The following is a 65,472-nucleotide window of genomic DNA, read 5'->3' on the forward strand; positions in this document are numbered from 1 at the left end:
GCATCAGTTTCTGTTTTCTTCATAATGGAACCACCAGCTGCTATATCGATGTCTTTCCTTGTAGTGATGTCGCATCCTTGGTAGACTATTTGTACTATTTGACAAGTGTCTAAACCATGTTGCGGACATCCTCTCAATAACTTTCCAAATCTTGTCCATGCCTCATATAGAGTTTCATTTGGCTTTTGTGTGAACGTAACAATTTCTCCTTAAAGTCTCACGGCTTTAGATGCCGGACAGAATTGTTTAAGAAATTTTTCAACTAAAACGTCCCATGTATCAATCGCCCCTTCAGGTAACGATTCTAACCAATCTTTGGCTTCTCCCTTTAAAGTCCAGGGAAATAACATGAGATATATCTGTTCATCCTCCACTTCTCTTATTTTAAATAGAGTGCAGATCCTATTAAAGGTACGAAGATGTTCATTTGGATCTTCCTTCGGCGCCCCACTAAATTGGCATTGATTAGTCACCATGTGTAGAATTTGTCCTTTGATTTCATAATCTGGCACATTTATGTCAGGTTGAGTAATTGCGTGACCTTGGCCAGTGCGTTTAGCTCTCATTCGGTCTTCCATACTTAGAGGTTCCAGATTCTCCATGATTGAATTTGTTGAATCTGAATCACTATAGGATTATGATTTAATGGTAGGTTCCTCAACAATCTCTGTTTGAATGATTGGTGGTTCCGGAGGAAAGATTAGTGGTTCAGGATCTACGAATTGTCCCTGAATATTCTCCGGATTCTCAATTGTGAGGTCGGGTTCAAAAAATGGATTATCGGAAATTTGAATTGGAGTACTTGGTCGACTGGATGACGATTCTAAAGAAAAATCAACGGCGACAATATTTGCTAGATGTCTTGATCGAGTTACAGGTGGTGAACGTACAAAAGGTGGTGAACGTTTTGCTCGGTGCATTCACTGAATATCCTATTAGTTTTTAAAAAGAAAGAAAAATTATATAAGTTATCCAATTAATAGACTTTTCTGATTTTTCCCACGTTTCGAATAGCCAAAAGATGCAGCAGAGGGGCAGGATTCGTTTGGTCTCAATATAATTGAGTACTGTTTGGCTCCAATAACCCGGTCCACGTACAAATCCAACTATTACTACGAACCAGAAAATTTTGATGTCTATCAATTTAACCACTTAAAATAATTTTTCGTTTGAAATTTAAAGAAATATTAGATAAGAAATAGAGAAAATTCTAAATCCTAAAAACTAGAATGGCGAGAAATAAGAGAGAAAAAGAGCGCGTCGAAAAATGTCGGTGAATAAAAGATAAGAAAGTAGCGCGTCGAAACTTAAAAAGAAACTAAAATTTGTAGCGTCGTAAAATTTTAAAGCACCTAAATCTTAGTCTAAGAAAAAGCACTTAAGGGATTTTACGGCAAATCTTAAAAATCTAGAAATAAAATAACTACGGCAAAAAAAACTATGTCTTAAATTAAATACGAGCGAAAAAAAATTTAAAAATATTACAAGAAACGATTAAAAAGGTACGAAATATAAAAAATAAAACTAAAGTTTATGAAAATATAATTTTTATAAAAATATTATTTTTATATTATTTATTTTATAAAACTCTTAATTTTATAATTTATTAAAACTTAATATAACTTAAAAATACAAATTAAAATAAAACTAAAACTAATTTTATTTAATTAAAACCCTAATTATTAATAATAATAAAATTTTAAACCCTAATTTCGTATTAATTGCAGTCCTTGGTTTGACCTGTTAGAAGACCTCCGCGAGTGCGGTATTGTCCAGTTCAAATGCTCCGCGAGTCGCGGAGGGTTCAATTTCAGCTCAAAAGGGGTCGATTTTTACAGGTTCAGTTTTTTTTTTTTTTTTACTTTTTATATTATACATAAAATATAAATATAACTTAGATAAAAATTTAATTTTAAAAATAAAATAAAAATACTTATAAATATTATAAACTCTTAAAAATATAAATGTATTTTTCTTTCTTTTTGAATTTTTATATTTTTATTATTTTTAAAACTTATATTTATAAAAAGAACTTAACAAAAACTTTTATAAAAACTTTTTTTTTTAGCGTTGCGCTTTCGGCGTTTATGTTCCCCGGCAGCGGCGCCAAAAATACTTGATGTTATGCGAGGTGTATATGAAATAGCTTATATTTTACTAGGAAAAACTATTAAATACGATACAATTTTACACAAGATTTTTATTTATTTATAGAATGGATATACCTAAACCTTGTTACAACACTTATAGGCAGTGTACCTAATCGTACAGTAGTGTAGTTTTTAGTAAGTCCGGTTCGTTCTACATGGAAATCTTTTAAACAAAGCTTAACGCTATATTAGTTTTAATTTATAAAAATACAAATATATATAAGTAATATTATTATTATAAAGGGGGGTTTTTACCGTTTAATGACTGGTTTGTTGATTTTTAAAACTTTAGTCGCAGTTAAAACCTAATGTAAAATATTAAATAAATAAAAGACTTAATTTAAAGCGTAAAGTAAATAACGATAATGAAATTGCGAATAATAAAAGTGCGATAAAATAAAATTACGATAATTAAAGAGTACGAAAATTAAAAGTGCAATTAAATACAATGACAATAAATAAAAGTGTGATAATTAGAAGTGCAATTAAATATGAAAATAAAGGAATTATGCTTATTTAAACTTCCGTAATCATGATGTTTGACGCGTTGATTTTAGTTTTATGCCCATGGGTTAATTGTTCTTTGTCCTGGATTATTCAATTTGTCCGTCTGGTTTTTGTCCATAACAGTCCATCAGTCATAAATATAAAGTGCGAGTATCCTCGTCAAATTATCCTTATACCCGAAGTCAAATATTCCAACTAATTGGGGACTTCAACTGTAACAAGGTCTTAATACTTTGTTTAATAATTACACCAGGATATCGACTGCGTGTAACCCAAGGTTTTAATACTTTGTTATCAATTATGCCAAGTGTCCTTGTACATAATTTCACCCCTGTTTTAATAATTCTAGTGACTATTAATCCATTCCCGTGTCCGGTTAAATGAACGATTATTCGTACATATAAATATCCCGCCCATCGTGTCCGATCGAGTGTATATGGTTATTTATAGGTACGTCCAATTGTAAATCTTTATATTAAAATTAACAAACTATCATTTAGTTAAACAAATATAAAACCCATTAATAGCCCATAGTCTAATTTCCACAAGTGTTGTTCTTTTGTCTAAACCCCAATTATGGTACAAAGCCCAATTACCCAATTTTAATATTTTTAGCCCAACATCATGATTACTTTGGCTTAAATAAGCATAATAATAACTTAGCTACGAGACATTAAATTAAAAAGGTTGAACATAACTTACAATGATTAAAAATAGCGTAGCGTTACATGGACAGAATTTCGACTTACACCCTTACAACATTCGCTAACATACCCTTATTATTAGGATTAAAATTAAAATTAAAATTAAAATTATAATATATATATATATATATATATATATATATATATATATATATATATATATATATATATATATATATATATATATATATACGTATGATGAAAAGAAAATAAAGTAAATAATTCGTCGAATTGCGTGGCCTTTTATATTTGGATTTCTGATTTTGTGGGCTCCACGAGTGCGGCCTTTTTGGGCTTTATAAGCTCCGCGAGTGTGGAGCTGTGGAATCCAGCTCACACAAGTTTGGCTCCTAGCTTGCCGACGGATTTTATTATATAAATATAATATAAATATATAATTTATATAATTAATTATATATTATATTATATTTATATACATAATTAATTTGTAACTTTCGGTCCGTTGCGTCGTACGTTGAAAGTTGGTTCATGTCTCGGTTCCGGATTTTCGAATGTCCTTTCGTATAATTTAATATCTTGTACTTTGCGTTTTGCGTCTTGTACTCTTGTAATTTTGAGACGTTTCTCATCAATAATTTGAACCTCTTTGCTTTTACTTTGTACTTTTTAGCTTTTTGGTCGTTTGCGTCTTCAATTCGTCGAATCTGTCTTTTGTCTTCACCTTTTAATATTTAAACAAATATTCCTTGTAAATAGGACAACTACAACTAAAAGCTTGTCTTTCTTGAGGGATAATGCGATGAAATATATGTTCGTTTTTAGCATTATCAATTTTATAATCCCGTGACCGTGGGTTGAGTTGGAAAAGTGAATCGCGTGTAGTTCGGATTCACGATGACGCGTGTAGTTCGGTCATCTTATCGAAATGAATCTCGTGTAGTTCGGATTCATGGTGACTCGTGTAGTTCGGTCATCTTAGTAATCTCGTGTGGTTTCGGATTACTAAGGCTCGTGTAGTTCGGCCAACCTCGATGTTGTGAAGATAGTAACCTCGTATGGTTTCGGATTACTAAGGTGTCAAGACCCGTCCTAATCCATCCGGATGAAGTCCATATCGATTATAAATGATTCACAACAGTTGGTTACATCGCGAGGTACCTGACCTCTATATGATACATTTTACAAACATTGCATTCGTTTTTGAAAAGAAAGTCTTTCGTTACATCGACAGTTGACGGCATGCATACCATTTCATAATATATCTAACTATAATTGACTTAATAATAATCTTGGTGAACTCAACGACTCGAATGCAACGTCTTTTGAAATATGCCATGAATGACTCCAAGTAATATCTTTAAAATGAGCAAATGCACAGCGGAAGATTTCTTTTCTACCTGAGAATAAACATGCTTTAAAGTGTCAACTAAAAGGTTGGAGAGTTCAATAGTTTAACATAAATAATCATTTCCATCATTTTAATAGACCACAAGATTTTCATTTCTCATAAACATACGTCCCATGCATAGAGACAAAAATATCATTCATATGGATTGAACACCTGGTAACCGACATTCACAATATGCATATAAGAATATCCCCATCATTCCGGGATCCTCCTTCGGACATGATATAAATTTCGAAGTACTAAAGCATCCAGTACTTTGGATGGGGCTTGTTGGGCCCGATAGGTCTATCTTTAGGATTCGCGTCAATTAGGGTGTCTGTTCCCTAATTCTTAGATTACCAGACTTAATAAAAAGGGGCATATTCGATTTCGATAATTCAACCATATAATGTAGTTTCGATTACTTGTGTCTATTTCGTAAAACATTTATAAAAATTGTGCATGTATTCTCAGCCCAAAAATATAAAGGGTAAAAAGGCAAATGAAACTCACCTAATGTATTTTGTAGTAAAAATACATATGACGACATTGAACAAGTATAGGGTTAGCCTCGGATTCACGAACCTATATCATTTGTATATTTATTAATACATATAATTGTAATCAAACAAGCCTTTATATATTATTATTATTAATAACATACTTGTTATATTTAATAATTTGTAAGTTTTGTTGATTATATATATATATATATATATATATATATATATATATATATATATATATTCTCGTTTTATATATAGAATTATTAATATAGTTAAGTTATGTAATTTAAATATATTTTCATAACTCTAATCTTTATTTTAATATTTATAGTCTTAACAACGTCATTTAAAAACTTTTATTTTCATAATCAATATTATTATAATAATGATATGGATAATACTTGATAATAATAATAATAATAGTTTTAATGATATCAAGATAATACTTTTTGTAAGAAAAATGATAATAATGATAATAGTTTCTAATAATAACAATACTATTAATGATAATCATACTAATACTTATAATGATAGTATCAATAATGTTTTTGTTGATAATATTAATAATAATACTAATAATTATAAAATGATACTAATACTAATATTAAAGAAAATAATAATAAATTTTACTGTTTTCATAATAATGATACTAATAATAATCCTAATCATGTTAAAAATAATAATACATACATTAGTAATGATATTAATAATAATTATTATAATACTTGTAATAACAATAATTAATAATATTAATAATAATCACAACAACAATAAAAATAATAATAATAATAATAATAATAATAATAATAATAGAAATAATAATAATAATAATAATAATAATAATAATAATAATAATAATAATAATAATAATAATAATAATAATAATAATAATAATAATAATAATAATAATAATAATAATAATAATAATAATAATAATAATGGAAATAAAATAAGAGGTTATACCCTTTGAAAAAGCTTTTATAAAAAGATTGCCTAAGACAGGGCTCGAACCCGAGACGTCACGCAAACACAACACCATTCCAAACCACTCTACTGCCCATTCACTTCTGTTTATTACTCGACTTCTATCTATATATCTGATATCTCGTATACTTTTATAACTTGGCCCAATTCTCTTCGGTCCAATAACAGGAAATTTCAACTGGATCTCGGCCCAAATGGAAAACGGAACATAGCAGCCCAATTACTAGTCCAACAACGTGATTTAAATGGTTACTTCCAATAATTCACTAACCCTAATCCAGAAAATATGTTCGGTAAAAAAAAGAAAAAAAAAGAAGAAGCAAGTTGCAGCCGTACTCTATCACCATCAGCATTCACTCATTATCGTGTACCACTGTATCAGATACAGAAATACAAATAGAATGAACATACAGCAGCAACAATTAATCTTCATCATCTTCGAATAATCATTGTGATCACCATCGGCATTATTATTTATACATCGTACCCCATCATCTCTTTATCACGATATCATAAACTCATCAACACACTCGACATCATCACATCGAATTCAAGATTTCATATAGCACTCATTTATCACTCTCATCGTTAACATTTATGTGACACTATCATTATCATTTCCAACTAAAATAAAAATAAAACAGAAACATGAAATAAACCTGGAAATATCATTATTTCATGTATCATCATCGACGTCTTTTTCGTTCATCATCATCTTTATCATTCCGGTACTGTAGTGGAGGCAGGAAAGGAAATAGAAGTAGGAACATGAATAATGGAATATATATGGAACGATGGTGGTACGGTGGTGGTGACCGGTGGTATATGGGAGATGTAGTGACGGTTTAAGTGGTAGTGACGGGGTGTTCAAAAAGAAAAAAAAATGAAAGAAGGTGGCGAGGTGATTGATTGTGGTGGTGTTTTTGGTCCACAGAAACATAAGGGAAATAAAGGTGATGGTTGTAACCCGCTAGGTGGTGGTTGATGGTGTTGTGAGGGTGGTGAAAGGTGGTTGTTCTGGTGGGTTTCGTGTTGAACCGAACGATAGGTGGTGATGCATATGGGTTTGTGTCGTATAGCAAACCACAACAAGGAGTGGTCGGGTGGTGAAGATGGTTATCGAGTGAAACAGAAATTGTGACGCCCCGTACTAAATCATCATGTACGGACCATCATCAACAGGATCATTACAAGGTTAAGTACTATATGCGTTTTCAAAACAGAGTTTGCATTCATTAATAAAAGTGACGTCATAACATACGTCAATTGTTTTACAGATCAAAGTATGCTTCACAGAGTAGAAGCATTAAATAAGTGTACGTGACCATAATGGTCGTTACATAACATAAGTTCATAAGTAAAAAGTTTGAATGCAACATAAGTAGTCATGCGATAACAACTCTAGGCAGCGGGTTCTACAGCACGACTAGTAAGATAGCGGAAGCGACTTCAAGCACCTGAGAAAATACATGCTTAAAAAGGTCAACACAAAGGTTGGTGAGCTATAGTTTAAGTATAACAGTAATGTAAGTAGGCCACGAGATTTCAGTGCTACAACGAGCGTTTCAAAGGTATGTAAAAGTATATGCTTAACCGTGGGCACCCGGTAACTAACTTAACGTTTAATGTACCCCCTTAAAGTGCACTTGGCAAGTGCGTATAACCTCGAAGTATTAAACACTCGTTAAATGCTAGCGCTACTAGCCCGAGTGGGGATGTCAAACCCTATGGATCCATATCTAAGATTCGCGTTCACGGTTCAAAAACCAATGATTAAACGTTACCGAGCTAAAGGGAATGTTTCTGCCGTTATATAACCCACACATATATAAGTTTAAGTACTCGTGCCTAGTATGTAAAACATAAAATCCGCATGTATTCTCAGTTCCCAAAATAAGTTAAAGTAAAAAGGGAATGCTATAACTCACAATGATTAGTAGTAATGGTAAGGTAGTAGTCGGAAAGTGGTGTGCAAGTAACGGTCCAAACGTCCTCAACCTAAGTCAAATAGCACTAAGTCAATAAGTCGTCTCAAAAGGTTTACAAGTACGTAATTAAGGTCATAAGGGTCATCATCAATCATCATTAAACAAAAGGTAACAAGTAAGACTTGTTTATGAAAGTCGTTTAAAACAAAGGCTGACTTCGGTCAGTCACCACAGCCTCGACCCTTACTGAATTAAGGTGAGACCAGTGGTCATGGCTCCGTCTATGAGTCCCTTAAGTGTGGTAAAATTTACAGAAGCAAACTCGTCTTGGTTTGACCGTGGCGACGGTCTAAGTGCGAGTAGGTCAGAAATTTCTGCACAACGTTAAAGGACATGGTAACGATCGGAGGGCCATAAACCCTAAACCGTAACTCGGATTAAGACGAGTCCTATATGAAAAGTTATCTACTAGAAAAGTTCTATCTAAAAATCAAGGTTAGAACAGCCCAGGTCTACTGGTCTGTTCCAGAAGCAGTAGGTCAGAAACTTTTGGACAGAATGCAGTGGGTTTTCAAGGGTTCCGGTGATCTTGGTGTTGGATGCTCATCATGGTTCTCATCCTTGATGCGTCTAGCTTCAAGTGCACCACTCATGGATGTGTATACATCATCTTAACCAAGATTTGTCCATCATAACCTTAGTGCAAGTCTAAGACATGAATTTGATGAACCAAGGTTACATCAAGTCCTAGATCTACACACACATGAACTTTTAAAACAATAATAAGTTACAAACTTGAATTGAACTTAAGTAAGCAAGATCTTAGCTTGTAGAACATAGTTCTTAGTTAGGTCTTGAAGATTCAAGACTCAAAGTCTAGATCTATAGTTCTTAAGTCAAATCAACACAAGTTAGAGAGTTTAAAGTGTTGTTCTTGAACTAACAAGTTAGATCCAAGAAATATAAGATCAAGATTAACTAGTAATCATGACCAAGGTTACATGTAAGTTTAGGAACAAGTTCATGAACACTAAGAAAGATCACAACCAAGTGTTGGATCCATGATACTTGCACCAAAGTGTAAGCTCTTGTTGGTTTCATGTCCTTGTTCAAATGTGTAGTAAGCAACTAACAATAAGAAATAAAGAAAATGAATGATAAGCCTAAACCAACCATGAAGGTGGTATTCTAGTAACATACAACAAACAAGAACACAAGTAACAATTATAAAGATTATAAACTTTAAATCTTTTGAAACAAAATATGTAGAACATAACTAGATAGATTATGTTCTTGGATGTTCTTGTTAAATACAAGATATTATGAAGAATCAAAACTAGGAAGTTAGATTCTTGAAAGTTAGTAAGTAAGTAACAACAACATGTAACAAGAATCAAACAACAAACAAAGATTGATGATGATGAATGCTTATGAAATCAGTTTTTACCAACAAAGAAAAGAAGAAAAGAAGTTGTTTCAAACACTTACAAGTATGAGAGAAAAAGAGAAGAAAGTTTGAGGGAATTTGCAAGTAAAGTGTGTGTGTTTTTGAGTGAGAGATTTCAAGTGAACAAGTAATGCAAAATAAGAAGTGTGGACTCCTTTGAAGCCACAAAACCCCACGGCCTGCAGTAAAAGTAAGGGGAATGGGTTTGTTTTGTGGTCTCTTGCAAGTAAGGATCATAAAAGGTGGTTAATGCATGGGGTTTCATGGGGATAATGAGCCAACAAGATTCCTAAAGCCTTTAACTAGCTAGTTCCATTTAAATTTGCTACTTACAAGTCATCATGGGCTAACTAATTCATAAATATAAGTAGGGTGGGCTTACACTAGTCCATTAACACTTAAAAGGCCCAAGTTGCAAGTAGTTAGCAAGTAATCCAATAAAAGTCCATCTTAAGCCCAAGTAATTAACTAAAAGCCTTAGTTAATTAAAATGATTAATAAAATTAATCATGAATGTAAATAATACTTGAAAATATTATTCGTGCAAGTTCCGGGTGTCACAAAGACGTTTCGGGCATTTAAAGTTCAAGTACGGGCAATTAAAGCAACATGTAAATGTAATAACATACATTCGTTTAATCAAGCGTATTAATAATAATAATTATTAATAAATAACGTAGGAAAAACCAGGGTCGTTACATTACCCACCTGTTAAAGAAAATTTCGTCCCGAAATTTAAGCTGAAGTAGATGGAGGAGTCGGAAAAAGATGAGGATATTTCCGCATCATTTGATCCTCTCGTTCCCAAGTAAACTCAGGTCCTCGTTTGGCATTCCATCGTACTCGTACAATCGGAATCTTGTTGCGTTTCAAAGTTTTGATCTCACGATCCATAATTTCAACAGGTTCCTCCACAAAATGGAGTTTGTCATCAATAGTAAGTTCTTCCAATGGTATGATGAGTTCGGGTGCAGCAAGACACTTCTTCAAGTTTGACACATGGAAGGTAGGATGAACTGAGCTCAATTGTGCTGGTAGATCCAAACGGTAAGCAACTGGTCCAACACGTTCCAAGATTTCGAAAGGACCAATGTATCGTGGGTTCAACTTTCCACGTTTTCCAAAACGGATCACACCTTTCCAAGGTGCAACCTTCAACATTACACGATCACCAGCATTAAATTCAAAGTCCTTACGTTTAAGATCGGCATAACTCTTTTGGCGATCACGGGCAGTCTTAAGTCTAGCTTGAATCTGAGCAATCTTCTCCGTCGTTTCGTGGACTACCTCGGGTCCGGTGATTTGCTTTTCGCCTACTTCGGCCCAACAAATAGGAGATCGGCACTTACGACCATACAATGCTTCAAAAGGTGCAGCATTAATGCTAGAGTGATAACTGTTGTTGTACGAGAATTCGGCGAGTGGCAAATGCCTTTCCCAGGCCTTTCCAAAATCAATGACACATGCACGCAGCATGTCCTCCAAGGTCTGAATCGTTCGTTCACTTTGCCCGTCAGTCTGAGGATGATAAGCAGTACTCATGTCAAGACGAGTTCCCATGGCTTCTTGCAAAGAACGCCAAAATCTGGAAGCAAAACGGGGATCGCGATCGGAGATGATCGATAAAGGTACACCATGACGAGATACAACCTCTTTGATGTACAGCTGAGCAAGTCTTTCCATTGTATCAGTTTCCTTCATCGCTAGGAAGTGTGCAGATTTGGTGAGGCGGTCAACAATAACCCAAATAGTATCGCATCCGCCCACCGTCTTCGGCAGCTTAGTAATGAAATCCATTGTGATCCTTTCCCACTTCCATTGTGGGATTTCCGACTGTTGAAGTAACCCAGAAGGTCTCTGATGTTCGGCCTTAACTTTCGAACAAGTCAAACACTTCCCAACATAAGTTGCAACGTCCTTCTTAAGATTCGGCCACCAATACTGTTCTTTAAGGTCGTGGTACATCTTACCTGCACCGGGGTGAATCGAATATCTCGACTTGTGTGCTTCATCAAGTATCAGGTTCCGTAGATCTCCATAAAGTGGTACCCAAATTCTTCCGGCATAACATCGGAGTCCAGACTCCCTAACCTCGAATCGAGAGACAAGTATGTTCAAATGTTCGTGAGATATATTCTCCTCCTTGAGAGCCTCAACTTGGGCTACTCTGATCTGGCTATTGAGGTTCGAATGAATGGTGATGTTCAGAGCCCTAACACGGAGAGGTGCCGTCCTCTCCTTTCGGCTTAAAGCGTCAGCTACAACATTGGCCTTGCCAGGGTGATAACGGAGTTCACAATCGTAGTCGTTGAGCGTCTCGATCCATCGACGCTGTCTCATATTCAATTGCTTCTGATCGAAGATGTGCTGGAGACTCTTGTGATCGGTGAAGATAGTGCTCTTAGTTCCATACAAATAATGTCTCCACAATTTGAGTGCAAAGACAACGGCTCCAAGTTCAAGATCATGTGTAGTGTAGTTCCGCTCGTGAATCTTCAATTGGCGGGAGGCATAGGCAATAACCTTTGATCGTTGCATCAGTACACAACCAAAACCACTCTTCGATGCATCGCAATAAACAACAAAGTCGTCACTGCCTTCAGGAAGTGATAGGATAGGTGCGGAGGTTAACTTCTTCTTCAAAGTTTGGAATGCTGATTCGTGTGTGGGTTCCCAAATGAACTTCTTGCCCTTGTGAGTCAGTGCGGTCAAAGGACGCGCAATCAGAGAAAATCCTTCGATAAACCTTCGATAATAACCGGCGAGACCTAGAAATTGGCGAATATGCGTTGGAGTAGTGGGGGTCTCCCACTTGCTGATGGCTTCAATCTTGGCGGGATCAACTTTGATACCCTGGTCGCTCACAACATGACCCAAAAACTGTACTTCCTTCAACCAAAATTCGCACTTGGAGAATTTGGCGTAAAGTTGCTCTTGTCTTAAGAGTTCAAGCACTAGCCGAAGGTGTTGCTCATGTTCTTCTTCGCTCTTAGAGTAGATGAGGATATCATCTATGAAGACGATAACAAACTTATCCAAGTAAGGCTTGCAGACACGATTCATGAGATCCATGAACACGGCAGGTGTATTTGTCAAACCGAATGGCATCACGAGGAACTCATAATGACCATAACGGGTCCTGAATGCAGTTTTCATCACGTCACTTTCCTTCACCCTCAGCTGGTGATATCCGGATCGCAAATCGATCTTTGAATAAACGCTCGATCCTTGTAGTTGATCAAAAAGATCATCAATTCGTGGAAGAGGATATCGATTCTTGATAGTCAATTTGTTGAGTTCACGGTAGTCGATACACATACGGAAGGATCCATCCTTCTTCTTTACAAACAACACAGGTGCGCCCCAAGGCGAGAAGCTTGGTTGGATAAACCCTCGATCTAATAGTTCTTGTAGTTGACTCTGTAATTCTTGCATCTCGGAAGGTGCGAGTCTATAAGGTGCGTGAGCTACAGGTGCAGCTCCTGGCACTAAGTCAATCTGAAACTCTACTGCCCTCGGTGGCGGTAATCCAGGCAGTTCTTCGGGAAAGACATCGGAAAACTCGTTCACAATACGCACATCGTTCACGTTCTTCACCTCAGTTTCTACCGCTTTCACATGTGCTAGGACAGCAAAGCGTCCCTTCTTCATAATCTTTTGCGCTTTCACGCAACTAATGAGGTTCAACTTCGAGGTACATCTCTCTCCAAAGATAACCAGTGGTTCGCCATCTCCTTGTGGTATGCGAAGTGCTTTATCTCCACAGATAACATCGGCCTTTATCTTGCTCAACCAATCCATACCGACGATCACGTCAAAACTTCCCAGTTTGATAGGTATCAAATCAATTTCGAAATCTGCACCAGCTATGTTGATAATAGCTCCACGACTAATATGGTCGACCTTTTCAAGTTTTCCATTGGCGACCTCGACAAGCATACTTTCCTTCAAAGGAACTAACGACCAATCTAACTTATCACAAAAATGTCTACACACATAGCTCCTATCGGCACCAGTATCAAATAGGACAGAAGCTAAAAGATTGTTGATCTTGAATATACCTGTCACCAAGTCGGGGTTGTCGCGAGCGTCCCTTGCATTAACATTGAAGGCTCTAGCACGTGGTGGTCCGCCATCCTTACGCTTGTTAGGACACTCGTTTCTGAAATGGCCCGTCTTTCCACATTCATAACACTTCTTAGGCCCATTGTTGTTGTGGTTTGGCTTCACATTCAAAGTGGTAACCTTGCAATCCTTGCCAACATGTCCAGATCGTTGGCACTTCTCACAGATAACATTGCAATACCCAGTGTGGTGCTTGTAGCACCTATTGCATTGTGGTAAGGTTCCTTTGTAGTTCGGATTGGTGCGGTTGTTGTTGTTGGGGTTGGTGTTGTTGTTGTGCATGTTGTTGTTTTGCCTGAACCCTTCATGTCGTTTTGCCGGGTTTTGATCATAGTTCCTACCCCTGTTGTTGTTGTGGTTGTTGTCCCATTTCCTCTTTTCACCACTAACAGTTTCAAACTTAGCCTTCTCCGGCTCGTCCAGGATGATTTGATTCAAGAGAGTATACGCCATGCGCATTGCTTCGGGAACACTTGGTGGTTTGGATGAGGTAACATTACCCTTGATGGACTTAGGAAGTCCCGAGAAGTATTTCTCCAAACGCTTAAATTCGGGGGTGACCATGGTTGGACACATAAGAGCCAATTCCAAAAACCTACGGTTGTAGCTGTTAAGGTCGTTCCCTACAGTTTTCAATTGCATAAATTCGATTTCCATCTTTTGAATCTCGGTTCTCGGACAGTATTCCTCGATCATAGCACATTTAAATTCTTCCCAAGGCGTAGCATACGCCTCATCAATTCCTTTCGCTTGGGCCATGGTATTCCACCATGTGAGCGCGCCATCAGACAGCGTGCAAGATGCAAATTTCGTTTTGTTAGCCTCAGAACAATTGCTAACCCTGAATACCGATTCCAACTTTTCGAACCATCTGGTGAGACCGACGGGTCCCTCAGTGCCACTGAAGTAGTGTGGCTTGCAGTTTTGGAATTCCTTGTAAGTACACCCATCTCGGACGACAGGTGGATTGACAGGCGGTGGTGGTGGAACTTGGGGTTGTCTTTCAGCTAGTGCAGCAGCGACTCGCTCGTTAATCATTTCCTCAATTTGTGCCGCGGTGGGGATAGATCTCCCGTTGGCCATGATGTTCTATACAAACATTTTGACTCAAGTCAAAATCCATTATGCAAATAATAATAGTACATTATATAACAACCAACATGAGAACAGCACAACACGTGTTGATTAAATAACGCAAGCAGATATAAGTACCACAAAACCATGAGATGATAACGTAAATAGAACACTTGCGCAAGAAGTAAGCAACACAAATTTCATTCATTAATGATAATAAGTTCATACATTACAATAAGTTCGTACATTACATAAGTGAAATATGAAATTTCAAAAGAGATTACAATACAGAATCTAGTACGAAGTCCTACGGCGATGGTGGGTACAAGATGTCCAAAACATGAGCCAACTGCTCCTCGAGCTCAGTAACTCGAGTCTGGAGAATCTCAATCTCCCGCCTCATTTCCTCATTAGAGGAAGATGGTGGGGCAGGTGGTGCTGGCGGTGCAGGTGGAGCCGGTGGTGCTGAAGTGGATGGTCCGGCTCTGGGTGGAGACGGTAATATCTGTGGATCGGCGGGGTACGGCACCAGCCGTTTACGTGCAGTGATCCTACGACGCCGACCATAAGCGTCAGTGACAGTACGACCAGGAATTATGCCAGCGAAGCGATACCGCTTCTTTGGCGGGGTAGAAGGTGCCTGAATCGGTCGGTCAGCGGGATCCTCCTCATCACTGGAGTCGTCAGATGAGGTGTCGTCTGAAGAAGCATCGGTGGAAGAACCGTCGTCTGAATCATGCGGTGGTGGCGCGGGTGGCTCAACATATCCGAAAGCGGCCAACATCTGTCGGTGTCGGCCTGGCGTAATCACGGCTAAGCGGCCGTCGGCAGTGCGTCGGCAAGGTGTGCGCCAGTGATTACGGAAGGGTCCTTCCCCGAACTCCGCGGGGATCTCCATGCCACTAATGCGAGCCAGTTGCCTCAGGGGTCTGGAAGAAGACGCCGGGATAGGCACACTAGAGCTAGCTCCAGAACTAGAGGCGCCGGGGTCGCCAGTGGGTGTCGGGGCCGGAATGTCGGCAGCAGCAGCAGCAGCAACAGGTGCAGCAGTGGGTGGAACAACGGGGCCTGAGCCGCTCGGGATGTCAGTAGGTGGAACGTCCGACATCTGAACAAGGAAAAATAAATTTTCCATATCAGTATGTCATAAAGCAAGCAAATAATAGGCCAACAGTTTAATTCATGTATAACAATAAGTAGCATGGCAATATCAGTAATCGTATGAAACTAGCATGCAATCGAAAGCAAGTAATAGCATGCAGTAGTGAAATCACGTAGTAGCATACGGCATATAGCAGTAACAGTAAGCAGCAGCATGCAGTAAGTTCAGCGGAAACAAGTAAACTAACAAGTTGTAGATTAGCCCTATTAGTGAATCCTACTCGGGTCGGTCTTAGTCTCACTAATGCATCCTAATTCCCTACAACCTGGCTCTGATACCAAATGTGACGCCCCGTACTAAATCATCATGTACGGACCATCATCAACAGGATCATTACAAGGTTAAGTACTATATGCGTTTTCAAAACAGAGTTTGCATTCATTAATAAAAGTGACGTCATAACATACGTCAATTGTTTTACAGATCAAAGTATGCTTCACAGAGTAGAAGCATTAAATAAGTGTACGTGACCATAATGGTCGTTACATAACATAAGTTCATAAGTAAAAAGTTTGAATGCAACATAAGTAGTCATGCGATAACAACTCTAGGCAGCGGGTTCTACAGCACGACTAGTAAGATAGCGGAAGCGACTTCAAGCACCTGAGAAAATACATGCTTAAAAAGGTCAACACAAAGGTTGGTGAGCTATAGTTTAAGTATAACAGTAATGTAAGTAGGCCACGAGATTTCAGTGCTACAACGAGGGTTTCAAAGGTATGTAAAAGTATATGCTTAACCGTGGGCACCCGGTAACTAACTTAACGTTTAATGTACCCCCTTAAAGTGCACTTGGCAAGTGCGTATAACCTCGAAGTATTAAACACTCGTTAAATGCTAGCGCTACTAGCCCGAGTGGGGATGTCAAACCCTATGGATCCATATCTAAGATTCGCGTTCACGGTTCAAAAACCAATGATTAAACGTTACCGAGCTAAAGGGAATGTTTCTGCCGTTATATAACCCACACATATATAAGTTTAAGTACTCGTGCCTAGTATGTAAAACATAAAATCCGCATGTATTCTCAGTTCCCAAAATAAGTTAAAGTAAAAAGGGAATGCTATAACTCACAATGATTAGTAGTAATGGTAAGGTAGTAGTCGGAAAGTGGTGTGCAAGTAACGGTCCAAACGTCCTCAACCTAAGTCAAATAGCACTAAGTCAATAAGTCGTCTCAAAAGGTTTACAAGTACGTAATTAAGGTCATAAGGGTCATCATCAATCATCATTAAACAAAAGGTAACAAGTAAGACTTGTTTATGAAAGTCGTTTAAAACAAAGGCTGACTTCGGTCAGTCACCACAGCCTCGACCCTTACTGAATTAAGGTGAGACCAGTGGTCATGGCTCCGTCTATGAGTCCCTTAAGTGTGGTAAAATTTACAGAAGCAAACTCGTCTTGGTTTGACCGTGGCGACGGTCTAAGTGCGAGTAGGTCAGAAATTTCTGCACAACGTTAAAGGACATGGTAACGATCGGAGGGCCATAAACCCTAAACCGTAACTCGGATTAAGACGAGTCCTATATGAAAAGTTATCTACTCGAAAAGTTCTATCTAAAAATCAAGGTTAGAACAGCCCAGGTCTACTGGTCTGTTCCAGAAGCAGTAGGTCAGAAACTTTTGGACAGAATGCAGTGGGTTTTCAAGGGTTCCGGTGATCTTGGTGTTGGATGCTCATCATGGTTCTCATCCTTGATGCGTCTAGCTTCAAGTGCACCACTCATGGATGTGTATACATCATCTTAACCAAGATTTGTCCATCATAACCTTAGTGCAAGTCTAAGACATGAATTTGATGAACCAAGGTTACATCAAGTCCTAGATCTACACACACATGAACTTTTAAAACAATAATAAGTTACAAACTTGAATTGAACTTAAGTAAGCAAGATCTTAGCTTGTAGAACATAGTTCTTAGTTAGGTCTTGAAGATTCAAGACTCAAAGTCTAGATCTATAGTTCTTAAGTCAAATCAACACAAGTTAGAGAGTTTAAAGTGTTGTTCTTGAACTAACAAGTTAGATCCAAGAAATATAAGATCAAGATTAACTAGTAATCATGACCAAGGTTACATGTAAGTTTAGGAACAAGTTCATGAACACTAAGAAAGATCACAACCAAGTGTTGGATCCATGATACTTGCACCAAAGTGTAAGCTCTTGTTGGTTTCATGTCCTTGTTCAAATGTGTAGTAAGCAACTAACAATAAGAAATAAAGAAAATGAATGATAAGCCTAAACCAACCATGAAGGTGGTATTCTAGTAACATACAACAAACAAGAACACAAGTAACAATTATAAAGATTATAAACTTTAAATCTTTTGAAACAAAATATGTAGAACATAACTAGATAGATTATGTTCTTGGATGTTCTTGTTAAATACAAGATATTATGAAGAATCAAAACTAGGAAGTTAGATTCTTGAAAGTTAGTAAGTAAGTAACAACAACATGTAACAAGAATCAAACAACAAACAAAGATTGATGATGATGAATGCTTATGAAATCAGTTTTTACCAACAAAGAAAAGAAGAAAAGAAGTTGTTTCAAACACTTACAAGTATGAGAGAAAAAGAGAAGAAAGTTTGAGGGAATTTGCAAGTAAAGTGTGTGTGTTTTTGAGTGAGAGATTTCAAGTGAACAAGTAATGCAAAATAAGAAGTGTGGACTCCTTTGAAGCCACAAAACCCCACGGCCTGCAGTAAAAGCAAGGGGAATGGGTTTGTTTTGTGGTCTCTTGCAAGTAAGGATCATAAAAGGTGGTTAATGCATGGGGTTTCATGGGGATAATGAGCCAACAAGATTCCTAAAGCCTTTAACTAGCTAGTTCCATTTAAATTTGCTACTTACAAGTCATCATGGGCTAACTAATTCATAAATATAAGTAGGGTGGGCTTACACTAGTCCATTAACACTTAAAAGGCCCAAGTTGCAAGTAGTTAGCAAGTAATCCAATAAAAGTCCATCTTAAGCCCAAGTAATTAACTAAAAGCCTTAGTTAATTAAAATGATTAATAAAATTAATCATGAATGTAAATAATACTTGAAAATATTATTCGTGCAAGTTCCGGGTGTCACAAAGACGTTTCGGGCATTTAAAGTTCAAGTACGGGCAATTAAAGCAACATGTAAATGTAATAACATACATTCGTTTAATCAAGCGTATTAATAATAATAATTATTAATAAATAACGTAGGAAAAACCAGGGTCGTTACAGAAATAGTAGCCAAAAATGGTTCGTTTTGATGGAGATAGTGATGGGTTTCGTTGGAGTGTTAGAGCCACAACAATTTTTGCAGTAAACCAGTGATCTTGAGTTGGGGATTTTCAAGTGATGGTGGGTGTTTTAGTATGATAAGGGTGAGGTTTTGGTATATGTTTAATATCTATCTCTCTCCATCTGTTACTTATCTATATAAGCCTATATAATAATAATTCTAATTTTAATATTAATAATAATAATATAATAGTAATTACATATCACAATTGAATTGGAACGTGCAGAGAATTAAGGAATCAAACACAGTGATATTAAACACAGTATAAAATAGTATAGCAGCCTAGTTATTTGTTTTTATTCTACCGCCAGTTTCCACGGACTGTGTATCGTTCGAAATCAGTGACGTTTAAAAGTGTTCAGAAAAATCCCATATTTTTAAATTAACTATATTTATTTATTTTCGTCATTATGGTATAAAATTCAGTCATTAATTTAATAAATAAAAATTACATCAACTGTCCCTTTCATTTATGGGTAAAATATAAAAATTGATAAAATTAAATAACTAGATCCTAAATACATTTTTAGTAAGCCTAAAATTTATAGAACTCATTTTCGGATCACCGTTTATTTTTAAAATAATATAAGTTCGAAATTTAACTTGCTCAAATAACCATCGAATGGTGAACGAGTGCTACTATCATTTACTAAATGAATTCGAAAAAAAAAAATATATGTTCAATATACCTTATGTATGTAAATCTATTTTAACAAAAAAAAATTATTATTACATACCTCATTATTCATACTTATTTCTAACAATTATGTTGTATATTATTTTACATATTTATTTATAATAATAATTTCATACAACGATTAATAACATTTATTATGTACATATATTTATTTATATTTATATACATATCTACTCACAAAATAGTTGTTCGTGAATCGTCGAGAATGGTCGAAGGTTAATTGAACATAGGAAACGGTTCAAAATTTTTGAGACTCGACCTAACAGACTTTGCTTATCGTGTCGAAATCATATAAAGATTAAGTTTAAATTTGGTCGGAAATCTCCGGGTCATCACAGTACCTACCCGTTAAAGAAATTTCGTCCCAAAATTTGAGTGTGGTTGTCATGGTTAACAATAAGAATGTCTTCATGACGAATATAAGTTGATAAAAAAATAGAATTTCATTACCATAGAGTAATGTGGATAATATGATTCGATTACTCGGAGCGGGTGAGTGAAGTTATTACAAAAGGGTGAAATGAGAAAGACAAGTTTCATCATAACTTTTGACTAGTCATGGTTGAATTCAGAAAATAAGGTTCGTCTTAACTTCTAACGTTGTTTCGATTGAATTCCGGAATTCAAGGGATTTAAAGAAAATCTTCGAAATTTAAAAGATTTGATTCTTCGGCGAATAAGGAAATTAAGATCTCTATAATTAAATACGGTGATCTGTCTCGATTACTCTGTCTGATATTTCCCTTATAAATTAAACTCTTCCTTTCCATTATTCTCACCATTCCTATACTTTCTTTCTTAGTTCATACATCCAAAGGATTGTGAAAATGCTTAATCCAGTTCTAATTCTTGATATTTTTCTAATTATCATTTCTGTCATCCTTCTTTTCAATCTTCCATCAGAAGAATCTGTTTACTTCTACTATTACCTTGGGGTGATACTATTTTTAATTATATCAGGTCTTCATATTGTTATTCGTATTAATATCCACGGTTTGTAACCTCCGTGTTGTTATTGGGCTTTATATTTTCTCTTATATTTTGGAGTCCCTGCTCCCATCTTCTATAATCATCATCATTCACAGTTAATGCTTTCTCTTATTTACTGTGATTTATACTCCCATCATTATTTCAGATCTTCATTCTTTTGTTTCCTCTTCCCGACTTTAAATCAAGCGAATAATGATCCAGGATTCGTAGGTATGAAGTTTCAAATGAACATAACTAACGTTTTAAGAGTGAGATTGTAATAGCACAATTTTGACTTGTTAAATTACCAGAATCACCAAGAATAAAACTATCAAGAATATACTTTCTTGATATGTTCAGAAGTTAAGCAGAATGAAAGAGTTATGTAACATGGCACATGATGACGTTATGATCTGTGAATCATCACGTTTCATATAGAAACTCAGCATGACTTACTGTAATATAATCACGTTGATCAAGTGTCATTATATTATACTAACTCATGCATCAGTTCCCAACATTACTTCAATAACATTCATATTTTAAGCTCGAAAGTTTACAGAATATAGAAACTAACAGTTTCTATATGATGTAACACTGATAGCACGAAGAGATTAATGATTTCAGATAAGAATAGTTATAAAAATATCTTCAGAAATATGGAGGATATTTATAATGAAAGATACGATAATATCTTTGAATATTTAAGATCAGAGGACGATGGAGACTATTGTCCACAAGGGTTTAGGGTAAGGAGCAAAATATTTGCTAAAGACTTCAGCAGGCATTGAATCATTTGGATTCTTTAAAGTCAAGCTTATTCTTTGTGATTTGTCCACGGCTTTCTTCATAGTTTCGCATAATCTGCTTTTCGATACTAACTTTTCTATTGAATGTTTTCCGATATAATGATACACAAGAAACACGAAGAGGTATATAATTTCGGACGAGAATATTTATGAAAATATCCTCAGAAATATCGAAGATATTGATGATGATATTTTGAAATTTCTAAGTTCGCTGGTTGATGGAGAAAGATTTTCCGCAAGATTTTAACATGACTTCAGAGCAAGATATTCTCTAAAGATTTCAACGGATCTAGAATTACCTGGATTCTTTGAATAGAGTGTATGGTCTTTGTATTTGTCCTTGGTCTCCTTCATGGTTAACTCTATCCGTTTTCCAGTTCCAACGTTTCTGAGCTTTTCCAACATATTATTCTCTATCATCAAACTTCCAACGATTAAGGTCGTTTACGGTTATCTACAGTTTCTGCTGCTTCATTCAGCTTTTCCAAAGTTCAATGTATTAATTCGTAGGCTGGGTGCTTTTCAAAATTTCAGAATGGAAGATCATTATTCTAAAAGATAAATGTTATACACATAACTGTTGATGTAGATATGCTGTGAGTTTTCAAAGTACTGATTGCCGATTCCTCTACATTTACTACTACCATATCTGAATCATTAGTTATCGATCCGAGGTGATTTCAAGAGAATTGTGTTTTTAGATGATTAAACGCTGACGGTAATATGGTGGAATATAAAAGGTTCCCCGGTAACAATAAAAGAACATACATATAAGTCAAGGTGATAATAAGGTTGTTTTGAACGAAAAGTCGAAGTTGATTTGCTGAAGCTGTGACAAAATTTGTAACCTAGAAAAGGGATCGCAAAGTTTTTTTTTTTTGCTAATAAATGCCAAAGGATCTGACGCGGCTACGTGTTAAACTTTTACTCAGTTGCCGAGAGTTTCTCAAGTGCATAACTATATGCACAAATCTTTCCTTCCGAAGATGAAGTACGGTTGGTTCATCTTCTCAGTTGTTTCTTATTTGAGAGGTTTCAAGAATCATGAAATATTTGAACGCAGATTGTAATCGTCGAGATACAAATGAAGTTTAAGATGAATTCAAGTGGCAAACTTGAAGAATGTTTAGTTTCATATGTTATAATCAATATTTTAATTCCTTTTAATTGTCCAATGTTATTAGTCCACAATCGATAGTCCACGGTAACAGTCCAATAATTCATATATAGTTTAATATACAATATTCGAATTAATTATTACATGTCGTGACCCGTATACGTCTCAGACTCGATCACAACTCAAATTATATATATTATTGTAGAATCAACCTCAACCCTGTATAGAGAACTCGATCATTACTGCATATAGAGTGTCTATGGTTATTCCAAATAATATATATAAATGTGTCGATATGATATGTCAAAACCTTGTATACGTGTCCCGATATTTAAAGTGCATAAAATAAATACAGAAATTAAATGACGATAATAAACTGCGATAAATAAATTGCGATAATTAAATTACGATAAAATAAAATGTAATACGGAATTAACAGTTAGCTAGGAACAGTTAGCTAGGATCTTGTTAGCGTGGATTCTTAACAAAATTTCATATTGTTAATTAGTCTGTTTCTAATCAATTTTTATTGTGTCCATTATTTCTTCATTATGCCACTTGTTGGATTCTGATAGGTCAAAATTCAAATATGAAATTGAATTTGAATGAAAATAGTTATTCTTTGGTGAACGGATACGTATATCGATGGTTGTAAGTAGGATAGTAAATGACTGTTGAATTAAATTTGAAAGAATGTACAGTGTAACTTATTAATGCGAAATCTAAATATTCCTCGGGTATTACCTACCCGTTAAAATATTTTCACCATGAACAGTTTGTACAAAAGAATTTTTAATTACAATCTTTTTGAAAACATATATACGTATATATTTTCTTCAGATGTAATTATGGATTTAATGAGTTAATATGATATTAAACTCATATGATTTTTGGTTAGAACAAGGATATATAATCTCTAAAACATTAGAGATTACATAATCGCCATGAAGAACGAAGATAATTGATGTAGAACGTCATGTAGAACGATGATTATACTCGAGGTATAGAATGAGATGTCGAAGCTGGTGATGCAGATGTTGTTGTTGGTGGTACTAGTGATGTTGGTGCTGAAGTTGGTGATGTTACTGGTGTTGGTGATACTGCTGGTGCTTGCAATTTGTGTATCGTGCTCTCTAAAGTTAACACTCGAGCTCGGAGTTCTTTAACTTCTTCTACTAACCCTAGTTGGTTATCAGTGTGAGGTAGAGATCAGATATCTTCTCTAGTTCCGTTAATGGTAGTCTCAAGACGAAAAATTCTGGCAAAAAGGGTATAAACGGTGTTGCGAATAGGTTCGCCGGTGAGCGGGTCGAGTACTCCAAGGTTAGGTGGTAGATTCGGTTCATGATATGGAGTACCTTCTTCCCTTCTCCATAGGGTGAGTATATCGCAAACCCACCCCCATTTTATCCAGTAATCACGGTAGTTAATTGGTTGGTGTGCTCCTGTCACGCTGTCTTCGGAGTCAGAGGAACGTGGTCGATTTGTAGAGGCCATCTTATGCGATCACAGAAGAGATTTTTGGTATGAAGAGTTTAGTGACAATAATTGATAGTTAGATGTATTCTCAATGCATAATATGCATAGATATATATAGTACCAGGATCCCTTAAATTACGGAGAGGTTTACGAGAGATATCAGGCAAGGTCTACAGTAACAGATATGCTAAGATATGAACTGTCAGATATGCTAAGATATGAATTTTGTCTATACACTATTCATGCAATCAATGCAGCAAGAGGTGTCTAGACTAAGAATGATAAGCAGATAATTTTTGACACCAAATGATAAGCAAAACTTTTTGACGTGCAGACCAGGTTCAAGTCCAGACTTATTAATATAACCTAACAACTACTAATTCAAAGTCCAGACTCACTAATGCATCCTAACGACTACTAGTTAGACACACTAATGCAAGACCTGGTTCGCTACGACCACCGCTCTGATACCAACTGTCAAGACCCGTCCTAATCCATCCGGATGAAGTCCATATCGATTATAAATGATTCACAACAGTTGGTTACATCGCGAGGTACCTGACCTCTATATGATACATTTTACAAACATTGCATTCGTTTTTGAAAAGAAAGTCTTTCGTTACATCGACAGTTGACGGCATGCATACCATTTCATAATATATCTAACTATAATTGACTTAATAATAATCTTGATGAACTCAACGACTCGAATGCAACGTCTTTTGAAATATGCCATGAATGACTCCAAGTAATATCTTTAAAATGAGCAAATGCACAGCGGAATATTTCTTTTCTACCTGAGAATAAACATGCTTTAAAGTGTCGACCAAAAGGTTGGTGAGTTCATTAGTTTAACATAAATAATCATTTCCATCATTTTAATAGACCACAAGATTTTCATTTCTCATAAACATACGTCTCATGCATAGAGACAAAAATATCATTCATATGGATTGAACACCTGTTAACCGACATTCACAATATGCATATACGAATATCCCCATCATTCCGGGATCCTTCTTCGGACATGATATAAATTTCAAAGTACTAAAGCATCCGGTACTTTGGATGGGGCTTGTTGGGCCCGATAGATATATCTTTAGGATTCGCGTCAATTAGGGTGTCTGTTCCCTAATTCTTAGATTACCAGACTTAATAAAAAGGGGCATATTCGATTTCGATAATTCAACCATATAATGTAGTTTCGATTACTTGTGTCTATTTCGTAAAACATTTATAAAAATTGCGCATGTATTCTCAGCCCAAAAATATAAAGGGTAAAAAGGCAAATGAAACTCACCTAATGTATTTTGAAGTAAAAATACATATGACGACATTGAACAAGTATAGGGTTTGCCTCGGATTCACGAACCTATATCATTTGTATATTTATTAATACATATAATTGTAATCAAACAAGCCTTTATATATATTATTATTAATAACATACTTGTTATATTTAATAATTTGTAAGTTTTGTTGATTATTTATATATATATATATATATATATATATATATATATATATATATATATATATATATATATATATATATATATATATATATATATATATATATATTCTCGTTTTATATATAGAATTATTAATATAGTTAAGTTATGTAATTTAAATATATTTTCATAACTCTAATCTTTATTTTAATATTTATAGTCTTAACAACGTCATTTAAAAACTTTTATTTTCATAATCAATATTATTATAATAATGATATGGATAATACTTGATAATAATAATAATAATAATAATAGTTTTAATGATATCAAGATAATACTTTTTGTAAGAAAAATGATAATAATGATAATAGTTTCTAATAATAACAATACTATTAATGATAATCATACTAATACTTATAATGATAGTATCAATAATGTTTTTGTTGATAATATTAATAATAATACTAATAATTATAAAATGATACTAATACTAATATTAAAGAAAATAATAATAAATTTTACTGTTTTCATAATAATGATACTAATAATAATCCTAATCATGTTAAAAATAATAATACATACATTAGTAATGATATTAATAATAATTATTATAATACTTGTAATAACAATAATTAATAATATTAATAATAATCACAACAACAATAAAAATAATAATAATAACAATAATAATAATAATAATAATAATAATAATAATAATAATAATAATAATAATAGAAATAATAATAATAATAATAATAATAATAATAATAATAATAATAATAATAATAATAATAATAATAATAATAATAATAATAATAATAATAATAATAATAATAATAATAATAATAATAATAATAATAATAATAATAATAAAATAAGAGGTTATACCCTTTGAAAAAGCTTTTATAAAAAGATTGCCTAAGACAGGGCTCGAACCCGAGACGTCACGCAAACACAACACCACTCCAAACCACTCCACTGCCCATTCACTTCTGTTTATTACTCGATTTCTATCTATATATCTGATATCTCATATCCTTTTATAACTTGGCCCAATTCTCTTCGGTCCAATAACAGGAAATTTCAACTGGATCTCGGCCCAAATGGAAAACGGAACATAGCAGCCCAATTACTAGTCCAACAACGTGATTTAAATGGATACTTCCACTAATTCACTAACCCTAATCCAGAAAATATGTTCGGTAAAAAAAAGAAAAAAAAAGAAGCAAGTTGCAGCCGTACTCTATCACCATCATCATTCACTCATTATCGTGTACCACTGTATCAGATACAGAAATACAAATAGAATGAACGTACAGCAGCAACAATTAATCTTCATCATCTTCGAATAATCATTGTGATCACCATCGCCATTATTATTTATACATCGTACCCATCATCTCTTTATCACGATATCATAAACTCATCAACACACTCGACATCATCACATCGAATTCAAGATTTCATGTAGCACTCATTTATCACTCTCATCGTTAACATTTATGTGACACTATCATTATCATTTCCAACGAAAATAAAAATAAAACAGAAGCATGAAATAAACCCGGAAATATCATTATTTCATGTATCATCATCGACGTCTTTTTCGTTCATCATCATCTTTATCATTCCGGTACTATAGTGGAGGCAGGAAAGGAAATAGAAGTAGGAACATGAATAATGGAATATATATGGAGCGATGGTGGTACGGTGGTGGTGACCGGCGGTATATGGGAGATGTAGTGACGGTTTAAGTGGTAGTGACGGGGTGTTCAAAAAGAAAAAAAATGAAAGAAGGTGGCGAGGTGATTGATTGTGGTGGTGTTTTTGGTCGACAGAAACATAAGGGAAATAAAGGTGATGGTTGTAACCCGCTAGGTGGTGGTTGATGGTGTTGTGAGGGTGGTGAAAGGTGGTTGTTCTTGTGGGTTTCGTGTTGAACCGAGCGATAGGTGGTGATGCATATGGGTTTGTGTCGTATAGCAAACCACAACAAGGAGTGGTCGGGTGGTGAAGATGGTTATCGAGTGAAACAGAAATAGTAGCCGAAAATGGTTCATTTTGATGGAGATAGTGATGGGTTTCGTTGGAGTGTTAGAGCCACAACAATTTTTGCAGTAAACCAGTGATCTTGAGTTGAGGATTTTCAAGTGATGGTGGGTGTTTTAGTATGATAAGGGTGGGGTTTTGGTATATGTTTAATATCTATCTCTCTCCATCTGTTACTTATCTATATAAGCCTATATAATAATAATTCTAATTTAAATATTAATAATAATAATATAATAGTAATTACATATCACAATTGAATTGGAACGTGCAGAGAATTAAGGAATCAAACACAGTAATATTAAACACAGTATAAAATAGTATAGCAGCCTAGTTATTTGTTTTTATTCTACCGACAGTTTCCACGGAATGTGTATCGTTCGAAATCAGTGACGTTTAAAAGTGTTCAGAAAAATCCCATATTTTTAAATTAACTATATTTATTTATTTTCGTCATTATGGTATAAAATTCAGTCATTAATTTAATAAATAAAAATTACATCAACTGTCCCTCTCATTTATGGGTAAAATATAAAAAGTGATAAAATTAAATAACTAGATCCTAAATACATTTTTAGTAAGCCTAAAATTTATAGAACTCATTTTCGGATCACCGTTTATATTTAAAATAATATAAGTTCGAAATTTAACTTGCTCAAATAACCATCGAATGGTAAACGATTGTTACTATCATTTACTAAATGAATTCGAAAAAAAAAAATATATGTTCAATATACCTTATGTATGTAAATCTATTTTAACAAAAAAAAATTATTATTACATACCTCATTATTCATACTTATTTCTAACAATTATGTTGTATATTATTTTACATATTTATTTATAATAATAATTTCATACAACGATTAATAACATTTATTATGTACATATATTTATTTATATTTATATACATATCTACTCACAAAATAGTTGTTCGTGAATCATCGAGAATGGTCGAAGGTTAATTGAACATAGGAAACAGTTCAAAATTTTTGAGACTCGACCTAACAGACTTTGCTTATCGTGTCGAAATCATATAAAGATTAAGTTTAAATTTGGTCGGAAATCTCCGGGTCATCACATAAGGCTCGTGTAGTTCGACCAATCTTCATTGTTGTATTTGGTTCTCGGTTTTGGGTTAAGGGGTTAACCTTGGTTGTTTATATTGTTGTATATATTTATATTGTTGTATTGTCGTGATGTAGCTAACCCTCCGGGTGTAGCTTCTTGGCGTTGTTGACATCGTCGTTGGTGAACTTATATTTGTTGATGTATCTATAGCTTGTTGCTTAGTGACTACAGTATGCTTAGCTTAGCTTGCCTTATACTTGGATGCTTCAGTATGCGGTATTTGATAATTCGTGGCGTGTCCATTTTATACATATATATGTATGTAGTATGTTATCACTCACTAAGCGTTAGCTTACCCTCTCGTTGTTTACATTTTTATAGATTGCACGGATGCGGTGGCTCGGGTAAGCGCGGGGACTAGTGGACTTGCGTAGTTTCTTTAGAAGACTTGCTTTTGGATTTGATTAGGATTGGGTAGCGTGTCCCCAATCCCATGCTCGGTCTATGTTTTTGTATAAACTAACGGGTCGAAATAGTCACTTGTGGTATTTTGGGTCGTTGTGGGCCCGGTATTGTAAAACTCGGTTTTTATTGTGAAAAACTCTTAGTTTAAACTATTGTAATATATTGTGAAAGTGTTTTGGTTTAAAAGTGTCGGAAAGCGGGTTTTCGCCCGCGTGTGTTCGAAAAACTGATCAGAATGTTTTGGTACATCTGGACGCCGTCCCAGATGGCTGGACACCATCCCAGTCTTAAGTGCTGGACGCCATCCAAGCTGTTGGACACCGTCCAGATCAACTGTTCTAGAATTTTTTTTTTTTGTGGCACATTTTCGGAAGGTTAATTGGTTGGGTTGTTACAAGTGGTATCAGAGCATGGTCTAAGGGATTTAGGTGACTTGAGATAGGTGCCTAGACTTAGACTTTTGTGTGTGCTTATTTGTTGCGGGACTTGTAGGATTACGGGTCGGAATGGGAATTTGGTTAGTGCCTTAATTGATAGGTGGACTAACGTGTATATTAATACGTGGATATTATTAATATACGATTGTGTTATGTTTGTGTTTATGTTGCGTTGCGAATATCATCGAGCAAGATGGTCGTTGTACTAACGAGGGGATACGATGTGTGTGCGTAATAAGGATTTGCAAACCTTATTACGGGTGTAAATCGTGTTTAACAAGTGATGTACCACGAGTGTCGAGCAAGATGGACCTGTGTTATGCATGTTGTTTTATACGTTCGTGGACTAATCGTTTTGCATTCTTTAGAATGACGACGTGAAACGAGATCGAGACGAATGACGAGGAGTTTAACTCTAGAGTTGCGGCCGCCGTTGCGGAGCAAATGAGTGCATTTCGAGAAGAAATGGATAGGAGGTATTCCGAATTTCGAAATAGTGGTGAAATGGAGCATTGTCTTAAGAGCTTCATAAGAACTAAACCTCCGATGTATGACGGGAAATCGGATCCTTTGGTTAGCACCACATGGATTTCGGATGTTGAAGGGTGTTTTCGTACTATTGAATGTCCTCCTGAGAAGAGGACAAGACTCGCTACTAGTTTGTTGCGGGGTAGGGCGAAGGATTGGTTGGATGGTAAGATTGATCTTGTCGGTGGTGAACCGTTTATGGCGTTATCGTGGGACGGGTTTAAGAAGGAATTCTTCGAGGAGTTCCGGACTTCAGCCGATTTGTCGGAAATGCGTAATGAGTTGCGAAATTTACAACAGGGTTCTATGGATTTGAATACTCTCAAGACGACCTTTATGGCGAAGGCTCGTTTTTGCCCGAAGTATTTGGGGAATGATCGTTTGTTGATGGAGGATTTCTATCGGACTTTGAATGATGACTTGAAGAATAAGATTAGCCGGGTTACGCGAAATCGTTTGCGGAATTATTCGCCGTGGCTAGAGGTTTTGAGTCGTCTTCGCGATCGAAGATTGGTGAACCTTCAAGTGAGAGAAGGGTTATTTCGTATGGTGCTCCAAGTAAGAGGACTAAGGGTCCGAGTGTGAGCACGGGTGGTACGCGGACGAATATGTCGGACTCTAGTGCGCCTAGGTGTTACAATTGTGGCGTGAGGGGTCACAAGTCGTGGGAATGTTCGGTACCAAAGGGTGAAGGCACGGTGTGTTTCATTTGCCAAGAGAAAGGACATCGTAAGTCGGAGTGTCCCAAGTTAGCGGGGACAGGTGCGGCAAGGAGACGTTAAGGTATGTTTCGTTTTAATAAATATGTTCTTTGATTATTTATTAAGTGCCGTTGAATTTAAGTTTGTAAAATGCCTTGTGTTGTGCATATTGTTGTTATGGGTGACGTTCCTAATGGAAGTACCCTATGGTGACGTTTGATTGTCGGGCGAAGGGCGTAAGACTTGGTGCAACCAAGCATTCCTTAGTATTGGGAATTGTTTCTACCAAGCCATGGAAATGGGTTTTGGTGTTCGATTGTTAAGCGCGTGTTCGCTATAGTGTGGAAGTTGATGAACTATGAGGTTCGTCGGGTGGTTGGAACCCTTGAAATTGAGTGTTTTGAATCTCGATGTATGTTGGTAATGGAGTTTATATGACGTGATATTAGGTGCCTCCTTTATACCTACTAGCGTGGTGTTCAACTCCGATTGTGTTGCGGTTACATTGTACTTAGGGTACCGAAGTGAAACCCTTAGGTACATGAGTGACTAGGTGGAAATTGACAAACTAGAGCAATTGGATGATTGCGAGGGTGTGGTTTGTGTAATTGTAGTACACTTTTCGTTCAAAGTGTTTGAGGATTGATTTAAATCCTTCGTGTGCTCTCGGTTGGAGCAAGATGTGGTGATGGGTCGTGTGAACCCAATTGTTGGTAAAATCTACCTTTGGTAGAATGGTACGGTTGTACGAGATGCGGTTATGTGATGTAGTTCCAAGTGGGGGAGTTACACTCCCGCCCGAGAAAGTTTTAGTGTGAGATTTCGGATGACGTTTTAGTAAGATCCGAAAATTGTGTTGGGACCTAGTTTGGTCGATTTGTGGTAGATTACAATTTCGGATAAATTGTACTTATGGTTTGGATTTGAATTATCACCGAGGTGGTAATGCGGTAAATCTCGATTGAGAGATAATGGACGTGTTTGGCGAGCAAGGTGAAATCCTTCGGTTAAGGGATGTGTGTGTCGGGTTCTCTTTTGAGGAATTATTGTTTTGTGCCTATGTTTGATATAGGTGGTTCTTGCTCATTTGTGGGAATGGTTAGTGGTATCCGTTAGGATTCACTATGGTGTAGCAGGGCGCGATGTTACGCTACTCGTTGTTCGAGGCCAAAAGGGCGTTGATTGGTGAAGCATGACCTTCGGGGTCCGCTGACTTCATCATGGGATTACTGATTGGTGGAGCATGACCTTCGGGGTCTGCTGACTTCATCATGAGGGTAGTGTTATATTGGTGGAGCATGACCTTCGGGGTCCCATGACTTCATCAAGGGAGTAGTGTTATGTCGGTATGGTGTAACATTATCGGGAAATGCGAGTACCGGTGGGAAATGCGAGTACCATTCCTGTGTTGAGATTGTGGATCGCGTGTGTTTTCGGATTCACGATGACGCGTGTAGTTCGGTCATCTTATTGTGGAAGTGAATCTCGTGTAGTTCGGATTCACCAATGACTCGTGTGGTTTCGGTCATTGTATTGAGAAGTGAGTCTCGTGTAGTTCGGATTCACAAGTGACGCGTGTGGTTGCGGTCATTCTTTTGGGATAGTGACTCTCGTGTAGTTCGGATTCACTAAGGCGCGTGTAGTTCGGCCAATCCCGATTGTTGTTGTGGTGAAGGTAGTGAGTCGCGTGTAGTTCGGATTCACTAAGGCGCGTGTGTTTTCGGCCAGCCTTCGTGTGGTGTGATCTATCGGTTGTTTTATACACCGATGGTGGGGTCGTAAGGACCGTGTGGTTTGATCTATTGGTTGTTTTATGCACCAATGGTGGGGTCGTAAGGACCGTGTTGTGAGAACTATCGGTTGTTTTATACACCGATGGTGGGGTCGCGAGGACCATGTTGTATGATTTAGTGATGCGATAGCCGTGTTTCGCTCACATGTTGTTACGGGTGTGACGATCGTCGATTTTGTACACCATGGGATCTAGCGTTGCCATGATCGTTTGGGCGCTATCGGTTTTAACCGTTTGTTATGATGTTACGGTAGTTGCGTATTGGTTGTATTGCGCACTACAAGGGATGTTAGTGATTGATGTTATCCGTAAGGATTCGTTTGGATCGGTCCTCATCGTTTTGGATTGTTGACTTTAGGATTGAGACTTGGTTGCTTTTAGCATTGTACTTGGTAATGATACGCTAGAGGGTTGATATCTCGGTTTGAGATTGGTTGAGTTTTTCCCGATATGAGGGATTTAGCATGGTTTAGTGCTCGAATTGTGATTTGATAAATCGCGTGTGACGATTTTAGTTGTTAGAGGTGATTCCTTGGGAAGAGTTGACTAGGAAAGTCGGATTGGGACTTATGTTGAGGACCGTGGAGTGTGGTCCGTTTGGTTAAGTGACGAGGATCACGAGGACGTGATCGATTCTAAGTGGGGGAGAGTTGTAACACCCTGTTTTTGTTTCTGATTTTGCAGTAGGTTGGGTCGCCGTCCAGATATGAAGGACGCCGTCCAACAACAAAAGGTGGGACGCCGTCCTGATAGGGGGGACGCCGTCCAGTAACAAAAGGTGGGACGCCGTCCAAAGTTTGGGACGCCGTCCAAACGGTCTGTCGATCCAGCTGTTTTAATTATTTTAAAAGGGGTAAAATGGTAAAATCACTTAGATGCCGGTTTGGAGCCTTCAAGGCTGGTTCCTTGGTCATTTGTGGATCATATTTCATCCTCACAAACACTCCCAACATTATCTAGAGAGAGAGGAGAAGTTCTAGAGAGAGAGATGGATTTGAAGAAGAAGGAGTCGGATTCTCGCAAAAGCTCGGGTTCTAAAGTTGTTCATCTCGCTCTTAGCTACGTTGTGGTGGTATTGGTAAGCTCAAACTCCGAATTTCATTTGTTAGATTTGATGTTCAAGTTAGGGTTTTGAGCTAGATTGTTATGAAACCCTTTTAGATGATGAAATGGGTTTATGGTGACTTGTTATTCTTGTCACTTGGCGGGTTTTGGGTCGGTTGACGATTTGGCCTTGTTTAGGGTTTGATGGTGAGTTTAATCACTAGGTTTAGTGATTATGGAAGTGTTGAAACACTTTTGGGTGTGTTTGGTTGCCAAATTTTGAAATGGGTCAAATTAGGGTTTTGGTGTCAAAATGGGTATGACACGTGTTTAACACTTGTGTTCGGGCTTAATCGGTGTGTTAGGATCATTTTCACTCGTGTTAGTGGATATTGGTTGGTGTGGGCGCGTTTCGTGCTTGAAAGTGCAAATGGGTCGAATTTGCACTAGGTGTCAATTGGGTTGGTTTGTAAGTCAACCCTAATTGTGTTGTTGTGTTTGTGATAATGGAATAGGTACTTTCCATTTGGCGCGTTGCGGATTACTTGGAAGCATTCATCAAGACGACTATGTGAGTGTTAATATCCTATATGCATATGTATGTGTAGGATGGGTGCGGGTCGGGTGAAGTGATTCTCGGCTATAGAGCTCACTTCACATATAGGTGGATTTGATGGACTTTTGTATGAGTCTAATTGGCTCGGTTGTGCGTTTTGGTTGACCACCTTTGGCGAGGTACACGTTTGTGTGTACGTTATCACACGTGGTTGTGATTTGGATGTTATAACCCCAATGGCGAAGGGTTGATATTGTCGTGATGAGGATAACCCCGACGTGGTGGATTTTATAATCCCGTGACAGTGGGTTGAGTTGGAAAAGTGAATCGCGTGTAGTTCGGATTCACGATGACGAGTGTAGTTCGGTCATCTTATCGAAATGAATCTCGTGTAGTTTGGATTCATAGTGACTCGTGTAGTTCAGTCATCTTATTGAGGTAGTAATCTCGTGTGGTTTCGGATTACTAAGGCTCGTGTAGTTCGGCCAACCTCGATGTTGTGAAGATAGTAATCTCGTATGGTTTCGGATTACTAAGGCTCGTGTAGTTCGGCCAATCTTCATTGTTGTATTTGGTTCTCGGTTTTGGGTTAAGGGGTTAACCTTGGTCGTTTATATTGTTGTATATATTTATATTGTTGTATTGCCGTGATGTAGCTAACCCTCTGGGTGTAGCTTCTTGGCGTTGTTCACATCGTCGTTTGTGAACTTATATTTGTTGATGTATCTATAGCTTGTTGCTTAGTGACTACGGTATGCTTAGCTTAGCTTGCCTTATACTTGGATGCTTCGGTATGCCGTATTTGATAATTCGTGGCGTGTCCATTTTATACATATATATGTATGTAGTATGTTATCACTCACTAAGCGTTAGCTTACCCTCTCGTTGTTTACATTTTTATAGATTGCACGGATGCGGTGGCTCGGGTAAGCGCGGGGACTAGTGGACTTGCGTAGTTGCTTTAGAAGACTTGCTTTTGGATTTGATTAGGATTGGGTAGCGTGTCCCCAATCCCATGCTCGGTCTATGTTTTTGTATAAACTAACGGGTCGAAATAGTCACTTGTGGTATTTTGGGTCGTTGTGGGCCCGGTGTCGTAAAACTCGGTTTTTATTGTGAAAAACTCTTAGTTTAAACTATTGTAATATATTGTGAAAGTGTTTTGGTTTAAAAGTGTCGGGAAGCGGGTTTTCGCCCGCGTGTGTTCGAAAAACTGATCAGAATGTTTTAGTACATCTGGACGCCGTCCCAGATGGCTGGACGCCGTCCCAGTCTTAAGTGCTGGACGCCGTCCAAGCTGTTGGACGCCGTCCAGATCAACTGTTCCAGAATTATTTTTTTTTGTGTGGCACATTTTCGGAAGGTTAACGGGTTGGGTTGTTACAATAATATTCTAAAAATATTATTCGTGAAAGTTTCGTGTGTCACAAAGACGTTTCGGGCATTCAAAAATCATGTATGATCAATCATGGTAACAAGTAAATGTAATAACATACATTCGTTTAATCACACGTATTAATAATAATCATTATTAATTAAAAGCGGAAAAAACCAGGGTCGTTACAGGTTGGGCCTAACTTATTATCTAACACATACCCGGGATTAGTTTACTTTTGTTGTTGTTGTTGTAAATAACACAAAAAATAAAAATCAACAAAATTATGTAACACACAAAAACCACACTCTTTAGATACTCCCTCCGTTTCATTCCAATAGTCCACAGACAAAAAATACGCAGTTTTAGGAAAATCCCACTAACTTCATTTCTCCACCAATGAAATATCTTCTCTCTCCAGATCCACCAATGAAATATCTTCTATCCTTTCTATTTATGGAAGTGGACTATCAGAATGGGACAGCCCAAAATGAAATACTGCCTTATTGGAATGAGACGGATGTAGTATATAAAATCATCTGGTACATAGGACATTCATTCATTCATCTTAATAAAGATGTAACATTACATGAATTATACTTTGAAAAAGTAATTATTATAAATGGTTATCAGATTCCTTATTCTTTTAACTTATATATATAAATATATAATATATAATAATATAGTAGTTATAGTAATAGTTTTTTTCCTAAGGATGAAAACTAGTGTTACCACCCTCAACATAGTTTCTTGTTAAGAAGTCTCTTACAACTAATTAACTGTTTGTTTTTCGTAAAAAACAAACAATTACATTTCTAGGGGCGAGTTGAGTGAAGCAATCTTCTGCGACTGCTTGCCAATTATAGCAGCAGTCGACGGGCTTTGCTCCAACACAACTTGGTAACCGTCACCCCAGTTATCCATTCCTTCTCCAAAAACTTGCCAAAACGTTGTACCCGAACAAGAACCATCTTTACTTGCACTTTCGTAAGCCATATTGAAGATCTTTTCGAAGTATTCATCTCTTGCTTCCACAGTGTAACCCGAAGACCATGACGATTTTCCAAATTCAGCAATCAATAAAGGTTTTTTCAAGATTGTTTTGCAAACCTCAATATGGGACTCGATCCATTTCTCCACAAATTCAGCTTGATCTTCTGCACTTCCTCCTGATACCCTATGAAGTTCAAGTACTCAAATACTAATTAATCAATCAATATATGATATTACTTTATGTTGTTAAAGAATTATGGTAGCTAGGTACCATTGGTCAGGATAGATATGGATTGTAGCAAAATCGACATTTTTGTCGAGGTTGTTTGAAGCAAAATCAGTCCCAACTTCATAACCTGGATTATATTGTTTCATATCGGGAATCGATTCACCAAAAAAGCCTTCATGACCACATTCAAGAAGATGTTTGTTGTCTATGGATTTCACTTCCGCAGCCATTTCCACTATCCAATCCTACATGGAAAAAAGTTACTACTTGTTAATCATATACACATATAAACCATATACGGAGTAAAAAGTATCTAACTTTTGGATTAACTAATAACCTCAAGTGTTTTTCCAGATAGATCAGACTGGCAACGGGGTTCGTTCATGAGCTCCCATGCGAAAATAGTGGGATCATCCTTGTACGCAACACCAGTAATTGTGTTGTGCCTCTTAAGGATGCTCTGTAATTAAGTAGAACATTTTTTGAAACATGTTTAACTTTAAATTTAACAACATATATAGAATAAACCAATGTTAGTTTATAGAACATTTATATTTATATATACCTTAACATGATTCTTGTAGTATCCTCTAGTGACATCATTAGAAAAGAAATCATCATCACTACTCAAGTATTGACCTTCATCTTTAGCCCATTGACAATATTGTTTCTTACCTCCAAAATCATCCCAGTTATTAACCAAGCTCAGAATCAAGTGTAAACCATGTTTTTTAGCTTCTGATATCACAAAATCCAATGCCTAAAATGATAAAAAGTTAGAACTATAGCACAAATAACAAAAAACTAAAGGTTTTCATAACATGTCATGTTATAATACATGAACATTATTACCAACTTTAATTAGGCTCAACGTTTTCAAATTATATTGAGCGAAAAAATAAAGAAATGTGTATGGACTAATAACCTTAAACATATTCTCATTGTAAACACCAGGAGAGGTTTGCAACGGTTTGTTGCCGCCATCACTAAACGCCCAAGTTCTAACGACGTTCATACCAAGTTTTGAAGCTTGTTCAAAAGCATCGGTAACCTTACTTTTCGAAGATGGATCAGCAGCCATACACATTAACCAGTATGCATTAAAGCCGTTAAAGTACAACGGCTTGCCATTAATCACGAAACTCTGTTCAGATGTCTCTACATAACCACCCTTAACGATCGATGGGTAGCTTTCAGTGTTGCAATCACAGTTGAGGCCACCATTTTCCGACATGGTTAAGGTAGTTAACTTTTGTAATGTAGAAACTAAATGTGTAAGGTGTTGAGTAATGGATGAAATGTTGTGTGTTTTGTTTGGTGTTCTTTTATGACCTGGTATTTATAGGAAGTGATTTGTAAGGAATTAGACTAGATGATACTTGAAGTACGTTGTTGCTTATGTAACTAAAGTATGCCCATCCATGATTCCATACTTCTTGTTACATGGCACACTAATTAAAACATTTTGATTTACTATTAAGACCATTTTTAACTCTGCCTGTGACGTCACTGACTGGTGGTGTACTTTTTAGTGACGTGACAATATCAAGAACTGAAGTTTTTTAATGGGCAGTGTTAAATATGAGTGATAAATTTGTGATTGGTGATGTGGTAAAATATTATTGATAGTTAAGTATAAAATATATTAATTAATAATATATAAATATTCATGCTGAAATCTGATTGGTCCATTCAATTTTGATGCGCACCTTTTTTTCCGTCAGTTTTGTGGGTGTCAGGGTTAATGGCGTCAGAGCGTCAGGGTTAATGGCGTCAGAGCGTCAAATTTCTTGCCAAATCACATGCCATGTCATTTTTTGGGGGTGTCAGAAATATATATATATATATATATATATATATATATATATATATATATATATATATATATATATATATATATATATATATATATATATATATATATATATGAGAAATAGCTTCTTTTTCTAGGTTGTCTAAACATGAAAATTCTTATCCGTTTAATATTTTTTTTACCATTAATGAGAAAAAACGGAGAATTATATGAAACAAAAGCAAGAAAAAGTTTTATAATAGAAATTTGATGCCCTGCATTAATACATGAGATTTAAAGTAATTAGAATCATTAACCTTTCGGCACATCTCTTAATATTTATCGTTACATCCACACCATCTTAGATAATCAATTACTAATTGTGATTATTTTTCGTATCTTATACTACAATTCAGTCTATGCTATCTATGATTATTTCTCGCTATTGTTTCTTTTTCCTCAAGATTGAAACCTAACGTGTCGAGTTTGTTACGATCAAACATCATGATCGTACTCTTAGGATTTCGAATTCGTTAGTGTCAACTGAAAAAGATAAATCATGATGTAATCATTTTATTGGGTTCCATTTGTTCGTTTAAAACTTTTTATCCCATCTACTTAAGTTTCTTTGAATGACTCTAGTATCAATGTAAATATGAGGTAACCTATGCACGTTGCATATATCCCATTTGCATAATATAATCATTTATAATTATGATGTCATATATATGTTCTTTATATATAAGAAGCTTGACTGCAAGTGGATGAATAGCATAACTTATGACTATTGGATGACTTTAGAGTCGAGCACACTTTCTTTTTATTAATAGCATAGAAGATAGATAAGTATGTCATGATACAGTAACTCAAATTTGACACAAATATTATCACACAATCACTCAAATTTTACATACATATTCTCACATAATGACAAGTTACCAATCAATAATCTAATTTTGCTTTACCATATCTCTCTTTATTTTAAAGGACAAACTGTTTAAAAATAAAAGTACAAAACTAAAACCATGTGAACATTTATAAATTACAAACTAACAATTCTAGTAAATAATAATAGTAAAAAAAAAAAAACCAACAATTTCATTTAACCATCAAAAAATACAAACGAACTCAGTTTCTAGTAGCAATTAGAAACATGTAAACAATAAAAATATCCTTAATCCAACAAATCAGACCCTGCAGTTTTCTTAAAAGCATCAACTTCAGCCAACTGTCCTTCCAATGCTCTATTCGGGAACACATTATCGGCCTTAATCCGTTCTCTAAATCCATACGCAGGAGCCTTGGCGTTTATATACGTTTGCAAAAGAGTATGATATTGTTTCAACCTCGCGACATAACCATCTTGCTTCATCCAATAAAATATCTTCTCAGCATTATGTACATCACCTTTTTTTGCATACTGATCCAATATAGTCATATAAGTATCAAAAAATGGTTTTGATCTGTTTTGCTCTGAAGCCCTACGCAAAATCGAATCAGCTTTTTCAACCTCGCCTGCTTCAACATATAGTTTGACTAAAGCGTCCCAAGTCAAAAGTCCGATTTTGAAACCACTTTCTGCCATTTGTTTCACCAGATTCTTTCCTTTCGATAACATTTTATTATTCGCATAAACTTTTAGCATCACAGCATAATGCTTAGATGATATATTTTGATACAGAGTAACCGTTTGGTCAAACACTGCTTCGGCTTCTTCAATTTTATTTAGTTTTCCGTAAGCATCGATAGCGTTCATGCATTCATCAAACTGTGGATTCGACTTGCATACCTCCCAGATTTTAATGACATCATCGATACTTCGAAGTGTCGCGTAAAGTGGGAGCAAATCAGAACAAACCTGACGGTTTTGCTTTAAGTCAATCCCTTCCATTTCTTGTAATACATTGTTTCCTTTTTCGTTATGACCTGCGTATAAATAGTGCCTAGCCAAAATCGCTTGTTGTCAAAGGCATTACATGATTAGATTTATATATTGAGTTTAATCATAAATTAAATTTAACCAGACGTTAAGCATGAAAGATTGAAATCAATCTCCATCAGATTTAATGAACACAAATAAGCCTAATAACTTTGTTAAGATAACATTTTCTAACCAACATATTTCCCGCTAGAGAAGAAGGCCCACTTGCATTAGTAAGTTACAAAACTTAATGCAATTATTATTTTGTGTAACCAAAACTTAATGCAATTATTATTTTGTGTAACCAACTTCACAACTACTATTTAAGGTTGCAAAGTTTCAAATTTTTGTTTTGTTGGGTTATTTGGGTAACTAGCAGTTTGGAAAACTGAAGGTTCATCTAACATTCTAATAAACCAATGTTGCAAAACTCGGAATTACTCGGCAAGTTTTAGCAACTCGGGGAGTACTCAGCGAGAACTCGGTCAAACTAGATCAAACTTGATGAGAACTAGGGATTCCTCGAAAACTCGGTCAAAACTCGGTCAAAAATCAGCCAAACCTCGAGATTATTCTTCAAATTGGTCAAAACTCGGTCAAAACCGGTCAAAGTCAAACTTGGTCAACAAGATATTTTCTCTCCTAAGTTTTAAGGATTATTAATAAGAAATAATAATAAAAATAGTGTTTGACTTTTTAAAAAAAGGGTAAAACTTTTTGAATGTCCGAGAGCTTTTATCATAAACGGAGGAGGTTTTCCATGTTCAGTTTACCGCGTGAGGGCGAACTTTTTTACTCAGATGTATGCGGCCAATGAAGATTATCCAGTGATCGTTTCCGACCCAACAACTTTTAGCCAATAGCAAGAAATTGCCCATTTTGACCACAAGTTTTGACATTTTACCCACGGACGTACCCATTTTGACACCTATATCATATATATATTTATATACATATTTAGGATAAGAACCACTAGCAACTATGAATTGTAGATGTTAACACAGTGTTACATCTCTAGTTGTTTGACTTCTAATATATAACATGAAATTTCACATATAAAATTGCAATCAAATGTATATCAGTGAAAGTAGAACTATTAAATGAACCTGCAAAGCTTTGTCAAGATATTTCTGCTCTTCATCTTCAAAACTAAAAAACCCCTTTCTTGTTTACGGTTTTTCTCAGGTGTAGTGATAAGAATCAAATGATCACAGCAGGTGGTAATGAACAAATAGCAGCAGTAGACAAATATATGATCAATAAGGAACAAATTATCGGAATGATTAATTGATAGATGAAAAATAATAAGAACAAGGATAATAGAAATTCATAGGAGATCCAAAACTTGGATTCTCTCTGCCTAACAGAGAAGATGCTCAAAGCAATTGATCATGCATATTTTAACCGTGGGGTTTAATATGCCTGCTCAATACATAAGGAGGGGTTTAAGGATCTTAGAACGTGGCTCTCCGGTCCGGCTACCGTGAATAACCCTGGCCGACATGATGATGTCGGCGGGGTGGCCAAGTGATTAAGTCCACCTCTGATAACGGTCGTCGATCAAGAGGCCCCAAATAAGGTTGTAGGTACTAGCTTACGAAAGACTAACCTGTTAACCTTGAAGAGATGCTGAATGATGCTGTTTTGCGTAATGTATCTCGTGTGTGATAGTTACGTAATATGCCGTGTCTGGTAAATGATGATTAGGGTTGTATTTATAGGCAAACCCTAATTCTAGAACCGTCCCAGATCACGTTAATCTCATCCATAACTGACTCCCCCGAATCACGGATATAATTATGGAAAAGATATTTACTTGACAGCTAAGCAACCGCCGTACCGGGAACAAAGGAATCAGATACAATCCGCATACCGCATAGCGCACACAAGCACACGCATACGCACACTATTAAGCGCCCGCATGCATATGAGGTGCGTATGCGGGTTGCGGTATCATTATGTCCCCCCAGTTTGATGTTATATGACGCAAGACACATGACATCAAACTATTAAGCGGAAAAAACAAGAAAACGGCTAGCATTTAATATTCCGCGTGCGCCTCGATGCCATTAAATGCCTGTCACAATCGCAGAAGCCCATTCGGCGGACATGACATAAAGTGGCAGTGTGTCAGGCGCGTGCCAACCACGCGCGTACATGTAATCATACCCAACTGGCATCCACGCGCATCAATAAACTGCTGGCCGTCGATTGCGTAACACGTGTACAGCCACGATCACACCACTCCATCCCATGACTCCCAATCTTCCCTATAAATACCCCATTTTGCAGCTCATTTCCACTTTCCTGCTTCAAGCTTCCTCGTTACGCTGCCAATTTGAATTCCGATAAAAAAATCAAACATTCCGGCCACCATTTAAAGGTTAGTATTCATCCGATTACTCCTAGAAAATGACTAAAGCTAACAAGACGTATGTAGATAGCGTAGAGTCTGTTATAGAGCAGAAGCACATATATTACTTAGTGAAACAGTATCCTCCCTTAGCCAAGTACAATCCGGTGCCACCCCTACCCCATCAGCGTGCTCACGAGCCACCGGAGAAGAAAGTGGCCATCTATGAACATGCGTTCAAGCATGGTAACTTTAGGGTTCCTCCCTCTGACTTCTTCTTAGGCGTATTAGATCACTTCAGAGTGGGATTAGGGCAACTACACCCGTATGCCATAGGCAAAATAGTTCTGTTTGAAATGTGGTGCGCCGCAATCGACAGGGTACCGTTGGTTAAAGTTTTCTGTCATCTATACCGCCTAGCCAATCACCACAAATCCTGGTTCACCTTCTTCGCCCGACAAAATTTCACCAAAACCCCAAAGTCGAATGCGGGTAACTGGAAAGAAACTTTCTTTTTCATTGACCAAACTGTAGTTGGTACCGCTTTTCCGCAAACGCTTATATGGTGCGAGAAGGTGGAAAAGGATGTGAACAAAACCCCGGTCCTTGATGACGAGGAAACAAAGCTGTTAGCGGAGTGCGCTAACGCACAGCTGGTGCACCGGTCATACGGGAACGTGATGTTACGGCTAGGGAAGATATCCGCACACTGGCCATGGGAGGATGTGCGTCCAACCATAGTCGGACCGGATGGAAAGGGTAGGAATAGTATAATCACGTACTAACAACAGTTTGCTATTTATGTGTTCTAACGCATGCGTGCATGTTTGCAGAGATGAAGATGAAGAGAGTACTGACTGTGGAGGAGATTGCGGGCATCGCCTTCCTCAAACAGAATGTGAACCAGCCGTTAGAGCAGGAGAAGACTGGCGAGAATGCACCTGCCACCTCCGGCAATAAGCGCAAGGCCGCCGAAGCCTCCCAATCCCAACAGAAGAAGAAGAAACTCACTCCCAAACAGAGGGAGGACAAGCGGAACGATAACTTCGTTCCCATCGAACCCCGTTCTGCGGATCTACCTCCCCCATCTGGTAAGAGTTCAGCTTTCGCGCATACCGCACATTTAAGTTTGCATTTATATAACTACTTATTAACACGCAGGGCATGCGGAAGAAACTCATCACACCCCACCGCGGGTCAATCCGGACCTCGAAGCTACTGCCGAGTCAAAGGATAAGACGATACACCTGGACTCCGAGTCCACACCAACCCCACCACACGGTAGCTTCCGATTGGCAAACCTGGCGCAGCTCACCCAGACATCGGCGGAAAACGCTGCAGAGCAGTCCACCTTCCTCCAACAAATCTTCCCGGCTGAGTTCCGCAACCAACTAGCCGCACTGCCTTTTAATCAGGCGCTCAACGCCTTCGTTCAAAACGGCCTTGTCTTTTTTGGCATGGTTGCAGATCAAGCCCGCCGTTCGACTAACTTGTATCAAGTGGCCTTGCGGAAAGAAACAGAGCTAGGGCTGCTGCAAGCGGGGGTTGATCTGGTGAAGAAAGACAGGGACGCAGCAGAAGAAGCGCGCAAGGCGGTGGAGTTAACCGCGGCGGAAACCAAAACTGCACTGATTGAAGAGAGAAAGAAAAACCGCGAGCTGGTTGGAGCGGTTGACCAGTCCAAGGGGGAGGCGGAGCGTCTGCGGGTGGAGCTGGAAAGGGTGACGAGGGAAAGGGATGACGCGGTAACCAACCGCGAGCTGGCAGAGGCGGATCTGGCGAAGCTGCGCACTGCACTCCCCACCATTGCGCAAAAGGTGATGGATTCTGGGCCAGTTACCGATAAGTTCAATGCCTATGTTGACGCGGTGAAAGACCACGAAGTCAACAAGGCAGTCTTAGAGGTGATTCAAGCCTGCAGCCTCACACCACCGTACCCTGACGCTGTGCAGAAGAAATTGAAGGAGGGTACGGCTGCGGCATTGCTGGAAGCGGAGAATGCTACCACCACCATTCCTATCCCTCTAATCGATGCGTTTGCGGCGGACCCAAACATGCCGATTGATGGGTTTCTCAAGGAGGATTTTGTGTTTGTGATGGTTTGCGCCGTAAGTCCTATGCTTAGGCAGACAATTGTAAATGTATTTTTGAGCCCTAAGTCCCGTGTCGGGCAGGCATTTGAAACAATTACCACTTATTTAATAACTTAATTCAATGTATATGTATCTTACTGTTATGCATGCGTAGTTTGTTTGTTTATATACCGCGAATCAAAACAAAAGGTGAACCGCATGCCCATGCGCATAGTTAACCAAAACTCATGCGTATGCGGGTATTACTGCGTAAAATAAACCAATACTTTAACAATTACCCTTTAATAATTTAGACTCGAAAGCTACTGCGTTATCGCTTTGTCATGTACTAGGGGTGCACTATAGCTGTATGGTAAGAAACGCAACTAAAAACAAGCCAATGTTTTTATGCTTTGAGTTCCTCAAGCAAACCAATGCGAGAGTAATTACGCACAAGCAAACCAATGCTTGTAATTTTTAAAGTCGACTTTGCAGCCATCTAGTCTGCGTGGCGCTTGGCTAGGGGAAAACCAATTCCCTTTGCCTGCCGTTAGCGTCTAGCCTTGTAACCAAACAGGCTTCTGCCGCACGGGGGCTAGAGGACACCCCTTAAGTAGGCAGGAACAGCATACAAAAAAGATTTAAACAACAAAAGTATGCGTGAGTAAATATTTAATTGGCATTAATCAAAATTACAACCGCGACACATCCAAACGGACGGAAATTACATAGAAAAAATAATGTGCTACAATAAACTGGAGTGATCAGGTCCACCTAGCCACATATAACATTTTTTTCAATAACGTCGCATGCCAAGTGCGTTTCACAGGTTTTCCATCTAGTGTCACGAGATGGTACGCCCCGGTATTGTTTGCCTTCGCTACCCTGTATGGACCTTCCCAACGGGGGCCCAGTTTCCCAGTATCCTCCGCATGACTTGCTACCAAGTCACCGCACTTGTAAGAGCGCGAACGCACACGCTGATTATAGTACATTGCAATTTTTTGCTTGTTATTTGCTTCGTTGACAGCCGCAGAGAGTCTGCGCTCTTCCAGCAAATTAAGATTTTCCCGCAAAGCTTCAGAGTTATTTTGCTCATCAAAATTTTGTATGCGGAACGTTGGTACCCCAATTTTTGCGGGTACAACAGCTTCTGATCCATAGACCAAACTGAACGGGGTCTCACCAGTGCTTGCTTTGGGTGTTGTTCTATGCGCCCATAAAACCTTCGGTAGTTCATCCACCCAACCAACGCGACCATGACCCAACCTAGCTTTGATTCCAGCTACTATATCCCGGTTGGTGACTTCGCACTGGCCATTCGCCTGCGGATGCGCAACAGATGTAAAAGTTTGCTTAATATTAAGCATCGCGCACCAGCTGCGAAAAGGGTTACCCGCGAACTGCGTACCGTTATCACTAACAATTTCGTTTGGTATACCAAATCGACAGACGATGTCTTCCCATACAAAATTTCGCACCCTTTTTCCTGAGATTGCTGCCAGCGGTCTCGCTTCGACCCACTTTGTGAAATAGTCGATTGCAACAATCAAGAATTTGATGTTTCCTCGGCCTTTTGGGAATGGTCCGACTATGTCGATTGCCCATTTGCAGAATGGCCACGGTGAGGAGACTGGTATCATTGGATGCGCAGGTGCTCTGCTAATAGGTGCATGTATTTGGCATGATTCACATTGCTTAACTATGCGCGCAGTATCCGCGTACATGGTGGGCCAATAATATCCTAACCGCATTATTTTTGACACAATGGACCTGTGCCCCGAATGGAGTGCGCATGCACCCTCATGCACCTCGCGTACAACTTCCTCCGCCTCTTTCGGGCCAATGCACCTTAAGTGCGGTCCCAAATAATTCTTTCAATATAGGACGTTACCCTCAAGGGCATACAGCGGTGCCTTAACGCGGACTTTCTTTGCGTCAGCGGAATCTGCAGGAGAAGTGCCATCCCGCAGAAAAGCCACGATGGGCGTCATCCATGTTGAGCTTGATTCCTCAACTGGTGCCACTAAAGGCATCATAACAATGGATTTCGCATTGAGTTCTTCTATTAGAACTTTCTTCCCCATATGATCAAAAGCCAAGGCAGCCAGTTTGCTTAGCGCATCCGCTTTCTTATTTTGCCCCCGCATTACGTGGGAGATTTGAAAAGCTTCAAACTGGTCAGCGAGGTTGTGAACAAGCGATAGATATTGCTGCATGGCTATGTCATGCGCTTCGAAATCTCCGCTGACTTGACTGCATACTAGCTTTGAATCCACATAAGCGTGCAAAATTTTAACATTTAACTTATGCGCAATGCGCATACCTGCTAACAGAGCCTCATACTCTGCTTCGTTGTTTGTAACAGCAAAATTAAACCGCAGTGCGTATGTATGCTCTTCGCCATCCGGGCCTGTTAAAATTACACCCGCACCTGCACCAGATGCGCTGCACGCACCATCGGTGTACAATTCCCATGGCGACAAAGTTGGTGCAGGTGGATCCTGATGTTCTGCTGATGCCTCGACATCCGCAGGTAATTCTGCTAGGTAATCAGCAAGTATTTGACCCTTAACCACACTGCGCGAAGAAAAATTTACTTCATGTTCACCTAATTCAACTGCCCACTTAGCCATTCGGCCATAAATCTCAGGCTTGTATAACACCTGAAAGAAAAATGATTGCGTTAGTCAATACGGTAACCCCGGTCATTGCCGCAAAGTAGGCGTTTACCAACCTGTTTGATTGGTTGATCAGTTGGGACCACGATTGGATGTGCTTGAAAATATCGGCGCAAACGCCGCGCCGTATGGACCAGCGCATATACAAGCTTTTCTATCGGTGAGTAGTTTACTTCGCTTGATGTCAGCGTCTTGCTTACGAAGTAGACCGGCATTTGCGTCTGAGAAAAATCTCAGTCATTAAGTTTCTGCGATATAAATAAAGCATGTAAATTAATAGATTACCTTTCCGCGATCCGCGATGAGAACTGAGCTGACAGCTTCCTTCGATGCCGCGAGGTACAGTGTTAGCGTTTCTCCTGATACTGGCGCAGTAAGTGTTGGTAATTCTGCAAGCACCTTTTTCATCTCCTGAAAGGCTGATTCTGCTTCCTGAGTCCATACGAAGTCTTTTTTCTTCAAACAATTTTTCAAAGTATTGAAGAATGGTAACTGTCGTTCTACGGCTTTCGACAGAAACTGCGTGATAGCCGCAAGCTTCCCCGTTAGACTCTGCACATCTTTCTTTGTCTTCGGAGATGGCAAATTATCAATGGCTTCAATCTTTTTGGGATTGGCCTTGATACCCCGCGCTGTCACCACATGACCTAAAAACTTGCCTTCCTCTTCCCCAAAACTACATTTAAGCGGGTTAAGCTTCATGTTGATCCTGCGCAGAGATGCAAACGTTTCTAGGGTGTCCGTGAGCATGTCTTCTTCGGTGTTACTTTTAATTACCAAGTCGTCGACGTACGCTTCAAGATTTCTACCGATTTGGTGCTTGAATGCTGCGTCAATTACACGCTGATAGGTCGCGCCAGCATTCTTTAAACCGAAAGGCATCTTCGTGTAACAATAAATACCCTGCGGCGTATGAAAAGCACTCTTGTCCTCATCTTCCGCAGCCATTAAGATTTGGTGATAACCCTTGTATGCGTCCAGAAAACACTTGTACCTAAATCCCGATAGTGATTCTACCTTCCAGTCTATCTCCGGGAGAGGGTAATTGTCCTTGGGACATGCCTTATTAATATCTTTGAAATCAACGCACATCCTCCAGTTACCGTCAGCCTTTTTTACCAATACACGATTTTCTACCCATGTCTGATAACGCACTTCCCGCAGAATGCTTGCTTTGACAAGGTTGTCCACCTCTGCGCACAACCAATCACTGCGTTTGCGGACAAAATTCCATGCAATTTGGCCTTTGTTTCGGCTGACAAGCCTGCGCCGATTTTAATTCGCTTATCCGGATGCAAGCGATTTGCTATGACTGCACAATTTGCCAGTTGTTCTCCCACGCTAGGAGTGCTTATAGGCGCAACTGAGCCACACAACTCGGTTGTTTGATGTGACGCAACCGTGGCAACGCCTCCTACTGTGGGAAACTTGATCAAACCATGCACTACCGATGGTATGATGTTGAAACGCCGTATGAAGTTTCTCCCTAGCAGTGCGTTATATCGTGAAGTTGAACGAGCCACATAAAAATCGACCAATTCATGCCTGATCATCTGCGGGTTCCTGTCATCCGCAAGCTCTACCATTAATTCTATTCGACCTAGCGGCCACGAGTTTTCTCCGGAAAACCCTGATAGCGTAATATCAGGCTGGCGTAACTGCGCTTTGACTTCTTCCGGAAGGAAACGATAACAATGCTCATACATAATATCGACACTGCTGCCAGTGTCAACATGCATGCGCTTAACCTGGATTCCGCAATCAGGGATGCGACACTTGATGATAATGGGCTCATTAATAGAATCAATTGACATTACAGGAGGGAAAGTGATTGGGAGAAGCTCCCAATCTTGGTGATCATTGTACTTTCTCCGCTGGCTAATTTTCTCTGCGTCAACCATGTTAATGGTTAAGTCGGCATTTTTCGCTTTGTCAACTTTCTGCCACGCGAAAGTCTTAGACTTCGAAGCCTCTTCTGCGGCCTTTCCCTTGTCCTTTTTAGGTGGTTTTAGATGATCCAATTTGCCCGCGCGAAGCGCCTCCAGAACCCGTTCCATCAAGTTTTTACACCGATTGGTGTCGTGACCATAATTGTCATGAAATTCACAATACTTTGTTTTGTCCCGCTTACCAAATTCCGTAAGCGGAGTTGGGACCGCAAAGGTCGCGCACACCGGTTCGGTTGCCAAAATTTCTTTTGGCGTTTTGGACAAACTTTTAAGCAGCGCATAGTTCTGATTATTGATGCCGCGCTGATTATTGTTTCGATAATTGCCACTTGATTTCCCTTTATCATTCCTGATGGGACCACCGCTAGGATACCTTCCAAGAGAGTTGTTACCACAATTTTGATCGCGCGAACGATCATCATCGTCCTTCCTCTTGTTGCGTGAGCTAGCTGTTGGAATGTCATTATCTTCGCCACTCCGCATATAGTCGTGGCATTCATTAAGCGCCTCAGCATAAGTTGTTGGGACTGTATGGCGCAGACGCCTTACCAGTGTTGGATGACATTCTGAGTTTATACCATGTATGAGTCCGGAAATCTATTGCTCTGGTTTGAGATCTGGTATACGCAGGCACTCATTAGTATACCTTGTGAGAAATTCGCCCAAAGATTCCTTGGACTTCTGCACGATGTCATGGCATTCAATGTGAGTGCGCTTGCGTGGTCTCTGATTCTGATATTGCAGCAAAAACTTTGTCCGCAGATCCATAAACCCGGCAATACTACCCGCCGGCAACTTATTAAACCACTCACGAGCAATACCCTGTAGTGTCATAGGAAATATCTGACACGCAACCGGATCCACCCAGCCTTGAGTGCGCATTGCGCCTTCGAAACGCTGTAAAAAATCATCTGGATCGTTCAGGCCATTGTAAGTACCCAACGTGCTAGGTATCTTTGGTGCTGATGGAAACGGGTATGCGGATATATGCGGAGGAAACTTGTCAAAGGTAGTCGGTAGCTCGAAGGGTGGTTTAACAGGATCCCCTTTCAAGTTTGCAAAGAAACGCTTCATCATGTCCTGAACAAAGTCAGGTTGTGAAAATAAGTGAACCATATCAGGAGGTGCGGCCTGCATGAATTGACTTGCAAGATTTGCCTGCCCTTGAACATTTTGCCAAGGTTGACCCTGCGTCTGCGGATATAACCAAGGCTGCTGCATTGGAAAAGAGGGATAACTTGAAGACGCAGAGTACACAGGTGGCTGTAAAGGAAGCGAAACCTGTGGCGCAGATATCTGCGAAACTCGAGGATACACACTTAAAAGCCCAACTGTATGCGCTGTGCTTTGCTGCTGCGCTGTTATCGGCGCCCAATGAGAGTTTGCATCTGAGATGACACCAAATCCCCAACTATTAAGTAACGCATGCGCATCCGCAGGAGTTAAAAATTGTGAAACTGGGCGCGGTGGTTGCCAAGGTTGCAACGGTGTAAATGACGAATTCTGCTGAATGCTCTGCGTATGCAGAGGTATTGAAACAGTGGTACTGTAAATAGGTACCTGGCCGCAGCAAACCACATGCGGCCCCGTTGTTCCACCGCTAGTGCCTGCAAAGATGACCCTTGGATCCACTGACGAAAAGTCCAGCCGTGTGGTTGTGACTGGTGAGTTTGCTCTTGGCGGTGTGACCCCGTCTGAATATATCGGCTTGTACCTCTGAAAGGGTTCGCCGGATATAGGTGGAGGGTATATCGTGTACCCCGCCTGAATAGCGGCCCCCGTAGTCATAACCGGTGTATGTTGACTACCAGACGGTGCGTTCTGAACATCTGTTTGGGTATGTTCCGATGATTCCTCGGAAGTCATGATACTGTTAAAGAAAAAATTCAAAAATTTTGTAAATAACGAGTCATACAATTCAAAACCTTAAAAGAAAAAGCAATTAAACAGTCTTGAATTAATTCGACTCTCAATGAAAGCACCACTTGATCATGCATATTTTAACCGTGGGGTTTAATATGCCTGCTCAATACATAAGGAGGGGTTTAAGGATCTTAGAACGTGGCTCTCCGGTCCGGCTACCGTGAATAACCCTGGCCGACATGATGATGTCGGCGGGGTGGCCAAGTGATTAAGTCCACCTCTGATAACGGTCGTCGATCAAGAGGCCCCAAATAAGGTTGTAGGTACTAGCTTACGAAAGACTAACCTGTTAACCTTGAAGAGATGCTGAATGATGCTGTTTTGCGTAATGTATCTCGTGTGTGATAGTTACATAATATGCCGTGTCTGGTAAATGATGATTAGGGTTGTATTTATAGGCAAACCCTAATTCTAGAACCGTCCCAGATCACGTTAATCTCATCCATAACTGACTCCCCCGAATCACGGATATAATTATGGAAAAGATATTTACTTGACAGCTAAGCAACCGCCGTACCGGGAACAAAGGAATCAGATACAATCTGCATAGCGCACACAAGCACACGCATACGCACACTATTAAGCGCCCGCATGCATATGAGGTGCGCATGCGGGTTGCGGTATCATTAGCAATATTCAAAACACATACTAAAATCATGATTGACCAACCCTAATTGACTAACGCTAATATATAAAAACTTTCCATTGGGCTTGGCCTTGGGCTCCTCTCTATCACAATTGGGCTTGGCTTTGGCTGGTTCTCTGTCATGTAGTATCATCTTCATCTTCATGATGATCATCATCATCATCTCCATCTCCATCTCCATCTCCATCTCCATCTTGCTCGGAATCAGAGCAAATACCATAATTATTTTGTTCTTCAATAATCTTTTTAAAAATCTCATCTTCGCTCTCTTCCACATCAATAAAACGAACTCCAGAACCCTCATTACCTTTTTTTGTGACAGCCATTAAAGAATAGTCATGCCTCAAAATGGCTTTAAAATGTATCCCAGAATAATATTTATTTAACAACAGGGGCCCACATGACGGCTCAATGAACCTAATTTTCTTCATCACTACACTTCTATATATTAATTTGTGTTCGGCAGAGGAAGAACGAACGGTTGCAGCTAAACATGTTTGTGACCTGCATAATATATATTGATTAGTGCATTTAGCAATAAACAATGAAGTTATATAATAACATCAAGCACCCAACCATACCATCTTTTGTTTATAACCATCAAGAATGCTTTACACATTTTCTAAGTCATAAATATCAAATAACAATATAGATACACACACATGACACGTCAACATGAGATAGATTTATATTTTGCCTTTACGAAAAACATATCTCAGCATATACATATATATTGACATATACGTATTGCTAGAAAAACAAGGAAACAGCATTATATGGGTCATAAACATTTCAATAAAAATATTACTAGTAACCCACTTCCCAAATTCAGTAATGGAAGAAGTTCAAAAATGATACTAATGCATATGAGAAAACAGAGAGTTACCTGAGAGCAATGGAAGAAGTTCTTCGAATCACCAACATGATGAATTTTTTATTGTTGGAAGGTAATCAACGGAGATTACATAAACCCCCTTGAGCTGTTAAACCCTAAAAAGAAACATAATGTAATTGTCTTGACCAGCCCCTCAAGATTTTGAAGTTCAAAAATGGTCCATGTACTTTTGCATAAGATCTACCTTTTAACGAACGCAAAAGTTGCTTTAAAATCATCGGCCATATTTTCATTGAAGGAAATTCCATATTCCATAATTTACAATGTATTAACAAGAAAATATGAAGAATTACATGTATAGTAGTAATACAATCTTCAAAATTTCCACTCACCAACAACAACTTCTGTGAATTTGAATCTTGTGTTCTAGTTCAAGTGGTAGTAGTCTGACACTTTTAATTAGAGGTTAGGAGTCCAACATCTGGTGACTACAACATTGCACACAAGGTTATCCTCTGACTTTAAAATTTACGCAAGGTCGTATTTCGAACATTGCGTTGCGGGGGAAGTGAGAGGGGGAGGGTTTACCGGCCTTACCCTCGAATTGATCTGGGATTCCTCCAAGGCAGCAGTTGGGTTAGTCTCCTGGGTTATCACAAAATGTTGTTCAAAAAAATTATGTGAATATGACAATGAAACTCATCTTCTTCCAACTAAGCGGAGACTATGACGTAGTATGTGGATACTTATTCTTTTGAAAGTATAATTAATGTTAAAATTAGGATCTCAAAACAATCGATAACTTACGGAGAAATAAAAATGACAAGAAATTTGGTTACTCGGTTAAAAATGGTTATCTAGTCAATCGCAGAGAAATTTTTTTGCGGTTGGATGTATGAAGAATCTGGATACGAAAGTTATACAATATATTTACATATCAATTCCTAATGAATTAATTTGCAGTGAATTGTAACCATTATGACTTAATTATTTTTAATTTTTTTTAAAAAAAAAACGGAAACTTTAATAAAACACGAGGCCTCCATCAGAAAAATGAAGACTCGGAACAAAAATACAAACATATGCACCGAGGCCAAACAACACAAAACCACAAACACGCAAACATGAACACAAACTACGAGATCTCAAAGACACTAACAAATAAACGAATGACCTTAACCATCAAACTTAGACCGTTGAACAATCACCCCTTTACCTTTCTTTAGACGAGCTCTCGAACCCGCTTTAAGCTTCGGAAGCGTCTTCGACCCAATCAACGTACCTTCCACCCTCACCCTATCCAAGCCTTCAATATCTTTTATCGCCTCTTCAAAATAACTAAACATACTACCAGACCCACCACCCTCCCCGACCCGACACCAGAATCTGGCCCCACAACATGCCCACAACCAGGCCCAACATCAGGCCTCTTAATCATCCCAGGCACACCAGATTCCTTACCAAACAAACAATCCACACGACCCATTTCCAATCCGTCTATCTTGTTGCTCGACTGTCCAACTTCAAAACCTACACGTACCGGAGCAAGACCCGAACCACTCTTCCCGTTCACCTTTCTAAGACACCCTAAACCCCCACCACTATCACTAGAACTTGAACCTGAACAACAAGCCCGTTTACGTTTTCGAAAACCATGAGAATCTAACGCCGCTTGAACATGATCTAAAGAGAACGTAACCGAAGAAGGTGTAACAATTCCAGAACCCGACTTAACAACATTAGAATTTACAAAACCTGTCTTCTTACTCGTAACAACCGGAGAGGTAAATCTAACATTATCCTCACCACCATCAAAACATGCTTCCCCAATACCTTCACCCAAAACCTCACTATGCTTGACATGCTCGTCCCTCTTCCTGTACTCCGTACCATTATCAACAAAAACCTGAACATCGCCACCATCATCATAATTGCCAAAATGATCCCCTGTACCTAAAGTACGCCCCTCCGCCAACACCTCCTTCAAAACAGATTCATTAGACGCCTGCACAAAATCACCGGAAAAGGAAGTCGCCTGAATTCTCTCCATGGCCGACACCTCAGACTTCTCATTTACCCAAATGTGCCCTTTAACAACTCCCTCCGAAACCAATGACACCGGAACGAGCTCGTGAATGTGTTTAACACGAGAAGTTTCCACGAACGCAAAAACAGAACATAAACTTAAAGAATCAGACACACAATCAGCCACCTTAATCACATTACCCACCTTACTAGCAGTACCTCTAATGTTGTCAACGACCACAAACTTGGCCAAAAAACCCCGTAATTCCACCCAAACATACCTGAAAAAGACGTCGGCCTTTGAATAAAAAGGAGCCACCATATCGAACCCAGAGTCCTGACCCTCCGCTATAATCTTAGAATAGGAATCCAAATCAGTGCAAACAATCACACATGCAAACGCCCCCAATTTTTTAATAGACGAAACATAAGCCTTGCACTTAAACAAGAAACCCTTGATCTTGTCTTCCTCGAGAGGAACCGAATCAACTATGAGCACATTTCGCTCCAAACAATCAACAACTGCCCGATTCGGGACAATTGACACCGGTGAACATGATTGACCGCCACGGTCGAACAAAGAACCACCACGTCTACAAGGCCGCCCAACGAAGATAGGGCTACCGAAAACACTCGATTCGTTCATCTCTTGAATCGCCAAAGTGGCATGAGCATGAAGTTCAAAAGAAATAAATGCAAATCGCCGGAACGACCAGGATTTGATTTCTTTAATTGGACCAATTTTGCAGAACTCGTCTTTAAGGCAATTGTGGGAAACCCTAGATAATCTGCCAACAAAAATTGTGTCTCCCAACTGAGCAGAATCATCGCCAGACATGATGTAGCTGAAGAAGAAAGAAGATGATTGAGGACTGAAGAAGAATCGGAGAAAAACTAGCCGGAATCGAGCTCCGTAGTTCCCAAGTCAGAGAGTTCTTGTTTATAAAAAAATTTCTTTTGAAATTGGGGGTAAAAGGATGTAGATTGCTAAAAGAAGTTAGGTTAGGGAAATAAATTTGTGAAACAAAAAGCGGCAAGTGACGGTGGTTTCAAGAGGTGGGTAGTGGAACTTTAAAGATGGAAGGTGGAAGTTTTTTAAAAATTCCGGTAGAGATGGATGGAAAGGTTCTGTCGTGACCCGTCCCAATCCATCTGGACGAATACATTACATTTGGTTACATCGTGAGGTACTTGACCTCTATATGATACATTTTACAAACATTGCATTCGTTTTTAAAAGACAAACTTTCATTATATTGAAAGTTGACGGCATGCATACCATTTCATAATATATTCAACTATAATATTCTTAGTAATAATCTTGATGAACTCAACGACTCGAATGCAACGTCTTTTGAAATATGTCATGAATGACTCAATGTAATATCTCTAAAATGAGCAAATGCACAGCGGAAGATTTCTTTCATACCTGAGAATAAACATGCTTTAAAGTGTTAACCAAAAGGTTGGTGAGTTCATTAGTTTAACATAAATAATCATTTCCATCATTTTAATATATCACAAGATTTTCATTTTCATTTCTCATAAATATACGTCCCATGCATAGAGACAAAAATATCATTCATATGGATTGAACACCTGGTAACCGATATTAACAAGATGCATATAAGAATATCCCCATCATTCCGGGACATCCATCGGACATGATATAAAAACTCGAAGTACTAAAGCATCCGCTACAACGGATGGGGTTTGTTGGGCCCAATAGATCTATCTTTAGGATTCACGTCAATTAGTAGACTGGTTTACCAATTCTTAGGTTACCAAGCAAAAAGGGGCATATTCGGCTTCGATCATTTAACCATATAATGTAGTTTCGATTACTTGTGTTTATTTCGTAAAACATTTATATAAGCATCGCATGTATTCTCAGTCCCAAAAATATATATTGCAAAAACATTTAAAAAGAGAGCAAATAAAACTCACAATACTGTATTTTGTAGTAAAAATACAAATGACGACATTGAACAATGCAGGGTTGGCCTCGGATTCATGAACCTATATCGGTTATATATATCAAAACACTTAAGTACAATCAAACAAGTTTATATATTAATACATTAATAATTTTTATGTTATGTTAATTAATAGTTTAATTATAACTATTTTATATATATATTATATATTAAATTCTAATTAAAGTATTTTAATGTATATTATTTATTACAAATATTATATAATGTTTTAAAGTTAATATTTACCTATATGATTATATATATCCAAAAATATATTATATATGCTATGTAAATTAATTAATATTAGATTATTATAAATAATAACATTTTAAAGAAAAATAGCATGTAATATTAATTTAGTCATGATATATGTAGAAAAAAAATATATATATATATATATATATATATATATATATATATATATATATATATATATATATATATATATATATATATATATATATATATATATATATATGTATGTATGTATATATATATATATATATATATATATATATATATATATATATATATATATATATATATATATATATATTTGTAAGTATCTTTTGTTTGTTAAAATAATAATTATAATAATACTAAAATAATGATACTACTAATAATAAAATGTTATATGTTAATACCTATAATAATAATAATAATAATAATAATAATAATAATAATAATAATAATAATAATAATAATAATAATAATAATAATAATAATAATAATAATAATAATAATAGTAGTAGTAGTAGTAGTAGTAGTAGTAGTAGTAGTAGTAGTAGTAGTAAGATGATAACATTAATAAAATGAATAGATAAGTAACTACCTCAAAGGAGTAGTCCAAAAAAAATGCCCAAGTCCGGGTTTGAACCCGCGACGTCCCGCTAACCCGTTAACAAAACCAAATCATTTCTGCTATCATTTCGTTTCTGTATAACTCGCTTGATCACATAAATAATGCGTATGAGAACTGCTTAACTTATCCCTCTTATTCTTATCGTCATTATTATTAATCTTAATCGTTGTTTTCGTTTATTATTTACTTCGTTCATCATTACGGTATTATAATCATATTATCAAATCATCAACATATCACATCCTTATATCATTAACCCTTGGACAAAAATACAACCTCTCGGCTATTAAACAAAACGTCTACGTATGAAGACTACAATGAGCCATATACATACTTGAACGCTCTTCTTTAACCCATCATCACCTTAATCTAATGTCATCATTTTCTAATCATAATCATGCATCATCAAATCCTATATTAACTTAATCATCATCAATCATCTCACATATCATTTAACAATATCATCATTTTAATCAACTCCATCATCTTAACATTATCTTTATCATTTCATGTATACCAATGCATCACCCAAGTTCTTGTACGTCCCCTTTTACTTCATGGTACTCGTTTCATTCAGCACAACAGAAATTTAAAGTTGGGTCTCGGCCCACTAAACTATCTAAACAAGAAGCATGGCCCAAGTAAATGACCCTATAGATTAACGGTCCAAGTTGAAGTAACATGATCACGGCCTAATTAGGAAAAGGAACATGGCAGTCCAATTAAATACTTAATCAAATCCACTTTGTTTTAATAATATAGATCGTGATTTTTGGGAGTAAAATCATAACTGTAAATTATCTATCCCATTTTATCATTACCTTTATCAAGTGGCCAAGTGAGATTCATCTTTGTTTTGTAGTTGTTGGTCAAAAAAGAAAACACTCATGAAAATCCCATTATTTTTTAAATATTCATCAAGTAGATGAAAGTTTATTACTTATACCAAAGCACTAGTGAGGTAGTAACAATTCATAATTCAATGTCACTCTTCATCACCTTTGTTTGAAGCAAGGAGAAAAAAACGAGTAGCTGCACAGCAGCAACAGTAATGTTTTGTTGGGTGGATTTTCTGGTAGCGTTTCAGCAGCAAAACAGGAAATAGAAAAATAATATATGCATAGTAGGGTGAAGGTGACAATCATTAATGGAGATGAAACAATAATTTGTAGTGATTCACGGTAGTTGTTTATAGTAATTAAGATCATGGTGATTGTTAAGGTGGTGATGTAGGGTGGAGGTGGTGACTCTCGAAGCAAGAAATAGGAAGAAGAAGGTGTGAGGTGTGGTGATCTTAGGTGATGACTTTGGTTCGATAGAAAACAGACAGAAAGAAAGATGGTGGATGATTTCGCCTTGGGTACTCAATGAACCGAAGATAGCATGTAGTAGTATAGAACCATATAGTTGTAGTTGGTCTTCAAACATAAATAGAATGATTAAATGAGTATGATCAGTAGCAAGCAAAATGGTTTCGATTTTGAGAGATAATCAACACGAGTAAAAATAATGGTGTGTTTTGGGTTGTCTTGATTGGAACAAAAATAGAAGGAAAAAGAAATGGTGGGTTTTCAATTTCTTTATCAAAAGAATCTGTGTTATTTTATTATCTATATATATTGATATTTGGGAAAAAAAAATATGAAGGTGGCACAAGTGGGTCTCCTAATGTGCAGTTTAATTGTATGTGAAAATATATGTCTTCCATATATTTTTATGTATATGTTTATGTGATGGACAAACACAGTATCCAACATTAGAATCTCATGAAATCTTTAATTATAGATTAGAATATAAATTAGATAGATGGAAAGGGAAAGGAAACCGTAGAGCAAAATTTTTCCAATCACACATAGTAATCGAATAATAATAATAATATAATAATAATTATAATATATTAAATTTTAAACGTGTTAATATTAAAAGAAAGCAGCCTCAATAATGAAATCGCTCTACCGATAGTTTATTAGGGATAGTAATTCGTACACCGTTGCTAATCAGTGGCGAATAAAAGTCCTTTGAAAAATCCCAAAATTTTATATTAATCATCTTTATTTATTTCAGTCATGATGGTATAAAATTTGGTCATAAATTATTAAATAAAAATTACATCAACTGTCCCTCTCATTTATGGGTGAAATATAAAAAGTGTTAAAACTTAACAGTTAGTTCCTAAATACATTTTTAATAAGCCTAAAATTTATAGAACACATCTTCGTATTACCGTTTATTTTAAAATTACATAAGTTTGAATTTAACTTGCTTAATGTCAAACGAAACATCAAACGAGTATTACAATCATTTAATATTTATTTTTAATATACTTTATTTATATTTAGAAATATATTTTAAATAATAATTATTATAATATCCCATTTTCATTTTATTAATTTTTAATAACAATAACATATAATACTTCAAATTATATTTCGAATTATTATTTATATATATACATACACACATATCTATTTACAATTAATTGTTCGTGAATCGTCGAGAGCAGTCGAAGGTCAATTGAATATATGAACATCATTTCAAAATTTTCTAGACTCAACATTACATACTTTGCTTATCGTATCGAAATCATATAAAGATTAAGTTTAAATTTAGTCGAAAATTCCCGGGTCATCACAGTACCTACCCGTTAAAGAAATTTCGTCCCGAAATTTGAGTGGGATCATCATGGCTGACAATAAGTATGTTTCCATGACGCATACGAGTTAGAAATTTGAGTTTTATCATCGGTGAGCAATATAGATAAACAATTTGATTATTTGAAGAGCACGAATGAAGCTATCACAAAAGTGTGAAATGAATAAATAAAGTTTCATCTTAACTCTTGACGTTGTCTTGGTTGAATTCCGGAATTCAAGGAATTTAATGAAAATCTTAGAAATCTATATAAGATTTGATTCTTCGGGGTTTAAGAAAATTAGGATCTTCTTGACTAAAGGCGACGATCTGTCTCGATTGTCCTGTCGGATATTTCACTATAAATCCACCCTATTCATTTCCTTTATATTATGGAGTTCCATCCTTTTGTTTTCTCTTCCCGACTTTAAGTCAAGCGAATAATGGTCCAGAATTCGTAGATATGAATTTCGGAATGAACATAGTTAATGTTCTAAGAAAGAAATGGTAATAGCACAATCTGACTTGTCAAACTACCAGAATTCAAGAGTAAGATAGGACTATTAAGAAAATACGTTCTTGATATGTTTGAAGATGAGGTAGAATGTAAGAGTCGTGTAACATGGCACATAATGACGTTATAGTTTGTGAATCATCATGTTTTATTAGAAACTCAGCATGACTTACTGTAATATAATCACGTTGATCAAGTGTCATTATATTATACTAACTCATGCATCAGTTTCCAACACTACTTCAAAAACATTCATAGTTTAAACTTGAAAGTTTAAATAATATAAAAACTAACTGTTTTCTTATATAATGTAATACTGATAGCGCAAAGAGATAAATGATTTCAGATAAGATTAGTTATGAAAATATCTTCAGAAATATCAAGGATATTTATAATGATATTTTGGAATTTCTAAGATCGAAGGTTGATGAAGAAAGAATTTCCACAAGATTTAACATGACTTCGGAGCGAGATATTTGCTAAAGATTTCATTGGATCCAGAATTATAGAGTTTGGTCCTTGTATTTTTCCTCGGTCTCCTTCAGGGTTAGCTCAATCCGTTTTTCAGTACTAAATTTTCTATCGAGTGTTCCTAACACTCCTTTCTTTATTATCAAACTTTTGGTCATTTAGACCATCTACAATTTTTCTGTTTCCTCTGCATTTAATGCTACGATATCTGAATCATCGGTTATCAATCCGTGGTGGTTTCAGGAGAATTGTGTTTTTAGATGGTTTTGATGGTAATATGGTGAAGTATAAAAGGTTCTCCGGTAACAATAAATGAGTACACATATATATCAAGGTTATAATAAGGTTGTTTTGAACGTAAAGTCGAAGTTGATTTGCTGGAACTGTGACAAAATTGGCTAATTTGGAAAGAGATTACAAAGTTATTTTCGGTAATAGTAACGCTAAAGGAATTAGCACAGCTACGCGTTAAACATTTACTCAGTTTCCGAGAGTTTTTCAGGTGCAATACTATATGCATAAATCTTTCCTTCCATAGATGAAGTGCGGTTTGTTCATCCTCTCAATTGAGGTGTTTTCAAGAATCATGAAAGGTTTGAACGCAGATTGTAATCATCGAGATACAAATGAGGTTTAAGATGAAATCAAGTGGCAAACTTGAAGAAATGTTTAGTTTCATATGTTATAATCCATATTTTAATTCATTTTAATTGTCCAATGTTTGTAGTCTACAGTTAACAGTCCAATAATTCATATATGGCTTAATATATAATATTCGAATTAATTAATACATATCGTGACCCGTGTACATGTCTCAGACTCGATCACAACTCAAAGTATATATATTATTGTAGAATCAACCTCAACCCTGTATAGCTAACTCAAACATTACTGCATATAGAGTGTCTATGGTTATTCTAAATAATATATATAGATGCGTCGATATGATATGTCAAAACCTTGTATACGTGTCCCGATATTTAAAGTGCGTAAAATAAATAACAGAAATTAAATGACGATAAATAAAGTGCGTAAAGTAAATAATAGAAATTAAATGACAATAAATAAAATTGCGAGAATTAAAATTGCGATAAATAAATTGCGATAAATAAATGTAATAAGGAATTAACAGTTAGCTAGGAACAGTTAGCTAGGATTTTGTCAGCGTGGATTCTAACAAAATTTCTCATAGTTAATTTGTTTGTTTCTAACAAATTTTATTTTGTTCAATATTTTCTTCATTATGCCACTTGTTAGATTCTGGTAAGTCAAAATCCAAATATGAAATTGAATGAAAATGATTATTTTGTGGTGAACGGATTCGTATATCTTGTGGATGTAAGTAGGATAGTAAATGACTGTTGAATCAGATTCTAAGAATGTACATTGTAACTTGTTAATGTGAAATCTAAATATTCCTCGAGTATTGCCAACCCGTTAAAATATTTTCACCATTAACAGTTTGTACAGAAGAATTTTTAATTACAATCTTTATGAAAACATATATATTTTCTTCAGATGTAATCGTGGATTTAATGAGTTAATATGATATTAAACTCATTTGATTTACCGTTAGAACAAGAATATATAATCTCTAAAACACTAGAGATTACATGATCATCTTGTCGAACGAAGATCAAGGATGTAGAACGATACGTAGAACGAAGATTATACTCGGGGTACAGAATGAGATGTTGAGGCATGTGATGTTGAAACTTGGGTTGTTGGTAGAACTGTTGGTGCTGGTGATGTTGCTGAAGCTGGTAAGTTTTGCACCATATTTTTCAAGGCTACAACTCGGGCGCGAAGCTCGTTGACTTCATTACTCTGGGATGATTGTCGGTAGGAACGAGCGACTGAATAAGGTTTAGAATCTGACTTGTGATATAGTCGTGGCGAGATACTCCAGAAATGAGAGAGAAAATGGTATTACGAATAGGTTCTCTGGTAAGTACTTCAGGTTCTTCGCCAAGAGGTGATTTCGGTTGATGGAAAGGATCACCTTCTTCTTGTCTCCATTGATTAAGTCGACTACGAACCCATCAGATGAATTAGGGATGGCGGATTGGTTTATTCATTTTGGTGACGCTGCTTCCGGAGCTTAGGTGAACATCCATGTCAGAATAGCTGTCGGGTTCCGAAGAACTTGAACTAGTGACGAGTTCCATTTCATACGATTGAGTAAAGGATTTTTTGATATGAAATGATTTTCGAATATTGGATGATATTCTAACTACATAGAATATCTATATATATATAGTACTAAAGATTTCGTAGACTACGGAGGAATTTACGGCATATGTCAGGCAAGTCTACAGTAACAGATGCGCTAAGATATGAATTATCAGATAAGCTAAGATATGAATTTTGTCTATACACTATTCATGCAGTCAATGCAGCAAAACGTGTCTAGACTAAGAATGATAAACAGGTAATTTTTGACACGAAATGATAAGCAAAACTTTTGACATGCAGACACGGTCGAAGTCCAGACCCACTAATGCATCTAAACAACTATCAGTTAGACACACTAATGCAAGACCTGATTTGCTAAGACCACCAATCTGATACCACATGTCGTGACCCGTCCTAATCCATCTGAACGAATACATTACATTTGTAGTAACCCGAATTTTCCATGTTTATTTATATTAAATGAAATTGATATTTACATGATTAAGTGTTTCCAACATATTAAGCAATTAAACTTGTTAAGACTTGATTAAATGAAATAAGTTTCATATAGACAATTGATCACCCAAGTTGACCGGCGATTCACGAACGTTACAAAATTGTAAAAACTACATGTTGTAGTATATATATATATATATATATATATATATATATATATATATATATATATATATATATATATATATATATATATATATATATATATATGGTTGACATAATATTATGATGAGTAAGTATCTCACTAAATATATTAACAATGTGTGATATACATAAGAAATGAGATTACTAAGTTAAGAAACTCGAAATGATATATATGACGATTATATTTATGATAACGTCTACTAAATACATATGTATCATATTAAGATATTGATACACTATGTTTAATCATGATAAATGATAAGTAAACATGTCATTATGTATATTAACAATGAACTACATATGTAAAAACAAGACTACTGACTTAAGGTTTTCGAAACGAGACATATATGTAACGATTATCGTTGTAACGACATTTAAATGTATATATATATCATATTAAGATATAGTAATATATCATAATATTATGATAATATAATAATTTAACATCTCATTAGATATAATAAACATTGGGTTAACAACATTTAACAAGATCGTTAACTTAAAGGTTTCAAATCAACATTTACATGTAACGACTAACGATGACTTAACGACTCAGTTAAAATGTATATACATGTAGTGTTTTAATATGTATTCATACACTTTTGAAAGACTTCAAGACACTTATCAAAATACTTCTACTTAACAAAAATGCTTACAATTACATCCTCGTTCAGTTTCATCAACAATTCTACTCGTATGCACCCGTATTCGTACTCGTACAATACACAGCTTTTAGATGTATGTACTATTGGTATATACACTCTAATGATCAGCTCTTAGCAGCCCATGTGAGTCACCTAACACATATGGGAACCATCATTTGGCAACTAGCATGAAATATCTCATAAAATTACAAAAATATGAGTAATCATTCATGACTTATTTACATGAAAACAAAATTACACATCCTTTATATCTAATCCATATACCAACGACCAAAAATACCTACAAACACTTTCATTCTTCAATTTTCTTCATCTAAGTGATCCCTCTCAAGTTCTAT

At 36.9% G+C, this 65,472-nt stretch overlaps 2 protein-coding genes across 2 annotated transcripts; both read right to left on the reverse strand.

Moving 5' to 3' along the window:
- Window positions 1–36,568: 36,568 nt before the first annotated feature.
- On the reverse strand, window positions 36,569–38,217 carry LOC139840999 (putative mannan endo-1,4-beta-mannosidase 9). The gene is made up of 5 exons (XM_071831236.1): window positions 37,909–38,217; window positions 37,549–37,743; window positions 37,321–37,443; window positions 37,026–37,228; window positions 36,569–36,938 (listed from the first exon to the last, which is right to left on the reverse strand). The coding sequence occupies exons 1-5, from the start codon at window positions 38,215–38,217 to the stop codon at window positions 36,569–36,571; spliced, it is 1,200 nt and encodes a 399-aa protein (XP_071687337.1).
- Window positions 38,218–39,949: 1,732 nt separating this feature from the next.
- Window positions 39,950–42,062, reverse strand: LOC139904574 (pentatricopeptide repeat-containing protein At1g80270, mitochondrial-like). Its single transcript, XM_071886488.1, has 2 exons — window positions 41,803–42,062; window positions 39,950–40,718 (listed from the first exon to the last, which is right to left on the reverse strand). The coding sequence occupies exons 1-2, from the start codon at window positions 41,835–41,837 to the stop codon at window positions 39,950–39,952; spliced, it is 804 nt and encodes a 267-aa protein (XP_071742589.1). The 5' UTR covers window positions 41,838–42,062.
- Between the last annotated feature and the right edge of the window lie 23,410 nt (window positions 42,063–65,472).

This window comes from Rutidosis leptorrhynchoides, chromosome 4, assembly GCF_046630445.1.
Source record: "Rutidosis leptorrhynchoides isolate AG116_Rl617_1_P2 chromosome 4, CSIRO_AGI_Rlap_v1, whole genome shotgun sequence".
Classification (NCBI taxonomy): domain Eukaryota; kingdom Viridiplantae; phylum Streptophyta; class Magnoliopsida; order Asterales; family Asteraceae; genus Rutidosis; species Rutidosis leptorrhynchoides.

Excerpts from the sequence above, each read along its gene's own strand:
- LOC139840999 (XM_071831236.1), bottom strand. The coding sequence starts at position 38,217 with ATGTCGGAAAATGGTGGCCTCAACTGTGATTGCAACACTGAAAGCTAC. Across the intron at positions 37,229-37,320 it reads TATCTGGAAAAACACTTGAG|GATTGGATAGTGGAAATGGC; the intron begins GTTATTAGTTAA and ends TTTTCCATGTAG. Across the intron at positions 36,939-37,025 it reads CATATCTATCCTGACCAATG|GGTATCAGGAGGAAGTGCAG; the intron begins GTACCTAGCTAC and ends TGAACTTCATAG.
- LOC139904574 (XM_071886488.1), bottom strand. The coding sequence starts at position 41,837 with ATGAAGAGCAGAAATATCTTGACAAAGCTTTGCAG. Across the intron at positions 40,719-41,802 it reads ATCTTGACAAAGCTTTGCAG|GCACTATTTATACGCAGGTC; the intron begins GTTCATTTAATA and ends GATTTTGGCTAG.